The sequence below is a fragment of the Camellia sinensis genome, chromosome 10 (genome assembly GCF_055761805.1).
Source record: "Camellia sinensis isolate YWXY chromosome 10, ASM5576180v1, whole genome shotgun sequence".
Classification (NCBI taxonomy): domain Eukaryota; kingdom Viridiplantae; phylum Streptophyta; class Magnoliopsida; order Ericales; family Theaceae; genus Camellia; species Camellia sinensis.
The window spans coordinates 42596837-42668925 of record NC_138970.1 but is presented as its reverse complement, the minus strand read 5'-3'; the positions used below and the strand labels follow the sequence as shown (position 1 = coordinate 42668925).

Genomic DNA, 72089 nt, shown 5'->3' with positions numbered 1-72089 from the left:
TAAACAGATATATATAAACCAATAAACAGATATATATATATATTTACAATTTTATCATAAAAATATATAATTATCTTATTATGTATTAATTTTAAAAGTGCACATTATAAATTTTCTTATGTATTAATGATAATATTCAAAATATTGTACTCCGATGTAGTCATTATCTTATGTATAAATTGCATTCTATTCTGGATTGTATATGATATATTTTTCATAATAATATTACAAAATTTATGACAATAATAGTTAAATAGCATAATTTTTCTCTTGAAAAATGTATTACTTTCAAAAAAAAAAAAATTTACTTTAAGATAATATATTCAGCATTTATAATTTTTCCTACAAATTAAACATAACACATCACATATATTTACAATTTTTATCATAAAAAAATATAATTATCTTATTATGTATTAATTTTAAAAGTGCACATCATAAATTTTTTTTATCTATTAATGATAATATTCAAAATATTGTACTCCAATGTAGTCATCATGTTGGAGTTTTTCTTAATTTTATTATTATTATTATTATTATTATTATTATTTTTATTTAAATATTCTAAAAAAAATTTAGAGAATTGACCCACTTTTAAACTATTTAGAAAATTAATCTGTTTTTTAAAATCGCATTTTAAAAATACAATTTTAAATTGAAATTACATTTTCAACATGTAATTTTATTTGATATCGTATGTTGAAAATGTAATTTATAATGATATGGACTTTATTTTTTAAAATTATATTTTAAAAAATATATATATACCATAATAGACAGATTTATATATATACCATAATATATACCAGAAAATATATATATACCATAATATATATACCAGAAAATATATATATACCATATTATATATACCATAATAGACAGATTTATATATATATATATAGACAGATTTCAGATAAACAGATTTATATATATATAGACAGATTTCAAATTTATATATATATATATATAGATTTATATACATTGCATATATATACAGATTTATATATATAGACATTCATCTATATATATATACAGAGACAGAGAGAGAGAGAGAGAGAGAGAGAGAGAGAGAGAGAGAGCATACGCAGAGCGAGAGAGAGTCGTCGCCGGAGCACCACTACTTGTCGCCGTCGCCGCCGCACCACCGCCGGCTTGCTCGCCGCACCACCGCTGTCTTGCTCGTAGCCCGTTTGAGAAATTTGGGGGTGAAGTTAGGGATTTGGGGAGGAAGGATCGAGCGGCAACAGGAAAAAGAAGAGGGGTGATTTTTTTATTTTGACTTTTTGCGACGGTATGCTGTAGATCGTCGCAAATAGAAGGCAGTAGATCGTAAAACGGCGCCGTTTGAATTAATCCTTTTTTGCGACGGAAAATTTCCGTCGCAAATGAGATGTGCCGTCTCAAAAAAAAGGTGTTTTGCGACGGTTTTATTTACCGTCGCTAATACTTCCGCATTTCTGACCCCGCCGCTTAGTTTCATTACCGACGGGTAAGTGCCGTCGCTAAAGGCTATTATTTGCGACGGGTGAAGTTACCGTCGCAAAAAATGATTTTTTGCGACAGGGGGCGCGGCGTCGCTAAAAGCTCTGTGTTTTTTGCTATGTTTTCCTGTAGTGAGGAGCTTGGAGCTAACAGAAGCTCCAAGCGCCAGTTGGTGAGAAACCAACAAACAAAACAAAATAACAGGAAGAAGAAAGACAACCACAGCTATCAAAATAGCAGACCAACCAAGATACGCCCAAAACTGCAGATAAGAGACACAGAGCAAATTCAGAGCAGACACCAAAGGAAGCAGATTACACATAACAGATATGCTTCAGATTTGCCCAGATGCAAAGCTGGATAAAAACACCAAAACCCAGAGTACAGAGCTGAACAACATCAGAACTACACCTCTGACCTTAGTTCAGAAACTACCACCCTTCAGAACAACAGCAGAACTACACCACACAGATGGAGAGCTTCACACTACATCAACCACCCTTCAGAGTTTCAACACTACATCATACATCAGATCATCACACAGATGCAGAGCTTCACAGAACATCACATATCAGAACACTTGCCTCAAATATTCAACAGCACACAGATCCAGAAGCAGACCACAAAGCCACAACAAAAACACAGATTCAGCACCCAATCTAACACAACAGAAACACAACAACCCCAACCCAACAGCAAAAGTAGACCACAGCAGTTCAAACACATGCCAACTACCCCTCCCAAACACCTCCTAGTTTGCCTCAGATTAGTACTAAAATCCCTAGCAGATGTTTCCCAAAGTCATAGGAGCATAGCAAAACCAGAGCTGGGCAGCCTCAGAATAGAACCAGCTTCTCACAATGAAGCAAACAGGACAAACAGAGGCATGAGCAGAACAGAAAATTGACCAGAGCACAAATATGACCAGCTTCAAAAGGTTGAACAGCCAAAATGACCATGACTGAACATCCACCAGCAGCAAAGCAAACAGACCAGATTCAAACTGAAGAGGAGAAATACAACCCATAGAGCTATCCTAATCAGCAGAAGAGAAATTCAACCCATATACCAGAAACATAACAGTCTAAGAGATCAGAGTAGCAGATCAGACTATAGAATGGCTCCAGCAGATCAGTATGGCAGATAGAAAGCAACTGGAAAGAGCATAACATCACTAAAAATAGCACCCAAATAGAACAAGCAGAACTAACAGAGACATCACCCAAGCATAAGCAGCAGAGATATAAACTCAATAGCAACAAATAATTTGCCTCCAATTAAGAACAACATCAACCATTGAGAAAGGAAAGTCCTTGAGAGAGTTTTTAAGCCAGAAAGCTAATCTGAACTTAATGAGATCCCACAGTTTATCTGGGTTCGGACTAGCATTGGTGAAGACACACCCATTTCTATGCTTCCACAGAAATTCATCGCTTTATAGTTTAAAAAAACAAAACAACTGAGTTTGAGAATCACTTAAAAAAGCAAAAAAAAATTAAAAAATTACTATCAAAAGTTAATTTTTTTTGTTTATATTTTATATATATTTTTTTATAAATGTCAAAAATTTAAATATGTAGTTCCAAAAACAAGAGGCACAAATAAGAGCAAACGTCCATCAGCGTTTGAAATTGATGTCCAATTGATGACGTGATTAGTTAGACACGTGGCCAGCTTTATGGTGCCATTTCATCGACTGGAAGCAACAAAAATCGCTCTAGGGCAGCAGCAAAACTGCGATCCTATATAGAAGAATGAGAATCCTCTAGAACTATGGTCCACTTGTTTGTAAACAAAAATCTCTTATTGTTTGGAAAAACATTGTAGCAAGATAAGTTTTCAAAGTTCACAATATAGAAACACTCTACTGTAGATTAGTGTTACTTTAGTTTAAAATTAAGATTTTGTAGTTCTTAACTTTTTTTTTTCTGTATTTTTAAAAAATTCGTCAGGCTGGGGGGTTGGTTGTGGAGATGCAAGCTATAGTAATAAGGGAGTTAACACTCTCTAAATCTCTCGAGACATTTTTGTTCCTTGTACCTATAATTTCATATTTTTAATGAAAATTTTACTCTGCCGATTAAAAAGAAAAAAGAAAAGATTTAATGATATGACAGCCTATTACAAAATTTAAGACAACTCATTCTCTAATGTTTTCTGTAATCATCAATCACTCATCTCTTTTATACATTACAGAGTTTTAAAAATAAGTTTAGAAAGAAAGTTTTTATATCATTTTTCAATGGTGTATATACACTCTGATTATGAAGTTTCGTGATTTTGATAGTGAATAATATTGTACTTAGCTATGTGACTTTATGGTGATAAAATTTTAATGAATTTAATTATGAGACTTTGTGATGTATTTCACGTGTATAGAATTTATGTTTAAATGATGTGATTTAAATTGGTAGAGGTTATCAACCATTGCAGTTGGTGTTAGATCAATAAAATTTTATTTTTTCCATAAGGAAAATAATAACACCTTTCATTTCTCTCTTTTCTTGTATTTGGTTTGAATGATAAGGAAGCCAACAAGATGAAAGAGGCCGAACATAAGCCTCTTGAATGGATACTTAGGATTAACAATTCGCTAGTTGGAATGGAAAAGCCGTCAAAGATGAGTATATATAAAGTTCCAAATAAACTTGCAAAAATCAAGGAAGATGCCTATACACCCAGTATTGTCTCTGTCGGACCATATCATCGTCATAACAAAGAGTTGCAAGCTTTTATGGAGCACAAACGGTGATACATGCTACTTCTTTTTATGAGAATATCTAAACCTGCACTTCCTATCCTCGAACAGTGTGCCATCGCCATACTAGCTTCGGAAGGAGATGCCCGAAGATGTTATCCAGAAATTATAGACTTGGACAACCACCAGCTAGCTGATGGTTGTTTCATACTCGAACTGTTTTTGAGGAACACCAATATTGACAACTATAAAGACAAAGTTGCTAACCCGATTATTAATAATGCTTGGACTGTTGCAACTCTTCAACATGATTTGGCACTACTTGAGAACCAAATTCCCTTTTTTGCTCTGCAGAAGCTGTTTGACATTATAAAAGAGCATATACCGCAACAGTTATTACGATACTCATTTACTGAGCATAATTTGGCCACCTTAGCATTACTCTTTTTCAAATCGGCTTTGGGTTTGAGCGACCGAGCAATTCAAAAATTTAAATCCTTGGAACTCTCTGGTGAGCATTTACTTCATATCTTGCACAATTTTTATCTCCCCCATTGCTGGAAATTTTACATTTAGTGGCATTTAAAAAACACCGCTATAAGTGTGAAAAACACTGCTAATTCTTTTTGCAACGTTTAGTACCAAACGCGAAGACGCGACAGTCGCTATAGCATTATGACGCTTTAAAAACGTCGCTAGATTAGTATAGGCGGCGTTTTTAAAAACGCCACTAAATGTGGTACATAATGGTAAAATGACGTCATCTAGTATTTAGCAACGTTTCAAAAACGCCGTGATAGATTTTTTCCTATTTTAAAAATATGACCATTAGCATTGTAGTGTCATCTTGGAAAAACGCCGTTATAGCCTTTTTTTTTCTTTTTTTCTTTTTTTTAAGATTGTGCTAATTCTGTTGGATTTAACTAAAAAACATAATTGTAATAAAGCTAAAAATTAGTAATAATATGGATAAAACTTTACTACTATTTCAATATATTGACTAAAACCAATGCATGATTATTTCTAAACCAAAATCAAACAACAAACACAACCAAAAATAAAAGTAAACAATATATCGAACTCCAGATGTATGCAAGAGCGATCAGACTCGGGTTTGTGAAGTTCTCTCTAAATATCAACACTAACTCTTCAAGCAATTCAAAACACTTGAAGGTCAGTAAAAAAATAAACAGTAATAATAATGGGGAAAAAAAACCTCTACCCTTAGTATCTATGTACATCCACTCAAGCTATAGAAATCAGAATTTAATATATGAATCTTGCTATTCTCCAAAACAAATTTGGATTTTGTTTATGTCACCAAATCAAGCTTAGCTTTAGTAGAGTGTAACTTTGCCTTGCATTATCCTGAAATTCCAAAGAGAAATGAAACACTGAAACTCCATAATAGCCGGAAGGATCATGAAATGATAGTCATTGAGTATATTTGGCTCAGTAACAATATTATGGTGTGCTAAGGATCTTCCAAAATATGATCAGTGATAGAGAATAACTTTGTTCCTTGTTCGCTAAGTTGTTCATCTACTACCTTTCCAATCTATTTGAAAAAGTTACAGTCAGATAAAAGAAATTGGACAAAAAGGACAAGAAAGAAAGAATCACAGAAAGAGAAGTAATGAATTGATATGAATATACAATGAATTTACCTTGTTGAAATGTTCATATTGACGGTTACCCAGACTAAAGACACCGTATGTAAGCTGTTGAAGCTAGGCTCCCCTTTTATTTTCCTGAAAACATTGGATGGTTCATCACATTGGATAGTTCATTCTTGTTGCCAAAGTGTCTGAAAAGTGTTTGTAAAGTGCCCAATATTATAAATTAAAATTTTGATTACGACACATTGAAAAAGTGTCAGAACGTTTTTAAGAGCGTCTACTAAGTGTCATATCTGACATGACATGCTTCCTCCCTAGAAGTGTTCGTGCTTCTCAACATAGCACTGTAGAACTACGATTATTACATTATCACAACTTAACCAAGCACACAAAAACAATTATCAATTACAATGGTGCAATAAACAAACAGATTCTGCATGGAGTAAAAGAACTCAAGGGTACCAAATTACGTTAGGGCACAACGATGGAAAAATAGGTATGCCATTGATTTCTCATGGATGCTGCAATAAGATGAGGATTATGTAAAACTTTGGCAATCTAATACTCTACTCATCCCCACTGTAGACTTTGACATCAATGAATATTTACTATTCCTTGATAAGCTTTAAAGTGTAGACAGAGTAGTTATACAATGATATTGCCATCACAACAAGAAACTTACAGTGCGCTGCCCTGAAATGATTATAGACATGTGACTTAGTTTGAGGTGTTTCTCCTCTTTCCCTGAGAACCATATTAGTACAGATTCATCCTGAAAGCAATAACACCACAGGTTCTAAATAAATTTAGTAGTGAAACTCTACTTTTAGTGAAATACAAATGAAGGAAGCTATTGTTTGACAATAACACAACTAATGGCAGGTGATTGAGTATTAAAATAATTTGAAAATGAATATAAAAGTAAGCATATACATAAGACAATTATATATAGAAGGAAATATGTGTATCCTATATTACATAAAGTCAAAATGAAAATACAACAACACAATTCATCAAGCATTCGCATTCAATTTTCTAACAAGCCAGTTTAGGGGGGGAGTGATTCAACAACCTATTTTGCAATTAGGCAAGGAAATAAGGTGTTTAATGGTGGGAGTGAAAGCATAACAAGTTCACATGACTTGTGAGCATAAATATTATATTCGTCATGATAGAATGTGATTGCCAACCAGAGAAATGTGGTGTACAAAACAACTATAGAAGGTAATTCACTTTTTTTTTTTTTGATAAGCACTACGGAGGTTAGAGTTACAACCACTAATCAACAAGAAGATTTATTCCTATCCCAGTAACAACGAATAAGAAAAATTGTCAACTACAGATTCTAGAACTATAATAGCAGTATGGACATAAATAAAGATATATCAACTACAAATTCTAGAACTTAAAAATAACATAATAATAAATTAAAAGCTCCAGGTTATCATTACATGAAAAACAGGTAAAAAGCAATGCAAAAGTAGTAGCAGCAATGTAACGCCCTCAAAATAATAACAATAAACCCATCAGATAAGACATGCATTTACATTTAAACTAACCGCATTCCTTTCATTCATTAGAATTCCAAGACATAAGTATTACATGTTAACCTCATAACAAAATGCCCTACGGGCTTACAGCTTTCCAAGTTAACACTTGGTTACAACAAAGAGTTCTAACTCGTTTACACATTAAGCCCTTGGCTTGAAATTACATGTAATACATCAAAAGTAAAACGACAAAACTATGCCCGCCACTAGCCTCCCAGCTATGTCCTTGGAGGTGGCATGCTTCCTGTACCTGAAAATGATATTCCCATATAGGGTGAGCCACAGCCCAGTAGAAATACACTAAACCAACCATGGACAATGACTAAAACATTAGCAATTGATAGTTGGTCAACACTGATACAATCACATAAATTACATATTTATGTCAACGACTTACAAGTCCCAATTACTTTTCATTTTCCCTTTTTCAACAGATAAGCATGCTAGCTCTATCATCATTTCCAGAGATATGTATAAAAACTATATCTCACATTCAGATAAGCATAAAAGCTATATCCACATTCTCTCAGATATGTATATCAACAATATCCACAGATAAGCATACAAGCTGTATCCACACTGTACAACAGATATGTATAACCACAATATCCACAGATAAGCATATAAGCTATATCCACACTTCACAAAGATAAGCATATGAGCTCTATCTTCACTTCTCTAGACAAGCATATGAGTTCTGTCTACGGAGTTCATCCCCTATCTCCTCCCAATACCTATCCGGTTTAGAGGTACATCCCCTATCTTCCCCTAAACCGCGGAGTACATCCCCTATCTCCTCCTCTACACATAACGTATATAAACACATTGGTTCTATATACAATCACACAATACACACAATTAATGTATTCTATCAACCGTCAAGTTCCATGACACATTCCATTGATTAGTTTCCGTTTACCTAATCATCATGCATTGTCTACAACAATCTCGACTATCCTCCACCGATAGCCCAAAGCAGTTATTTCTAAAACAGAAAATAAATGCACAAATGGATATTCAATCAACATTTCATTTCCTCATTTCTCACCAATTAATTATCCCAATTAATTAAACAATGTAATTAGGCCATTTTCCATAATTACCATTTCAACCCTTAGGTCCCATTTTCATCAATGATTCAACAATCATTCTATTTTTCTATGCCAAACATGCATCTAGGTTTATTATGAATAAAACCCCAACTTTTGTAAAATTACACAAAAGCCCCAAACTTTCACAAATTTACCAAACCAAGCCCAACATCTCAAAATACCAAAATTTAAAGACAAAACCCATAGAGAGGAGTAGGATATCCCTACCTCAAATTCGGAGTCCCAAAGGAGAAGACGACAAAACCCAACGTGCTCCAAAACCCGAGATTTTCAGATTAAAATGAAGCCCTCGACGATCAACAACTTTTTTGTAAAGGCCAAAGGTGAGCAAATCACTCCTACTAGATCAAAACCTAGAGAGAAGGTAGTATCTAGAGAGAAAGACTCAACAATGGTGTTTTGGGAAAAGTAAGAGAGAGAAGAGAAAGTGAAAAAGTGATTTGAAAAGTCACAATTTCGGGATTTAAACCCAGTCTTCCGCTCGAGCGTAAAACACCCCGCTCGAGCGGCCACTCACAGACTTCCGCTCGAGCGGCCAACCTCCCGCTTGAGCGCAGAATGCACTCGCCCAGCACTTTTGCAGAACCAGGCCTCCGCTCGAGCTCCCAACCCTACGCTCGAGCTCACAACACTGCACAACAAGATACTGGATGGATGTATTCCCCGCTCGATCGCCAACACCTCCGCTCGAGCGGACAGGCCAAAAATCTGGGCAACTAGTTTTGGTTTCTAAACACAACCAACCTGAAACCAACCCGCTCAACACATCCTATAACTCAAATACAAAGTAAGAAAGGATGTAAACAAGATAATAAACAACTACCAACATCCACAGACACATGTCCGGATCACTATACAACAAGGGTAAACCCGGGATCGCTATAACCTCCCCCCCTTAAAGAATTTCGTCCCCGAAATTAAGCACAAGTTTTCAAAACAAGTTTTCCTTCATTTTAGACAATGTTACAATTTAACATTCAACAATTCGACCCATTACCGGTCATCCCATCCCTTTAACAAGAGACATATCACAATATGTAAACAACATATGTATTTTCAACATGCATTAACATTATGCACTATCTTTCCAATTTCAACAATATATTCAACACATATAGTGTCACATTCAACTTCCATATGAGGCAAGTTCCAAACATACTTCCAATAATCAAAACATTTTCAATGTTTCACAACTTAAGACATATATAAAAGCTCTTAAGTTCAAAAAAAAAATGTAAAATTTAAATACAAGATTACATATCAACAAACAAGTCCGGATATTTCTCACGGACTCCCAACTCACGTTCCCAAGTGGCTTCCTCCACTCCGTGATGTTTCCACAAGACTTTCACCAAAGGAATGGTCTTGCCACGCAGGACCTGATCCCGCCTATCCAAGACCCGTACCGGTCTCTCCTCATACGAGGCATCCTCATCTACCTCTAAATCAGTCCAATCCAACACATGTGATGGATCTGGCTCATACTTCCGAAGCATACTCACATGAAACACGTCATGCACTCCGGACAACTGCGGTGGTAAGGCCAATCGATAAGCAACCTCACCAATCCTCTCAAGGATCTCAAAAGGACCAATAAACCGAGGGGATAACTTCCCACTCTTCCCAAACCTCATCAGGCCTCGTCTAGGTGATATCTTCAAAAAGACATGATCACCTACCTCAAACGCCAAAGGCCTCCTCCTACGGTCGGCATAACTCTTTTGTCGACTCTGGGCTGTAACAAGCCTCTTACGGATAAGCTCAACTTTCTCCGTCGTCTCCCTAACCAACTCCGGACCCAACAAAGGTGCATCACCCACCTCAGCCCAACACACTGGAGACCTACACGGTCGGCCATACAAGGCCTCAAACGGTGCCATACCGATGCTAGACTGAAAACTGTTGTTGTAGGCAAACTCTACCAATGGCAAGTGCCTCTCCCACGTCCCACTGAAATCCAGGACACAACCCCGAAGCATATCCTAGAGGATCTGACTAGTACGCTCGGACTGCCCGTGAGTCTGAGGATGATAAGCCGTACTAAAGGTCAACTTAGTGCCCAAGGCACTCTGCAAACTCTGCCACAACCTAGCAGTAAAACGAGGATCTCTATCTGAGACAATCGTCACTGGGACCCCGTGCAATCTCACTACGTCCCGAATATACAGGTCGGCAAGATGATCTACCGAATCTCTCACGCGCATAGGAATAAAGTGCGCCGACTTAGTCAACCGGTCTACAACCACCCAAATAGCATCACTACCCCGCTGAGTCCTCGGAAGACCTACAACGAAGTCCATAGTGACATGCTCCCACTTCCACTCGGCAATAGGCAAGGGTTGCAACAAACCCGCTGGCCTCTGTTGCTCGGCCTTCACTTGCTGGCAAGTAAGGCACTTCGATACGAAAACAGCCACATCTCTCTTCATACCCCGCCACCAAAACTGGCGACCCAAATCCTGATACATCTTAGTACCTCCCGGATGCACCGCAAGGCGCGAATGATGAAACTCTCGGAGTACTTCCTCTCGGCAAGACTCCGGTACAAACAAACGGTTTCGGTATCTCACACTCAGGTCGGGATACACCGTCAAACCCTTCTCAACTTTCCCACTGGAGATCTTCTCTCGGAGGGATTCTACCTCAAGGTCACCTCTCTGTGCCTCTAACACTCTAATCACAAGTGTAGGCTGCGCAACAACAGAAAACAAGGCCGCAGCCTCGACAGATTCGCCCAGTAGCAAATCAAACTCGCCAAGTGCCCCCAACATCTTCCATTCCCGGATGGCTATACAAGCTACATCACTAATGGTTTTCCTACTAAGGGCATCGGCCACAACATTGGCCTTTCCCGGATGATAATGCAACTCAAAATCATAATCCTCGATGAACTCCATCCATCTCCTCTGCCTCAAATTCAAGTCTCTCTGTGTAAACAGATACTTCAAACTCTTATGATCCGAGAATACCTCGAACCTCTCACCATAAAGGTAGTGCCTCCAGATTTTCAAGGCAAAGATCACAGCTGCTAACTCTAGGTCGTGTGTGGGGTAATTCTTCTCGTGTATTTTCAACTGACGTGAGCCATAAGCTACCACTTTCCCCTCTTGCATCAACACACAACCCAAACCCTCTCGTGAGGCATCACAATAAACCGCATAACCCAACCCTCTCTCTGAAATAATCAACACCGGAGCGGTGGTCAATCTAACTTTCAACTCTTGGAACGACTTTTCACAAGTCTCACTCCACACAAACTTGACTCCCTTCCGAGTCAGTCTAGTCAACGGTGACGCTAACCTGGAGAAATCTTTCACAAACCGACGGTAATACCCAGCTAATCCCAGAAAACTGCGGATCTCAAACACACTCTTAGGCTGTGCCCAATCTTGCACTGCCTCAACCTTGGATGTATCAACAGACACCCCTTCCCCGGATACCACGTGGCCTAAGAATTTGACTTCCCTCAGCCAGAACTCACACTTCCCAAACTTGGCATACAGCCTATGGGCTCTAAGTAACTCAAGCACCACTCTCAAGTGTGCCTCGTGCTCCTCCTCAGAAGACGAATAGATAAGGATATCGTCCACGAAAACAACCACAAATCGGTCTAAGAACTTCCGGAAAATCCGGTTCATCAAGTCCATAAAGACTGCCGGTGCATTGGTAAGCCCGAATGACATCACCAAAAACTCATAATGGCCATACCGCGTACGGAATGCCGTCTTAGGAATATCTTCCTCCCTGACCCTCAACTGATGGTAACCCAATCTCAAGTCTATCTTAGAGAAACAACGGGAACCCTTCAACTGGTCAAACAAATCATCTATACGGGGCATAGGATACTTATTCTTAACCGTAGCCCGATTCAACTTCCGGTAGTCTATACACAATCTCAAGGCACCATCTTTCTTTTTAACAAAGAGTGCCGGTGCTCCCCACGGTGAAACACTAGGGCGAACAAAGCCCTTATCTAGCAATTCCTGGAGCTGAACTTTCAACTCAACCAACTCTGCTGGAGCAAAACGGTAAGGTGCCATAGAAATCGGCGCCGTACCAGGCACTAAATCAATAGAGAACTCTATCTCTCGGTGAGGTGGCAAACTAACAAGATCTTCCGGAAAGACATCCGAATACTCACAAACCACCCTCGGTAATACATGCTGGGTCTCACCACGCTCACCACTCTCAAAGCTAGCAAGTAGACTACTAAGCTCACTTCGCCCTCGCGAATCATACCCCGGTGGCAAAACACTACCAACCCGGTCTCCCAAGAAATGGAACCACTCCCCGCTCAAGGTACACAATGTAACCCTCTGGCGGTAGCAATCAATAACAGCCCGGTATGACGATAACCAGTCCATACCCAAAATAACATCAAAACCCTTCATGGGCATGACAACAAACGGAAAAGGAAGCCTATAATCGGCGACCTCTATATCACATCCTCTAACACCCTGTTTCAGGATCAACTCACCACCCAAAGGCGATACCACACAAATAGGAGATGCTAACTGTGCTAACTCCAATTCCAAAACAGATGCAAATGCAGCAGATACAAAAGAATGAGATGCACCCGTGTCTATCAACACATTAGCAACTGAGTTGCAAAACAGAAAAGTACCTCTCACTACTGATGGAGCCGGTACTAAGTCCTGGGCGGTAACAAGCATACACGCGCCCCGTAGGCCCCTGGTCTACCTGCTCACCTCTCGGAGCAAAAGACTGCTGCACAGACTGGGATGACGAAGCTCCCGGATTGGCCCTCGAGGCCTGCACAGACTGAGCTGGCTGAAAACCCTGCGTCTGCCTAGAACCAGACGCTCCCGAAGTGGCACTCAACTGTGGGCAAAACCTCTTCAGGTGCCCAGGCTGTCCACACTGATAACAAGTCAAGAGCTGCCCCCTGCCCAAACTCTGACTCTGCGGTCTAGCTGAAGAAGAAGCAGCTTTCTGACCCCCACCCTTCTGCGGGCAAACAGAAACCTTGTGACCCAGCTGGCCACACTTGTAACAAGTGAATTCCCCCTGACTGCCTCTCCCCGAGCCTACACTCGGCACTGGAAAGGTCGATCTAGAGACTGCACCCTGAGACTGCTGAGGGTTATAACCCTTCTGTCTCCTGCCATCACCCTGACTATCCTGGCTCCTCTTGGAGCCTCTCTGACCCTCATCCTCCTCTTGCATCATAAGCTCCATATGAGCTGCAGCGTCCAGTAGGTGTCTATACTCTCGAATATAAGACCCACCAATTCTCAACTTGAGGCCCCGCCTCAACTTCCGCTCAAACTCATAGCAACGGCGTTCCTCAGACGCCACCAGTTCAGGTGCAAACCTAGACAGACTGGTAAAAGTAGCCTCAAACTCGGCCACTGACAAGCCCTGCTGATTAAGCCGGCTAAACTGATCCCTCAGCTTCTCCCTAGCTGCTGCTGATAAAAACCTCTCCTGAAAAGCATTCACAAACGCCTCCCAAGTACCACCAACACGAGCTTTCTCGTACTTCCACCATTGACCCGCATCTCCCTTCAGTTGAAAGGATGCCAAGGTCACTTTCAGTGCTCCGTCCTCGATGCCAAGCATCTCAAACGTCTTCGTTGTCTGTTCGAGCCATTCATCTGCCTTAAGCGGCTCTTTAGGATCCCCGATAAACTCGTCCGGATTACACCGGAAGAACTCCCTCTTCAAGAAGGAAGGCCCTGTCTCAGCTGCCTGATTCCCAGCTCTAAGAATACCCAAAGCTCCTGCTATCTCTCTGGCCAAGGCACCCATAGCCTGCTGACCTACTGGCTCGGCCACATTGGCCTGCCCAACTCCCTCCTGCACTGCCGGAATCTCACCCTGTAACGGTACTTCCTGCCTCGCAGGTCTACCACGCCTAGCACCTCTTCCTCGTCCTGACATCCTAATAAAGGCAACACAGAACGTTAGCACATTCATAAATGTGCCGAAACTAAACACTCACGTCCTAATGCCTGGACAACTGTAATTCACTCCACATAAGCACATAAACACATAAGCACTTACGAATTTCATTTCCGGATAATGATAGTCCCGAGGCGTTACTAGAGTTCCGGTTAGAAACAGCATTGATCAAGTGCTTTTCCAACAAGACTCCCAGAAACTCAAGGATCCAATCAACATCCCAGAAATTAAATCCCATACCCACATAATCACATAAGCATGTTATCAATTAAGCACATAGCATATGATACTACATCTAAGTCTCTATCAAGCGAGACAAACCCATTGTGATACTAATCACTTCCCACGTACCCAAAGTATTCGAACCCGGTACGCTCTGATACCAAGTTGTAACGCCCTCAAAATAATAACAATAAACCCATCAGATAAGACATGCATTTACATTTAAACTAACCGCATTCCTTTCATTCATTAGAATTCCAAGACATAAGTATTACATGTTAACCTCATAACAAAATGCCCTACGGGCTTACAGCTTTCCAAGTTAACACTTGGTTACAACAAAGAGTTCTAACTCGTTTACACATTAAGCCCTTGGCTTGAAATTACATGTAATACATCAAAAGTAAAACGACAAAACTATGCCCGCCACTAGCCTCCCAGCTATGTCCTTGGAGGTGGCATGCTTCCTGTACCTGAAAATGATATTCCCATATAGGGTGAGCCACAGCCCAGTAGAAATACACTAAACCAACCATGGACAATGACTAAAACATTAGCAATTGATAGTTGGTCAACACTGATACAATCACATAAATTACATATTTATGTCAACGACTTACAAGTCCCAATTACTTTTCATTTTCCCTTTTTCAACAGATAAGCATGCTAGCTCTATCATCATTTCCAGAGATATGTATAAAAACTATATCTCACATTCAGATAAGCATAAAAGCTATATCCACATTCTCTCAGATATGTATATCAACAATATCCACAGATAAGCATACAAGCTGTATCCACACTCTACAACAGATATGTATAACCACAATATCCACAGATAAGCATATAAGCTATATCCACACTTCACAAAGATAAGCATATGAGCTCTATCTTCACTTCTCTAGACAAGCATATGAGCTCTGTCTACGGAGTTCATCCCCTATCTCCTCCCAATACCTATCCGGTTTAGAGGTACATCCCCTATCTTCCCCTAAACCGCGGAGTACATCCCCTATCTCCTCCTCTACACATAACGTATATAAACACATTGGTTCAATATACAATCACACAATACACACAATTAATGTATTCTATCAACCGTCAAGTTCCATGACACATTCCATTGATTAGTTTCCGTTTACCTAATCATCATGCATTGTCTACAACAATCTCGACTATCCTCCACCGATAGCCCAAAGCAGTTATTTCTAAAACAGAAAATAAATGCACAAATGGATATTCAATCAACATTTCATTTCCTTATTTCTCACCAATTAATTATCCCAATTAATTAAACAATGTAATTAGGCCATTTTCCATAATTACCATTTCAACCCTTAGGTCCCATTTTCATCAATGATTCAACAATCATTCTATTTTTCTATGCCAAACATGCATCTAGGTTTATTATGAATAAAACCCCAACTTTTGTAAAATTACACAAAAGCCCCAAACTTTCACAAATTTACCAAACCAAGCCCAACATCTCAAAATACCAAAATTTAAAGACAAAACCCATAGAGAGGAGTAGGATATCCCTACCTCAAATTCGGAGTCCCAAAGGAGAAGACGACAAAACCCAACGTGCTCCAAAACCCGAGATTTTCAGATTAAAATGAAGCCCTCGACGATCAACAACTTTTTTGTAAAGGCCAAAGGTGAGCAAATCACTCCTACTAGATCAAAACCTAGAGAGAAGGTAGTATCTAGAGAGAAAGACTCAACAATGGTGTTTTGGGAAAAGTAAGAGAGAGAAGAGAAAGTGAAAAAGTGATTTGAAAAGTCACAATTTCGGGATTTAAACCCAGTCTTCCGCTCGAGCGTAAAACACCCCGCTCGAGCGGCCACTCACAGACTTCCGCTCGAGCGGCCAACCTCCCGCTTGAGCGCAGAATGCACTCGCCCAGCACTTTTGCAGAACCAGGCCTCCGCTCGAGCTCCCAACCCTACGCTCGAGCTCACAACACTGCACAACAAGATACTGGATGGATGTATTCCCCGCTCGATCGCCAACACCTCCGCTCGAGCGGACAGGCCAAAAATCTGGGCAACTAGTTTTGGTTTCTAAACACAACCAACCTGAAACCAACCCGCTCAACACATCCTATAACTCAAATACAAAGTAAGAAAGGATGTAAACAAGATAATAAACAACTACCAACATCCACAGACACATGTCCGGATCACTATACAACAAGGGTAAACCCGGGATCGCTATAACCTCCCCCCCTTAAAGAATTTCGTCCCCGAAATTAAGCACAAGTTTTCAAAACAAGTTTTCCTTCATTTTAGACAATGTTACAATTTAACATTCAACAATTCGACCCATTACCGGTCATCCCATCCCTTTAACAAGAGACATATCACAATATGTAAACAACATATGTATTTTCAACATGCATTAACATTATGCACTATCTTTCCAATTTCAACAATATATTCAACACATATAGTGTCACATTCAACTTCCATATGAGGCAAGTTCCAAACATACTTCCAATAATCAAAACATTTTCAATGTTTCACAACTTAAGACATATATAAAAGCTCTTAAGTTCAAAAAAAAAATGTAAAATTTAAATACAAGATTACATATCAACAAACAAGTCCGGATATTTCTCACGGACTCCCAACTCACGTTCCCAAGTGGCTTCCTCCACTCCGTGATGTTTCCACAAGACTTTCACCAAAGGAATGGTCTTGCCACGCAGGACCTGATCCCGCCTATCCAAGACCCGTACCGGTCTCTCCTCATACGAGGCATCCTCATCTACCTCTAAATCAGTCCAATCCAACACATGTGATGGATCTGGCTCATACTTCCGAAGCATACTCACATGAAACACGTCATGCACTCCGGACAACTGCGGTGGTAAGGCCAATCGATAAGCAACCTCACCAATCCTCTCAAGGATCTCAAAAGGACCAATAAACCGAGGGGATAACTTCCCACTCTTCCCAAACCTCATCAGGCCTCGTCTAGGTGATATCTTCAAAAAGACATGATCACCTACCTCAAACGCCAAAGGCCTCCTCCTACGGTCGGCATAACTCTTTTGTCGACTCTGGGCTGTAACAAGCCTCTTACGGATAAGCTCAACTTTCTCCGTCGTCTCCCTAACCAACTCCGGACCCAACAAAGGTGCATCACCCACCTCGGCCCAACACACTGGAGACCTACACGGTCGGCCATACAAGGCCTCAAACGGTGCCATACCGATGCTAGACTGAAAACTGTTGTTGTAGGCAAACTCTACCAATGGCAAGTGCCTCTCCCACGTCCCACTGAAATCCAGGACACAACCCCGAAGCATATCCTAGAGGATCTGACTAGTACGCTCGGACTGCCCGTGAGTCTGAGGATGATAAGCCGTACTAAAGGTCAACTTAGTGCCCAAGGCACTCTGCAAACTCTGCCACAACCTAGCAGTAAAACGAGGATCTCTATCTGAGACAATCGTCACTGGGACCCCGTGCAATCTCACTACGTCCCGAATATACAGGTCGGCAAGATGATCTACCGAATCTCTCACGCGCATAGGAATAAAGTGCGCCGACTTAGTCAACCGGTCTACAACCACCCAAATAGCATCACTACCCCGCTGAGTCCTCGGAAGACCTACAACGAAGTCCATAGTGACATGCTCCCACTTCCACTCGGCAATAGGCAAGGGTTGCAACAAACCCGCTGGCCTCTGATGCTCGGCCTTCACTTGCTGGCAAGTAAGGCACTTCGATACGAAAACAGCCACATCTCTCTTCATACCCCGCCACCAAAACTGGCGACCCAAATCCTGATACATCTTAGTACCTCCCGGATGCACCGCAAGGCGCGAATGATGAAACTCTCGGAGTACTTCCTCTCGGCAAGACTCCGGTACAAACAAACGGTTTCGGTATCTCACACTCAGGTCGGGATACACCGTCAAACCCTTCTCAACTTTCCCACTGGAGATCTTCTCTCGGAGGGATTCTACCTCAAGGTCACCTCTCTGTGCCTCTAACACTCTAATCACAAGTGTAGGCTGCGCAACAACAGAAAACAAGGCCGCAGCCTCGACAGATTCGCCCAGTAGCAAATCAAACTCGCCAAGTGCCCCCAACATCTTCCATTCCCGGATGGCTATACAAGCTACATCACTAATGGTTTTCCTACTAAGGGCATCGGCCACAACATTGGCCTTTCCCGGATGATAATGCAACTCAAAATCATAATCCTCGATGAACTCCATCCATCTCCTCTGCCTCAAATTCAAGTCTCTCTGTGTAAACAGATACTTCAAACTCTTATGATCCGAGAATACCTCGAACCTCTCACCATAAAGGTAGTGCCTCCAGATTTTCAAGGCAAAGATCACAGCTGCTAACTCTAGGTCGTGTGTGGGGTAATTCTTCTCGTGTATTTTCAACTGACGTGAGCCATAAGCTACCACTTTCCCCTCTTGCATCAACACACAACCCAAACCCTCTCGTGAGGCATCACAATAAACCGCATAACCCAACCCTCTCTCTGAAATAATCAACACCGGAGCGGTGGTCAATCTAACTTTCAACTCTTGGAACGACTTTTCACAAGTCTCACTCCACACAAACTTGACTCCCTTCCGAGTCAGTCTAGTCAACGGTGACGCTAACCTAGAGAAATCTTTCACAAACCGACGGTAATACCCAGCTAATCCCAGAAAACTGCGGATCTCAAACACACTCTTAGGCTGTGCCCAATCTTGCACTGCCTCAACCTTGGATGTATCAACAGACACCCCTTCCCCGGATACCACGTGGCCTAAGAATTTGACTTCCCTCAGCCAGAACTCACACTTCCCAAACTTGGCATACAGCCTATGGGCTCTAAGTAACTCAAGCACCACTCTCAAGTGTGCCTCGTGCTCCTCCTCAGAAGACGAATAGATAAGGATATCGTCCACGAAAACAACCACAAATCGGTCTAAGAACTTCCGGAAAATCCGGTTCATCAAGTCCATAAAGACTGCCGGTGCATTGGTAAGCCCGAATGGCATCACCAAAAACTCATAATGGCCATACCGCGTACGGAATGCCGTCTTAGGAATATCTTCCTCCCTGACCCTCAACTGATGGTAACCCGATCTCAAGTCTATCTTAGAGAAACAACGGGAACCCTTCAACTGGTCAAACAAATCATCTATACGGGGCATAGGATACTTATTCTTAACCGTAGCCCGATTCAACTTCCGGTAGTCTATACACAATCTCAAGGCACCATCTTTCTTTTTAACAAAGAGTGCCGGTGCTCCCCACGGTGAAACACTAGGGCGAACAAAGCCCTTATCTAGCAATTCCTGGAGCTGAACTTTCAACTCAACCAACTCTGCTGGAGCAAAACGGTAAGGTGCCATAGAAATCGGCGCCGTACCAGGCACTAAATCAATAGAGAACTCTATCTCTCGGTGAGGTGGCAAACTAACAAGATCTTCCGGAAAGACATCCGAATACTCACAAACCACCCTCGGTAATACATGCTGGGTCTCACCACGCTCACCACTCTCAAAGCTAGCAAGTAGACTACTAAGCTCACTTCGCCCTCGCGAATCATACCCCGGTGGCAAAACACTACCAACCCGGTCTCCCAAGAAATGGAACCACTCCCCGCTCAAGGTACACAATGTAACCCTCTGGCGGTAGCAATCAATAACAGCCCGGTATGACGATAACCAGTCCATACCCAAAATAACATCAAAACCCTTCATGGGCATGACAACAAACGGAAAAGGAAGCCTATAATCGGCGACCTCTATATCACATCCTCTAACACCCTGTTTCAGGATCAACTCACCACCCAAAGGCGATACCACACAAATAGGAGATGCTAACTGTGCTAACTCCAATTCCAAAACAGATGCAAATGCAGCAGATACAAAAGAATGAGATGCACCCGTGTCTATCAACACATTAGCAACTGAGTTGCAAAACAGAAAAGTACCTCTCACTACTGATGGAGCCGGTACTAAGTCCTGGGCGGTAACAAGCATACACGCGCCCCGTAGGCCCCTGGTCTACCTGCTCACCTCTCCGAGCAAAAGACTGCTGCACAGACTGGGATGACGAAGCTCCCGGATTGGCCCTCGAGGCCTGCACAGACTGAGCTGGCTGAAAACCCTGCGTCTGCCTAGAACCAGACGCTCCCGAAGTGGCACTCAACTGTGGGCAAAACCTCTTCAGGTGCCCAGGCTGTCCACACTGATAACAAGTCAAGAGCTGCCCCCTGCCCAAACTCTGACTCTGCGGTCTAGCTGAAGAAGAAGCAGCTTTCTGACCCCCACCCTTCTGCGGGCAAACAGAAACCTTGTGACCCAGCTGGCCACACTTGTAACAAGTGAATTCCCCCTGACTGCCTCTCCCCGAGCCTACACTCGGCACTGGAAAGGTCGATCTAGAGACTGCACCCTGAGACTGCTGAGGGTTATAACCCTTCTGTCTCCTGCCATCACCCTGACTATCCTGGCTCCTCTTGGAGCCTCTCTGACCCTCATCCTCCTCTTGCATCATAAGCTCCATATGAGCTGCAGCGTCCAGTAGGTGTCTATACTCTCGAATATAAGACCCACCAATTCTCAACTTGAGGCCCCGCCTCAACTTCCGCTCAAACTCATAGCAACGGCGTTCCTCAGACGCCACCAGTTCAGGTGCAAACCTAGACAGACTGGTAAAAGTAGCCTCAAACTCGGCCACTGACAAGCCCTGCTGATTAAGCCGGCTAAACTGATCCCTCAGCTTCTCCCTAGCTGCTGCTGATAAAAACCTCTCCTGAAAAGCATTCACAAACGCCTCCCAAGTACCACCAACACGAGCTTTCTCGTACTTCCACCATTGACCCGCATCTCCCTTCAGTTGAAAGGATGCCAAGGTCACTTTCAGTGCTCCGTCCTCGATGCCAAGCATCTCAAACGTCTTCGTTGTCTGTTCGAGCCATTCATCTGCCTTAAGCGGCTCTTTAGGATCCCCGATAAACTCGTCCGGATTACACCGGAAGAACTCCCTCTTCAAGAAGGAAGGCCCTGTCTCAGCTGCCTGATTCCCAGCTCTAAGAATACCCAAAGCTCCTGCTATCTCTCTGGCCAAGGCACCCATAGCCTGCTGACCTACTGGCTCGGCCACATTGGCCTGCCCAACTCCCTCCTGCACTGCCGGAATCTCACCCTGTAACGGTACTTCCTGCCTCGCAGGTCTACCACGCCTAGCACCTCTTCCTCGTCCTGACATCCTAATAAAGGCAACACAGAACGTTAGCACATTCATAAATGTGCCGAAACTAAACACTCACGTCCTAATGCCTGGACAACTGTAATTCACTCCACATAAGCACATAAACACATAAGCACTTACGAATTTCATTTCCGGATAATGATAGTCCCGAGGCGTTACTAGAGTTCCGGTTAGAAACAGCATTGATCAAGTGCTTTTCCAACAAGACTCCCAGAAACTCAAGGATCCAATCAACATCCCAGAAATTAAATCCCATACCCACATAATCACATAAGCATGTTATCAATTAAGCACATAGCATATGATACTACATCTAAGTCTCTATCAAGCGAGACAAACCCATTGTGATACTAATCACTTCCCACGTACCCAAAGTATTCGAACCCGGTACGCTCTGATACCAAGTTGTAACGCCCTCAAAATAATAACAATAAACCCATCAGATAAGACATGCATTTACATTTAAACTAACCGCATTCCTTTCATTCATTAGAATTCCAAGACATAAGTATTACATGTTAACCTCATAACAAAATGCCCTACGGGCTTACAGCTTTCCAAGTTAACACTTGGTTACAACAAAGAGTTCTAACTCGTTTACACATTAAGCCCTTGGCTTGAAATTACATGTAATACATCAAAAGTAAAACGACAAAACTATGCCCGCCACTAGCCTCCCAGCTATGTCCTTGGAGGTGGCATGCTTCCTGTACCTGAAAATGATATTCCCATATAGGGTGAGCCACAGCCCAGTAGAAATACACTAAACCAACCATGGACAATGACTAAAACATTAGCAATTGATAGTTGGTCAACACTGATACAATCACATAAATTACATATTTATGTCCACGACTTACAAGTCCCAATTACTTTTCATTTTCCCTTTTTCAACAGATAAGCATGCTAGCTCTATCATCATTTCCAGAGATATGTATAAAAACTATATCTCACATTCAGATAAGCATAAAAGCTATATCCACATTCTCTCAGATATGTATATCAACAATATCCACAGATAAGCATACAAGCTGTATCCACACTCTACAACAGATATGTATAACCACAATATCCACAGATAAGCATATAAGCTATATCCACACTTCACAAAGATAAGCATATGAGCTCTATCTTCACTTCTCTAGACAAGCATATGAGCTCTGTCTACGGAGTTCATCCCCTATCTCCTCCCAATACCTATCCGGTTTAGAGGTACATCCCCTATCTTCCCCTAAACCGCGGAGTACATCCCCTATCTCCTCCTCTACACATAACGTATATAAACACATTGGTTCTATATACAATCACACAATACACACAATTAATGTATTCTATCAACCGTCAAGTTCCATGACACATTCCATTGATTAGTTTCCGTTTACCTAATCATCATGCATTGTCTACAACAATCTCGACTATCCTCCACCGATAGCCCAAAGCAGTTATTTCTAAAACAGAAAATAAATGCACAAATGGATATTCAATCAACATTTCATTTCCTTATTTCTCACCAATTAATTATCCCAATTAATTAAACAATGTAATTAGGCCATTTTCCATAATTACCATTTCAACCCTTAGGTCCCATTTTCATCAATGATTCAACAATCATTCTATTTTTCTATGCCAAACATGCATCTAGGTTTATTATGAATAAAACCCCAACTTTTGTAAAATTACACAAAAGCCCCAAACTTTCACAAATTTACCAAACCAAGCCCAACATCTCAAAATACCAAAATTTAAAGACAAAACCCATAGAGAGGAGTAGGATATCCCTACCTCAAATTCGGAGTCCCAAAGGAGAAGACGACAAAACCCAACGTGCTCCAAAACCCGAGATTTTCAGATTAAAATGAAGCCCTCGACGATCAACAACTTTTTTGTAAAGGCCAAAGGTGAGCAAATCACTCCTACTAGATCAAAACCTAGAGAGAAGGTAGTATCTAGAGAGAAAGACTCAACAATGGTGTTTTGGGAAAAGTAAGAGAGAGAAGAGAAAGTGAAAAAGTGATTTGAAAAGTCACAATTTCGGGATTTAAACCCAGTCTTCCGCTCGAGCGTAAAACACCCCGCTCGAGCGGCCACTCACAGACTTCCGCTCGAGCGGCCAACCTCCCGCTCGAGCGCAGAATGCACTCGCCCAGCACTTTTGCAGAACCAGGCCTCCGCTCGAGCTCCCAACCCTACGGTCGAGCTCACAACACTGCACAACAAGATACTGGATGGATGTATTCCCCGCTCGAGCGCCAACACCTCCGCTCGAGCGGACAGGCCAAAAATCTGGGCAACTAGTTTTGGTTTCTAAACACAACCAACCTGAAACCAACCCGCCCAACACATCCTATAACTCAAATAAAAACTAAGAAAGGATGTAAACAAGATAATAAACAACTACCAACATCCACGGACACATGTCCGGATCACTATACAACAAGGGTAAACCCGGGATCGCTATAAGCAACATAAAATAATATACATTTAATAGTAGGATTGTTCTTGCTACAGTTCATTGTGGTGGCGGTCAAATAAAGAAACAGAATTACAAAAGGCACATAGATATCTAGAAACATCAAGCAAACTTACATTTGCCAATCGGAAGGGACAAAACTTAGGCTTCCCCCTTCTTCCATACTTGAGCAAATATGCCCTTTCTTGAGAGCAGTAATGGCTTGTTGTAAAGATCAGCCAAAAACCTAAATTAAACAAGTTCAGCACTTTTGCAGACAGAACTACTGGCAATCTACGTTCAAGGTTACAAAGACCGCAGATGCAGAAGGAACTTGAAGCTATATTGTATATCCTGTAAAATCTTCATGGTTATGCAGGTGATAGAGAAAATATCCATAGGATTTTAACACCAACCTCTGAGTAACATTATTCTATACGAGGCTTAAGTTGTATAGTAGCTCACCTATCTGATCATAACCCAAGATAAGATCGGACCATGCAGTGAATAAATAGCTTCTCAACCATGCTGAGCAAGGTGTAAGTTGAATTGTTGTGAAATTCGAGATTAAAAAAAAAATTCCTTCTACCTTCACTCACTTTTCCCTCATATCAATTCACAAATGATAGTAGAATCACAAACAAAAACACAATCGAACACAAGCTATTTCATTAATTCATTAACCATTCTACAAAACCTGTGCATTCCAAAACCAAATGTATAAGCATACAACAATCACTTAAGCATTAAAGTAATGCTAAAATTAGTACACACTATGCTTGTCATCACTTAAGCATTAAAGTAATGCGAAAAATACACCACCAAAACACATATTTCCTGTAGTGAAAAGGGTGATTTAGATATTGTTTTTTGCAAAACATGGTACAAGAGAAGCAGAAATGAACGACAATGAATTTGTAACCTTTGTTTATTTTATGTTATCTAGTTTTAAATCTCAAAACCACCTTTCATAAGATAACATATCTTTTGTCCAAAAAATTGTAAAAACCATTAACAAAACTAGAATCCTAATCATTGCAAGTAATATTCTTGCTTCAACAAATCCTAAAATTAAATTTTTAGACAGACAACAAAGATCTCATTATATATATATATATATAAGACAACATTATAATGAACTTGACCCATCCCAAACTCCTAAACTAATTATTAAATATCTTATCTCAAGTCATCTAAGACCATCTCCAACCACTGCTGGAAATCAAGGTTTTAAATCATTTGAAAAACATTAAGGAGTCACCAATATAGGATGACCCAAAATAGGAATCTGAGTGCACCAAAATAGGAATCTGGACATTTGAGCCAACTTGATATTCATATTCCCATTCACAATAACCACATTCACACACAAATCCATTTCCTACCATATCAACCTAGTTCACCAAAATAGGATGCCCCTTCATTTTTGTCTCCAATGGACTTTTTCCATTTATGTCTGTTCCCTGAACGTAAAAACATGTATACAATTGGGGAGAGAGAGAGAGAGAGAAGTTGATATCAATAATCATAAACAATAGAAAACAATTATCTATAAACAGTTAATTCTCAACAGGTAACTACAATAGTGAAATGGAAATATAAGCTACAAAGACTAATTCTCAACAAAAGAAAATTTCATAAAGAAAACAATCATCAATCCATATTGATATCAGTAATCATAAAGTTCAATATAAAACATATATCCATATATCCATCACCCAGTAGGACTTTACATAGAGTTACCAACAAAGAATAATAGAAAAGCGGGCTGAAAATTTGAAGTATCAAAATCACCAAGAGTTTTGAAACATCTTTAACTAATATCTCTCTTTCCCTAATGTCCATTCACCATCATCATCTCATCATCTTTCCATTCACCATCAGATCTCTATAAAATGCATCTAACCGTTGATAGCAATTCCAAAATCTAACAATGAAAATGGGAAGGAAGACTTGAATTCTAACAAGAACTTGCAATTAGGAAAGGTTTTAGAAAATTAAGTCAAAAATATTCTTAAGTCTCCAGAAAATACTGCATATACATAAAAATTAAGGCAGTCATCAGGTATCATTTAACCAGATGCCCTTATGCAAGCTTCTGTTATATTCTACAATTTCAAATTGACAAAAAATGAAGGTCTGAATATCTAATAACAAGGAGCCACACACCAATATAAGGAGAAAAGCTACATGGGTATGTATCCCACAATCCATCTAAGCTAAAAACGTTAAAACTTTGGAATCAAGTTGTTACAGTGAGAAAGAAAGAAGCATAAACATTTCTTGCTCAACTACAGATTTTCCCTCATCTTAGTATATTCCTGTAACCAACGGAAAGCTTTTAAAGAATCTATTATTGTTTAATTAGTCAAGCTGTGTAATCCATCCAGTTTGCCATAGAAAAACAAAATGGATGCATATGTGAATTGTGATTATTATCCCATATCCATATCCAAGTCAATTCGTATTTAATATGAGAATTTTGCTTCTTTAGAATTTATGTCCCCTATTACTAATGAAAAACTCTAATTAAACTACAATGCAGATGCCAAGACTTGGGCCCACTTTTCCAGCACTTGAAAGACAATACATGCATCAAACAAAGTTCAAAATCCATGTAAGTAATTCCCACAGATTTCTCCAGCACACAGAAAATACACATCTTACAAAGTCAAGGTCAAATTGTACCTCAAGATCATGTCGCCAAGCTTGGTATGTCAAGTTTGAGGTGGAGTGTCCCATCATACTCTGCCACTCCATTTTCCCACCCTTGTTTTCAATAAGTTGCAGTAGGTGTTCTATATCTTTCTCTACCACAACATTCGCTACCTGTGAGGTTCCTGTGCCAGGCCTGCTAAAAAAAGTAAGTGAAAATATGGTGACATGTCCAATAAGTTAAGGTTCAAAAGTTTATAAACATAACTCGTGGTAATCCAAAAAATAATATATATACATATATATGTATATAATTTGCTTAGGACACAGCAATCCCTTGTTTCCTAATCTAAGTTAAGAAAGGTCCCAAAATGATAGGCTTAGGTAAATGTCTTCTACCGTGCATGCAGTAGCTTCTTACAAATATAGACAATCTCAATCTCCCTAAACCACAAAGTCAATGTTTTACATATCCAAACTTCGTAAAGATTAAGTTAGGTGCCCCAACCATCTGTTTCTGTCAATACTAATTAGTGAGAAAACATGACTTGGAGACACTTTCAAAACTTTGCAACCACAACATAACGAAGTGACCCTCCACTTTGTGGTTCATTATAGTTTAAATTTTCAAACACAACCAAGATGTGATAATTGGCAATTTCCTTCTAGTAGATTAGTCCTCAATTTTTTATTTTTTATTTTTAAATAATACCAAGTGTCATTCCACATGTTTGGATTTTCAAAGATACCATATCATTATAAATGAAGTAACCTCATTGTCAGTGGCATACCGCCACTGGATTGCTAAAATAACCATACACATAAACCTAACACGTGAAGGGCTGCCAAGAACTCAAAAAGACACACAAAACTTCGACTACAAAAAACAAAATTTTCCCAAAATATATTAACCAATAGAAAGTAAAATTAGCAAACTCTATGACTCATCTAGCGCCGGCATTGCAACACGTTAAGTGGACCACTATATCAGCTACCAACTTAACCAATGACGAATGTCGGCAACACAACGATAAATCAGTACGTCAACTACATTGTTCTATACATAAAACATAAAATCCAAGGGCATACTACGAAGCCAGTAGCGCCACGACAAAATCGTTACCTTAACTACGGATGCCACAAACTGACACACATTATCCAAAAATTGTAACTATTTTAATGACATAATTGCGTCTAACGGCCACACACCATAGACCGCACTGTTCCCTGCATACTTTACAAATAAATTCATGCCAAGTTTAGAAACATCAAAGCCCTAATCACATAATTATCATAGATTTAGTTGCATTATTAACAAATAAGGTTTCAGAGCACAGTCCCTAATCAATTTAAGACATCAACTTGCATACAATCACCAAGAAGCCTTAAATCAAAAACCCTAAATTAATTCTCATAACAGGTACACAAACACATATGCATACATAAATAAAGTCATTAATAAACAATTCAATAAATGAAAAACCAAATTTCAAAATCGTTCTCACCTGACGTCACTGCCACTTTCGACTAGTTGTGCGGCCGGCGGTGGAGAACTGTCCTTTCCCTTCCAAATGAACCTGGACCAAAGTCTCCGACCAACTGAAAATGCCGTGAAGGCGAGCCAGAACCTCCAAGCCCTAAACCCCGACAACATTGTCCAGGCGAACCGGAGCTTGGAGCGAAGAGCAAGACAGAGCAAACCAGTCCATCTAGGGCGCCAGGACCAGCCGCTAACAAGGCCGATCATGATAGCGAGCCAAATCAGGACTGAGGAGAGAAAAACGTCGAGGAATGTCTCGGCGAGTCCTAGGCAATGTAGAAAATATATCAAATCGAAGAAGCTCTGCTCTATTATGGATCTGTGTCTATATGGATACGTGTATGTACATGAGAGAATTGATAAATATACATATATGTATATGTATATACAAAGTGGAAGAGATAAGGAAATAAGGTGCTAAGCCATGAAAGATTGCATAGATGGTGGTAGCGGTGGAGCTTCGAAATAGAGAGAGAGAGAGAGAGAGAGAGAGAGAGAGAGAGAGAGAGAAATCGAAATCGCTTTGAGATGAAATCAAAGATGAATCTCTGAGAGAGAGATCTAGAGAGAGAATCAAAGTCGGGGTGGCAGTGCAGACCGATCTGAATTGAAATCGCGATGGCGGTGTAGATCGATCTGAAATCGGTGAATCTGTGAAATCGGTGAATCGGTGAATCTCGCTACCTCGCCGGTGCAGATGGTGGTGGAGGTGGAGCTTCGAAATCGATGAATCCTGTGAGATTTGAATGTGAGATTCAAAATAAGGGTTGAGAGAGGATTGAGATAACGACGTAAGGATAAGGGTTTAGAGAGGATTGAGAGAGAGAGAGGTGATGTGAGGATTCAATGTTTATGTCTGAAGACCTGAGGGTTTACAAAGGCTTTTTTCTCAGATTCAAAATAGGCGCGTGTGACGTACCGCATTTGAAGGCATTTTTAAATGCCTTTGATCATAAAACGGTGTCGTTTTAATTAAATAAATATGCGACGTTTTTAAAACGTCGTTAAATATTAATAAAAATTATGTTTAAAAAAATGCTGTTAAAAAAACTCCTCAAAAACCCTTATTTCTTGTAGTGCCCACATCTGATGAAGGCCTAAAAACATGGACAAATCTCACCTCCCTATATCTGACAATACCAATGACGATGGTGATCGTCAAGTCTTGCAAACAACTGGATTCAAAAATTGTGTCACACGACTTTTGGAGACAGGAATTCAATTTCAACCCAACATCAATGTTGTTGCTAAAGAAATTTTCCTATACATAAAGTACCTTAAGGGAGTTGTTAAAATGCCACCATTACGGATACACGAAGCTACATAATCAATCTTTCGAAATCTAATTGCGTTTGAGCAATGTAGCTTTGCCATCTCACATTGCATTGCATCATATGTCTTCCTTATGATTAGTCTCCTCAGTTCCTCACATGATGCTGAAATTCTTCATCACAAAAATATCATAAAATATGATGATTTGATTGGCAGTGGCAGTGGCATTCACGAAGATGTTGCAGTTCTCTTCAAATCTATGTGCGATGGAGTTGTTTTGAGAGATTGTTGTTTTTCCAAGTTGTGTAAGGAAGTTAACAACTACACCAGATCTTGGTTTGACTGGCGTACACTTATAGCAATTGTGAAGGTCAAGTGTCATGGATATGCTATAGTGTTTCCAAGTAAATATTTTGCTACTCCATGGACTACAATGTCACGCATTGCTGCAGTCATGATCCTCGTCTTCACTGCCATGCAAACCTATTATCTACCAGCACTTATTATCCTCAATACTAAGTTCTAGTTTATTCATGGAAAGGCGTTGCCAATGATTTGAGAAGAGAAGACTTCGATTGCCAATCTTGCAAAGAATAACATCTCTTCTTTTCACATTTTGTTTACTATCGAGTCATACTATTACTTGAATATTAACGACACTTATGGAGCACAATGATACCTTTGCAGCACTCATTATAATCAGTAAGTATAGTGTTCTAATTATTAAGGTGGTAACAAAATGCCATAGAAACATATAGTCGTCCTAGCATTACTGTTTTGGCAACAGACTGTAATTTAATTTCTTTATAATATGTTTTCAATTGTGATAATCAATTATGAGGTTTGCATTTTTTTATGTTTTTATGAAGTGCACTTTTTTCTACTTGGACTTTGTAAGGTGTGTTGAAAGTATTCAATAATTTAATTAGATTCTTAAACAAAATATTTTTCTTAATAATGCATGAGTGTGTCTGAAGCATGGTTCTAAATTGTGGTATTCAAACATGTAACAATATTGATCGTGGAGCATCAGAATCAGGAGTATCGGCCGCTACGTATCAAGAATCAATTGTTATGGTTGTGAAATTTTAAAAATTATTAACAGAAATGTACTAGCCTGTAATAGGGTGTATCCAACTCGGGACTTGAAAAAGAGTTACATAATGGCCGGTGTTTAGAACTATGGTATGAAGGAATAAACTTGAGAAGAGGGTTTCGGTTGAGAAAACCTTGAAGATGAAACAAGTATCTTAGGTCATGGGAAAGTTATTGTCATGTATGTGCTTTTTTTTTCTTTTTTTTTTTTGACAAAAAAGTGTCACGCAAGTTCCACAAGTTTCCAGCCTCGGGCTAAGACATTGCTTGAGACAATGTATAAAGATGCCAAGCCGAGGGGCGATGGATGATCAACCCCGAGTGAAAGCGTTTTGAGCCGATCCTAATCACTGAATCTACTCCTTAGGGGCTATAGTCATGTATGTTATTTGTGTCTGTTTGGACAATCTTGTTGTTCTGGCATTTTTAAGTTTTCATGCTTTGCTTTAGGTCTTTTACTGATGTAAATTGTCGAACTATTTATAGTACTGTTTTATCAATAAGGTAATTTTAATTTTTGTTGATTAAAATAAAATTAAAAGAAATCAATGTGGGCTTTTGTCTGTAACCATTAGCATTTTGGAAAAAATGATAGGTGCAAAACTTAAGAGATCAAAATGAAATTCGAAAGGAACTAGAGGTACAATTATTTAGTGTAATTTCTTTAGTTTTCTTTTTTGAGCAAAAATTGATAAAATCCACAAATGAAACATGAGCGATTTTTTTTTTTCCATCCAAAATGTAATTTATTTATTTTTTTTTTGTTGATTGATGAAAGTTAGTGGTTATTTGTTAGAATACCACCTATGGGAGTTAGCTTCCCTACACTTTGCAAAGTATCAAGCGTTTTACTACAAGAAATTTGAGTTTTGGGGTGTTCTAAAAACGTTGCTAAAAGCTTGAAAAATGCCGTAAAAAGTTAAACCGACATTTAAAATTTTCATCGCTGGTACAACCGCCACAATAGCTTTACAACATTTGAAAAATGTCGGTAAAAATATTAGACGGCGTTTTTGAAAATGTCGCTAAATCTTTAACATCCACTTCAATTTCCGTCACAAATTAACGTGTGACATCATGATGACATCATTTAGCGGCGTCTTTTTAAAAAAAAAATGCCATTTTTTTTTTGTTGGTCCTCTCCCATTTCCGAAATATAGCATAAGCTAAAGAATTAACTAGTGAAAGCAGCTTGAAAATTGAACTACGAACACAAATGGTTCAAATTCACATATCAATACACCAACCATGCATCAAGCTAATCAAAATTTTTATACATCTAATATATTGTAATCAACACATCATAAAACATTATACAAAGTTGGGGAAAAGTACATAAAAGTACTCAACTCATCTATGAACCAAATTAATTGCACATTTCATGAGATTTTTACTACACAAAATATATGTACTCTTCAATCCACACAAAATATACTCTTCAATACACGTGCTTGTTGGCATCAAACTTCTTGCGGAGCTCAGATGCCTGAAACAATCAACCATCATCGACGAAATTAGACATGGAATATATCCAAAAAAACACTGTTAGGGATAATGAAATCAGAAAGAAACAATGAACTATAAGAAAAATATATGAAAGAACAAAGATACCAAAACTGAATATATTAATGAGCTTCTCTCTTTGTGTGTGTTCGTGTTTGCACCGGTACATGTGTACATGAAACTTGGAAGAAACAAAAGCAGAAATAACATTAGTTAGACATACGCACAAACTCCATTCGTAGTCAAATCAAATCCACCATCTTCAAGCTCCCCACTTTCAGAATATGTAGGTTTTTTGTCGTCTGTATATGGTAGATCATGTAGAAGCATTGTGGCATCAATATTTGTAAGAGTTTCCAGCTCTTTCATAAGGTTAATCTCCACGTATAGACACAACCAAGTATGTGCCTGAGAAGTAGATTGTTAACATACTATGGGCAATGGTAATTAATTGCGTAATGGAATGTGCCAAGTTCAGAATGCTCAGAAAACTTCTACCTTCTGGCTAAAGCTTGTAAGCACAAGTTGATAATTCCTTAAGATCTACCAGGACCACTACAAAAAAATTAAGGTTTTAGGGACCAAAATTTAGGGACAAAATTATTTTTTAGGGATTAAATATTTTTGTTGCAAAAAAGTGTCGTTATTATATTTTTAGCAACAAAAATTAGACATAGGTGATGAATTATTATCCTTTTGGGACCTTTGTGTCTCAAAAAATAAACCATTTTGAGATCAAATTATTTTGTCCCTAAAAGTCTATTTATTAGTGATATTTTCAAAATTTGTCGCTAAGAGCCTTGTTTTGGACTTTTTCGAATGACCTTTTAGCAACTATCCTCATGACGATAGAAATTGGTCTCTAAATGTCTTTTACAACAAAATTTTCACTTTTAGAGACCAAGACATTTGGTCTCTAAAACTCTTATTTGTTGTAGTGGACCATGGCATTGGGTAATGGCTTCGTTAGCTGCTTTGACAATGGAGTTATAACCCCCATACTAATATCTATCAACCTCTTGAGAGCTAGCCTCTGATCATGGTGCAAAGAATAATATCAACTCATTTCCATTCCTTTATTGAATTAGACAATAGTACAGTGAAAATGGTTTAAAATATAGCAATGCGAAGCTAAAACATGATGAATAGAATTACATGAGGAACTTGTTCATCAAAAACTAATGGCACAAAGGAGAGGTGTCCTTACTGCATCATTGTCATCTGCTGATGGAAGCTCTCTCAATAAGATTGAGTGCTAGTTTCCAGATCCTAAATCAACATCAAACTTCGTTCTTAACATCACAATGCGTATTCCAAATAATTAAACTGCGTCTGATATGTTTGTTGTAATAAATCAAATATGGGGAAAACCTTAAATGGCATGCCAATGACAAGCTTAGCTGCAAATGATTTGTAGAGGAGTTCAGGTGTCTGGCAAAGAAAAAAAGAAAATGTTTCAAGATACAATTCAGAATGACAAAACTGATTAATAATAGCTATTGAAAAATATGCCGAGTATGCACTACAAGAAAAAATAGGATATTACCACATTTTTTTTTTTTTGACATTTTTTGAAAAACATCTTGAAATCTCTTATAATTTTCTCTTTTTGAGCAAATTTAATTACCCATTTCGTTTTGTACGCATTAAAAAATTGTGAAATAACATTTATTTGTGATTGAAGAGGCAGGACTTCTTTGATAAAAAAGAGAGGCGTGACTTTAGAGATTAGAGTGTGACTTTTGTGAGAGAGAGAGAGAGAGAAAGAGAGAGAGAGAGACAGGTAGAGAGAGAAATCAAGGCCATGGATCTTCAATCTCCATCGATTCTTTGGTTGTATGATTAGAAAATTCTTGTTCTACACTTGATTTGAGCGTTTGTCTGTAATATCGTTTGAATCCTTCTTATCCAAGTCGATCTAGGGCTCAAGGTTAGAGTTTTTTGATATGGATTTGCTACATTCACACAAGATCTGTAGACTTTCATGGCTTAAACAATTTATAGTTGATTTCTAGTTTCTTTTCTTCTATTTTGTATTTTCTCTTTTCAAATCGATTTATCTAGGGTTTTGAGTGCCGTGTTAATGTCTCTGATCAGGTACAGGATAAGCAAGTAGCGTTGGATCTGCATCGTTAGCAACAGTGAGTAGAAGCATGCTCAACGACGTAGAGATGTAGATCTTATTCTCAGATCTTCTCTCTATCCAATCAGATTTGCTCTCTCTGTCTCTTCGATCTACTATTATGGTAATATCAAATCTGCTTTCTCAATCTCACCGATCGAATTTCACGTATTCTCGTCATTGCTCTATGAGATTTGGACCTCTCTCTCTCTCTCTGTGTGTGTTTTTGATTGAATCTCATATTATCTTTGTCACTCTATCACATTTTCCTTACAAAAAAATGTTGATACAGTTTCTGAAATTGGTGGTGGTGACTAGTTCATTGGTGCTCTCCTATGCATATTGATGGTGACTGATTTGTAGTTGAGGTTAGTATTCCTGATGCTGTGATTCTTATCCTACTAACATAGATTTTTTTAATGGATTTTTTTTTTTTTTTTTTTTTTGTGTTGGAATAGCTTGTTGATATTGTGATTCTTATTGTACCATTGTCCTTGCATGTCAAATGTTTGATAAAATGTGTCAATGGAAAAATTTTGTTATTTTTATTTTATCTTTTAATTTTTAGCCAAACACTGGAAAATAAAAATGATGATGAAAGTTTTAATATAAAATAAACTTTTATCAGTGTAGTATTTTTTGCCAATCTAAAAGGGGTGTTATCTGTGTCTACCATGGGATCTTGTGCACCCTTAATGATTATAATGTGAAAAATAGTTATAGTGAATTATGTAATCATCTATCTCACAATCTTTTGTTGTCTATAATATTAGCTCCCCTTATCTTTCCTGATATTCTCTTGATATTGTTTCCTATGAGAAATATCAAATGCTCCATTTTTTGAGATAAATGTTCTGGCCATTTGAAGATTCACCTACATTTTCAGTTTGATGTCAAACAAACTTGTCTAAATGATTATTTTGATACTAAGAATAGACATTATCAGGTTGGACTGTTATCGAGCATGAATATGAAGCAACTAAGCAGCTACAGACTAAAGATTTTGATCCATAGTTTCTTATTTGTTAAGTGACTTGTTTGTCATACTATCCAAAAATGGTCCTTTACTTTTGTTTGTAAATCTTAAATTTTAATATTGAAATGGCAGAAGATGCACACTTTGCTTGTGATTTTCATTAGAAAGGTCATGATAAAATAATAAAGTTCTCTATTATATATTTTCTTGAATGCTGGTTTGCAGAAAGTGGAACCATAAACCATGAAAATGATGGAAAACTCAAGTTTTATGTTGAGAAAGTTAAACCAAATATGAGTTATGGAAGCCCAATATGGCATCCTCTGATGCTCTGAATAAAAAGTACAAAAAATTGGTTGGGAAATCATGGGTGGGATTCCGTTCTAGTCTTGATGATAATGTTGTTTGTGGTTGATTTAGCTGCTTTTTCTTTTTAGTTATTGCGAAAAATAGGATCGGTCTTAGCCAGTTGAAGTTCCTTCAGCTTCCCTAGGCTTTGGTAGGCCACAACTCCTGTACCTTTGAGGATCATACTCAGGAATCTAGAAGTTTTTTTATTTGGAAATGATCTAAGATTACTAATTTTCAAAATTGGACTTGTTGAATCATAATCTTTCAGTCTATGCTCTTTTATGCTTGCTGAGTGTTAGTTTATATTTTCTCTCTTTTGTTTCTATAACTGTAGGCACTGTTCTTTTTTTTTATTCATTGCTTAATGGTATTTGCAAGGGACATTAAGCGTGCATTTTGTATTGCTTTTGTTTTTGTTTTTGTTTTTGTTATTATTTTTTTGTTATTGAAAACTACCATTAAAACTTGTTTGGAAAACTATTTCTGGAAAGTTTTCTGAAAACTCTTTTTATTACAACATTTTAAAACTGTTTTCTGAATCTTCTAAAAACTATTTTTGCAAAAATGAAAATGATACGACACTAAGGGGTGTTGAACTGAAAACGATACCAAACAAAGCCTTTATGCCTGTTACCATGCTGAGCTTGACCTATTAGTGTTGATCACTGCATCACATTAATGTTATTTAGCCATTTCATAACAGGTAAGCATGTGATCGATCAACTTATTCATTCAATGCACACCCTATAAACCCTCTAATGGTAGCTAGGAAAACCCTGCATATAGAGTGAGTAGGATTTAAATAGTGCCTCCTTTTCTACTTCTAACTCTGGTAGTATGTGAAGCATTAATATTGATTTCTCAGTTTGTTTCCTTCGTTATCTCTATAGACAACACACTTTTTCTGTTTGATTACAATTCATTAGACAGCTAACATATGAACATTTTTGTATGAGTCCTCTGCACAAATATGTTTTACCTTGATCGATAAGTATGCCCCAGGCTTCAACTCATCAATTATTGGCTATGACATGTTGACTCCACCAGACCTTAAAAGAGAAATTGGTCTGACATGTATGTTTTGCATAGCTGCATGTGTTTGCTGTCCTCAAGAAAAAAACTCTTGGTTATTGAGCCTAAATGTTTAACATAAAACTTGTATAAATTTTATTTTTTATTTTTTATTTTTTTTTTGAAGTTGTTTAACTCAAGTCTTTCTTTAATATGTTCCTTCCAAGAAAATGTTATAACAAAAACTTGAATATGCTAGTGTTATAGCTAAAGAGTCAGATATATTCACTGTTGTTATTGTGTCTGCAACTAGTGATGGTTATTGAGCCTATTTGTTGTTCATACTTTTTTTTTGGGGGGGGTAAATCTCAACCACTTGCTATCAAACCACCACCATCACCATCACTTAAAAATATGGTACAGACAAGGCCCCCCAACCCACAAGGGAGCATTTACTAGATTTCAAGAACAATTCACTTTATATACAATTCACTGTTTGTTGATTTATAAAGTCTCTCTTCTTCCAGATTATTGATGAAAAGTCTTTGATTAAAAAGGCTCTCAAATACAGCATTTATACCAGCTTGCCCCATAAAAACTGTCTTATATGAATACCTTTGGCTGTGGCATACATATTTGACAGTTAGAGATTTTGAAACACTTGCAAAACAAATAAATGGTTCAACAACAATTTAAAATAATAATAATAAATGAAGAAGAATGAATAAAATTATAAAAAGAAACTGCTTACATGTTGCATTTTTCTCTAACTGTAAAAAACTCAAGGTTATATTGGTTGCAGCTCACTCTTGTACATACATACCAACACCCCACACATGTACCCAGTCAATGTAACAGTCAATTTTCCTGCTATCCATTACTTTCAAGAATTTGGAAACATAATATTTCTACCTTTTAAGTTACATTGACTTTGGAAAATTAGTTGTTATTGGTGTTTTGTGCAGGTTATTTCCATGACATACCAAATGAGGTGATTGATAGCCTGGTTAAAACAGACAAACAATATGGATTTTATTTTTAATTTTTTATATAATATGCCTACTCTATGCGGCGAGTTATGTACAGGTTGAGGAAGGAATTATGCTCAATGTTGTTGGAGGTTTGATGCTTGAACATCCTTTGACATTGCGATTTGTTGACACCATGGTAAGCTTGTCACCCAATTTGTTATTCCTCTCATCCGATTTGTATCTGAGTAATTATGTACATGATTCAAAATTCCTCTCATTGAATTTGTTTGTGAGTTGGTTATTTGCATCATTTGATGGATTGATTTCTCACAACATAGGCATCTATTGCTTTTCTCCTGCAGGTAGGGACAACTGATTTTGTTATGGGACTTCCAAAATCTCTGATGGAGAAGCTTATTCAAGCAGCTCTTTAAATTCTGTTAGTGGTGCTGATGTTCTGATCTTGATTCATTATCTTCAATATTTGTTTTTTTGCCATATTTCAAGTTATGGGCTAAGTTGATTCATTTGATTGGTTTTTATTTGAAAGTCCTGTATTTCAATGTCAGGTTGGTATGTATGTTTTGACATTTTTTTTGGGTATATATTAACATTTTTTTTGGGGTATGGTTTGTGGTTAAATATAAACCGGTAGGAAATGTTACAAATTTTCTTCTATTGTGTCAAATGTAAAATTGTAGCCATCTGGAAGAAGAATTAAACTTGTTTGGCTTATTTTTAATTTATGTGCTGATTATTTTTGACAATTGAGTCCTTATTTTGCTAATATATAATTTTGTTTTTTAAGGAAGGAATTGATATTTGGAAGAAATTCTGATTAGGTTCAGAAATTTTTTTTATTTTGAAAAAAAGCTTTTAGCAACGTTTTAATAAAAACACCACTATAAGTTAGTATGACGTCATTGTGGGGTAACTTCTATGCTGGCGTTTAAAAAAACGCCGCAAAAGATCTTGTATGACGTTTGTAAAACGTCGCTAAGTTATAGCGACGGCCGCATCTTCGACATAATTTTAAAACACCAGTAAATGTTTTGCCGACGTTTTTGATAGCTTTAGCGAAGTTTTTGAAATGCCGATAAAAGTTAATTTTCTTGTAGTGATGGCTCCCCATACATCACTTGCCTCTCAATGCTATAAATCACTTAAACCATAGACTCTTCGTGATCCCTTAATTCAGGCATACATTTTTTTTGACAAACTTGACAATGCACAAGAACTAGAATTAATATCATGTGGCAGTGCTTGCTAAATTAGATAAGAAATATCACGAAGAAAGTCCAAGACAAGAGCGACCTTCAACTGATCCAGGGAAACAAACATGAGAATAGAGCCATCACAATGCAGTACACCTTTGTAATCCACCTTCGTAAGTATACAATAATTGTAAATTGTTTTTCTTCAAATGTGTTTCAAATTAGTTCTTAACGCATGATCCCAATTTGCTTTGAAAAATATAGTTTAGAGCTATATCCATGGTGTGCCATCATTTGCAAAAGTATATGGTTCTCATTTTTGTACTGGAGGCTTAGAGAAAGGGCTTCAAAAGTGAAACTAGAAATATAAGTATTCAGAAATAAAATAAAACTAGAGGATTAGAGAAAGGGCTTCAAAAGTGAAACAAGAAATTAATGAACAAAATCATCAAAATACATATCTAAGTGAATTCAAACAGATTTGAAACAAAATCAACCCTCCCATCTGTAATAGCCCAAACTTGCGCACATCTCATTTACCTCCTGCACACATTAAGCTAACATTTAATCCCAAATATCTCAAGATTGTTGACACGAAATTTAATCAATCGAGCAACCAAACAAACAGAGGAAGGAACACAAAACCCACATAATTAACCAATTAATGAACCAAGCAAACAAAAACCTCAAGAAAAAAAATCCATGTTGCCTACTTTTTTTTTTTTCTAACAAAAAAAAAACTATTTAGAATAAGTAAAACATCTTGTCATGCATGCCCTTGAAAATATATATGAAATAAACTTCATCCAGAGCTCTTCAACAATTACATAAAAGAAAAGAAAGAAAATTGATATGAACTCAACAATTACATAAAAACTAAAGAGTTGGAAATTTGGTACCTGCCTTTGGTTATACCAATTCCCATTAACAGTTGAATACAAAAGCTCTCACAACCTAAGAAGCATTAGCATTTTCAAAATATAAGAATTCTAACCACCTCCATATCCTAAGAAGAAGTTTAGGGAAAATTTAAAGTCAATTGTGAATCAAAGTTACCTACTTGCCAAGCCTTCCAATTTGCCAGCAAAATAACAATGAATGTTTATGGAATCAAATGACTGAACTTACATGTCATTCATTTTAGCATATCATATTGACAAGTATCAAATTGATAACTCTTCGGGGCTAAACCAGTCATGTTTGTAACCATTAAGAATACAAATACTACTCATAAGCATAGTTCCATTTCAGCTCACAGATAAATGTAGCTAATTTTTCGTGCTCCTCGGAGGGGTTTAGTCTCCTCAGATCCGATAGCCCTACAGTTCGGGCTCCCGTGGTTTTGAATCTGGTTTCACAAGTGCAATTGAAATAGATTAAACAAATGAGAGTCCAAATTTGACAAGTCTTAGAAAATCCATTTATCATCAGAGGTCCCAAAAATGGACTGCATTGCCAGATTTTAAAGTCACCACCTAAATATTTTTGAGAAATTTAGGAAACCCGTGACTCATTCCAAAGGCCACTTGTCCATCATAACCAAAGTGTCTCGGCTTGGGAACTTAGGTATGAGAGGGGAAGGTCATGAATTGAGCACCTCAATCACCCGATCAAAGATTAGCCTTTACTAATCATGATGTGATTTTTATGTACATTATATGCTCCTGTTTTGATTTATTATGCTTAATATTACTATGTGAGGCACACAAGTATAGACTACGTCACCCACTTTGGAATTCTTTGATTTCATGTTTGTTTGAAACGAGTTTTGAATATGTGCTACTTGAAAAAGCAAGCTAATATGTATATTAATCAAAATCATCCCAACTTAAGCGAAATAGACTTCATCCACAGGCATTCAAAAAACTATATTAAGTAAGCACTTAGCCTCATGGTAATATGCTTGATATGGCAACAAAAAAACACGTGTAATATGCTAAAGCAAGAAATGCTCACCTAGTGCTCCAAGGCAAGCCAAAGAGAATAAAATAATTAGAAAAAAATGCATGCTCTAATATGCAAGTGACTAATGCAACACATACAAAGTGCAACTACTTGGTTCAGTTTATTTAACATGTCGTACGGATCAACTCAAAGCATGAGGTAATGTACGTATTCAAGTAAGTAGGAAATTACAACAATGTTAGAATGATGAACCGAACCCAGTGCATGCAAAAGCGGATACAACACATGGTAATGATATGAAACGAAAAAATATGATGCTACCACGGTAAGCATGTAAATAAAATGGAGAAAAAATGAGGATTGGAAGATATACACAATATTACAAGCGTTTACATTCGCACAAGGGAGTTAGAATGAATGTCTGAATGTTTATCTAATTATTACAACACCAAATGAATTAACTAAATATTACAAATTCAAATGAAGCCAACTAATTAATTACACACATACTAATATTAAAATATTAATTGAAGGACTTGAACGGAAGGCGAGGGGCCGTATGCGCACAACCGAGAATATCCTCCCGTAAACCTCTCTGTTTGCAGTCAAAAAATTATTCTGTTTTGGCCTTAGATTTTGCTCTGTTCTACCGCAAAAGTGCCACTGCTTGTACAAAAATGGGTGGCCGGCGGGCCTTGCAAAGTGGTCGGTCGTTCAGAATGGTGGCTGGCTGGCCACTGCTTTTGAGAAATGCCCTGCTGCCATAGAGTTGAAACAGAACAAAAACAGAGTGTTTCAAGGACATGTTTATCCTCTCTGCCCTTCCCTATCATGAAGATGATCAAGGTAGGAGTAGATTCGATTCACAAATCATCAATTGCTGCAAAATTGTTGCGTGATGATCTTAGAACCAATAGGACAAAAGCTTAATAAAATGAAACGAAAAACAAACAACACCTCCTCCTATCATGTAGTTATCTCAAGGGAAGTGGCAGATATTGCTTCATGAACCATCAAACAATACTAAAGAGTATGCAATAATTCATGACGCAATAGGTTCAATATAACGTCAGATTGAACCTAGCCCAATTCTATTACTTTTTTTTTTAAATCTCTTTTTACTCCAATTTTATTAGTCTCTTTTACATTACCTTTCCATTTCTTATCTTTTCTTCATTTTTGTCCAAAAGTGTAGATTATGTCCACTAAGTCCAAAAGCAATAAAGATAGCAAGCACGACTTGACTCGAGAAATGAGCTTGTCGAGCCTTTTTCTATAGGGGAAATTACAAAGGAAGAATCAGACTCATTTCTAACCGATAATGAATTCTAAGTCAAACCCGAAGTGCGTGATAATGACTAGTCAAACTCAAAAAAAGCGAAAATGTCTAATCAAACCTAAAATGAGCGATAATGACTCTAAATCCAAACTTGAGAATAAGCTATAATGGCAATTTCCTTTGTGATTTCCAAGGGTCTAACTAGAAAGTTAGTCCCTTAGAAGTAATGCACCAGCGATAAAGAGAGGTATCAAACAAGAGATTGTGCTTAGCACAAGAGAGATGTAATACCTTGGTAATGAACCTCCAAAAAAATTAAACCATTAAACATGAGATGACTCTTTCTTATGCTTTCACTACAAGAAATTTCGGGTTTGGCGACTAAGTTTTTAGTCGCCAAAAGTACAATTTTAGTCGCCGAAAATTTTTCCCGACTAAATATTTTGGTCGCCAGATTAGTCGCGGAAAGTTTGTCAGGGACGGTATTGGCGACTAAGAAATATTTAGTCACCAAAAGTCCTAGAAATGTAGACTAATAGTTTTAGTTTCCAAAAACAATATTTTAGTCACCAAAAATCTTATTTTCCGCTACTATAACTTTGGTCGCCAAAACTTGAAGTATCTATGGCAACCAAAGTTTTAGTCGCAAAGGGTTTTTTTTTTCATTTTATTTTTTTTTTGCTACTAAATTCCTAGTCGCCTAAAGTTGGCTTTTATTTTAGCAACTAAATATTTAGTAGCCAAAAGTTTTTTTCCTTTTTTATTTTTATTTTTAGGTACTAAGTATTTAGTTGCTAAAAATATTTACTTCATTTTTGGCTACTAATTGTTTAGTCGCCAAAAACATGATTTTATTTTACTTTGTAATTAATTTTTCCACAACATGTATGTATTCGATGCAGCCTGTATCATATATATAAATAAAACAATACATATATTATCAATCCTTCCGCAATTTGCATCCATTTCACTTCTAACCATCCAAAAAGGAATAATTTTTAATGTCAAATTTCACATAAATTAAGTATATTCCAACCTAAAATAATAATATTACTCCATACAAAATAGAGAATCATACCAAAACATGTCCTCCGTACACAAATATGTTCACTACCATGCCAAACATATTCCCTAAAGAAGAAATCTTTATTGCTATAAAGTGAGTTGATAATGATGTCCATAAGCCGAGACACCTCATTCTGAAATTCAAACTTCCCTACATTACTATGGAGTGATCTCTTCGACAAGTTTCCCTAAACCACATAATTACAAAACACGTTAGAAGAAAAAAAACAAAAAAAAAAAAATGAGAAGAAAAATAGAGAGATTGAGACAGAGAGAGGGGAAGGTAAATAATTAGAAAACTCCAATTCTCAAAGGAAAAATATCCATACCTTCCAACAACATATTTGGCATTTGAAATATAAACAAGGGTCACTTTCAATGATTAGAGACACTAAGAAATAAAGGTAGTTCGCATACCATACCAAAATACACAAGCAATAACCCAGCTCTATGTTATGTTAAATGATCTTAATTATGCATGTAATTATGAGCTTGATATGATTTTGAGTGCTAATTATATGATTATTTGTGTTTTTGAATTTCTATTTGTTCAGCGTAGGAAAAATCTATTTGATTTTTTGTTATATAATTTAAATTGAAGGCTGTAGAGGCAGCAGAAACCAAAATTGACTGTACCATTGTGATTAGCATAATTTTTAGAGCTTACAGAGAAATTTGATTAAAATTTGATTCAGATCAAAATAATTAGATTAAACTAATTAAATTAAGCCTAATCAATTAACACTAAACCTTAATTAGTAATTTTGATTAGGCCAACATATAAATATGTGCTAATGTACTTAAGCTCATGAGGTGAGCTCAAAAATTCTGATATACACACTCTAAGGAGACTGAACTCTACACTCAGAGAGAGAGAGAGAAAAAGAGAGAGAGAAGAGAATTTTGAAGGGATTGAAGGAGATTAGAGGGATTGAGCTAGAAAACACTTGAATTCAAGCCTTAGATATGATTTCTTACCTTAATCCTTGTAAATAAAACATGTAAAAGTTAAATTCATCTAGTTCTTGAGCTCATTTGCATAAGATTGTACAATAGAAGCATGAATTACTTTGGAATGGAAGAATTGAATTGAATTATGTACATGCATGCATGAATCACCAATTTAAGTTTGAATTTCAAGGACTTTTCCACATGCATGAAGTTACATTTGACATTTTTGGAGATGTTTCATGGCTTTACCACTTTTTATCTCATGCATGAGGGTTTTGAAGGGATTTTGAAAAATCTAGAAATCCCCTAGATGTTGATTTGTGATTATGTATCAATTTTAAGTAGTAAACAACAATCCCAGTCAAACAATCAAGACAAAACAACACAACGATTTTAACGTGGAAAAACCACAATTGGACACCTCCAACTGTGATTAAAAAACCACGGGCAATGGCCACAAAACAATCCACAAAGAAGATTTAAAAGAATTACATAGGTATACTCTCAATTACCTAGCGAATCCACGCCTAATTGAACCAACCTCTATGTGCCTCTTCCAACCCCGCCTTCACCTCGGAATTGTCTTTACGATGAGCCACTCCAGAATCCACCGAAGCTTCAGGCTCGAATTCTTCAGAATCCACCGAAGAACAACTCTCTCTCTCTTGTGTATAACAAACAAAACCTTTGATGTACTCTCTTTAAACCATGAGTTGAATACTCAATAAAACATCAAAGAAAACTAACAAAATATCCCCAGATATAAACCTTAAGAACCAAAAAGAAGATCTGGAGGAATTAAATAGTTTTGGGAGAAAACCAACTATTTATAGAAAATCCAGAAGTAATCCTTGTTTTGGAAGAAATCCAATTACTTTTGGATATCCTAGTTTTGGAAGAAAATCAACTTCTTAAAGAAATCCTTGTCAAACGGGATTGCCAATAATAAAACCTAACAATCTCCCCCTTTGGCAATGTCATGACAAAACACACCTAACAAATAAAATCCTAATCACCCCAACCCATTACAGCCAACAAACACAAACTTCTTACTCAAGATTAAGATCTGCAAAACAGCTATTAGTGCCACAATCTCCAAAACAACTATTAGTCTCACAAGAGTATATGAAAAAGTAATAAACATATGGCTAAATTATCTTGAACCATGAGATGGAAAACATGAATAGATGAAAACTAAGACTCATGAAAAACAACTCTCAAACAGCAAAATCAAGATCATAAACCACACAAACAATGATATGACGATGTAAATAACAGGAGTATGCAAGAAGGAAATAATTTGCAAACAGTGCAAAGAAACATGCAAAACAACTATCGCCAATTTCCCTTACCAAACAAAATCAAGATGAACCAAACTCCCCCTCACTAAAAGCACTATATAACAATGAACAAGAAGAAAATGACAAAAAATAATATGGTGGAGCAAGTAAGGAATTTCTGATTTGTACCTTGGAACACACAAGACTATCCAAGAAGCACCATTACAAGAAAACACAATGTGCACAGTCTGTAGAAAATTCCTCATGAAAGAAAGTGATGCATTATGTGAAAAGCATAGATCCCATGAGAAAAGTGTGTGTGTGAAACTTGGAGTTCGACAAACACTAGATTCAATCCTAGTAGTGATATGAAAGCTGGACCTCCGACAAGAGAATCTTAAGCACGACAAAGGAAAGTCAAACCACTAAGAATCAAGGGGTATTTGGTGAGTAAAGGCGGAGGCTCCCCCTCAATCAATGAATCTTTTCCTCTCTTTTTTTTTTCTTTCTTTTGCACATTTTTTTCTTTCTTTTGCATATTTTGTCTTCTTCTCTTTCTTTTTCTTTTTCCTTTTTTTTTTCTTTTTCTTTTGCACAATCATTGGTGGCTGACACGCTCAACAGTATGGAAACCGAACCAGAGAAGCATGGATATAATAAGGATGGCCTGGTTGGTGACTCTGAGGTAGCCTTTTCCTCATGGCTAGACTGCAAAGAATTAAGGGGAAAGCCATGGAGATGCAAAAGGATGGTAGGTGGCTAAGAGACTCAACATCACCCAAGATATGCTAGTATAGGTCAATTCCTCTAGAAAAGCAAAAGATACAATGCCAGTAGTCCATAAAAAAATAATCACTAAGGCGCAAGACTCCAAAATTTGCTAATCCAAGGGTGTGTACAGAATGAGACATACTAATCAAAAAACACACACTCCAAAACAAGTAATGACCACAGAAAGCACACATATATTAACATGTAATGGATGTTCTCATCAATTCCAATATGCACCAAAGACCACTCAAAAATTTCAAGCTTGAAAACCATACTAAGAAAATCTTTTTGGTTTTTTTTTTTCCTCAAAAAATAAAGCAAGACAAAAACCGAACATGCACACATTTTTTTTATTTATTAAAAACAACACACAAAAACCCAAAAGCTAAAACAAATAAACAAATTAACACAAGTTAAGTTTTCTCACCCAAACTGCTTTAGTACGAACAAAGTTGTGAGAATTGCAGTTCTTGGGTGGTGTCATGACGTTGTGGTTCCTTTCCCCTGCAATAGGAACCCGTCTCGACATGGTTTCCAACTTCCTATTCCTAGGTCTAGGCAAATACACTCTCCAATGCAACTTATAACAATAAGGGCGAATATGACCATGCATACCACAATGATGACAAATAAAAACAGGGTGTACAGGGTGTACCTTTTTTTCTTTTACCTTACCAACTCTAGGAAGTTGAAGAAGTCCATCCTTATGTTGAATTTTTTGTTCTCCCTTTCCTTGAGTTCTTGTATCATGAGATGTTGAAACACTCTATTTTTGCTCTTTCTTACCACCAAAGCCAATGCCACTCTTGTCACAACTCATTTGTTGAGACCCAATGATATCCTCCAAAGTCTTTGATCCTTTGTTCCAAAGACCAATGGTAGCCATAGCACACTTGAGCTCTTCCTCTTTCTTGATCATTAGTTCTTCCAAAGCAACTTGTGACATCTCGAGAGATTCAATCTTTTCTTCATACATGGCATGGGTTTGCAGCAGCTCATTTCTCTCTGTCTCACAAGTCAACAGTTTTGCAGAAAGAACTTGTCGATCATCAGCTACCTTGATGGCATTAATCCTGGCCTCAGAAATCTCCTCCTTAAGTTTGACATTCTCACTTTCACATGCTTTGAGTTTCTTTGTGAGTTTGTCATTCAATTGGAATAAGTTAAGAGACTCCTTATACAACTTTTCATAAGCTTGCTCAAGCTCTTCATGATCACTCTCCGAGGATTCATCATCAGTGATATTCTCAACTGACCTCTTCGGAGAATCTGTTTGTCCTTCAGCTTCGTAAGCCGCTATGAAAGCAAGAAATTGTTTATGTCCCTCTTCACCTTGATCTTCATTGTCACTTTCATCTTTATCAGATTCTGATTCATCATCCCAAGTGATAGGGAGGGCTTTCTTCTTCCTCAACCGAGTAGGGCATTCTTGAGCAAAGTGGCCAAATCCTTGGCATTCATAGCATTGGAGTCTTTCAGAGTTTCCTTGTATCTTTCCTTTCTCCTTCTTGGCTATAGAATTAATTTTGAGTTTATCTTTGCCTTTAGATTTATGAGAATGAGTAGATTCCAAAAGATTAGGATTCTTTTTCAAAAAAGATTTTTGAAATTGTTTAACAAAAGCAGTCGTAATCTTGGAATCTATATCACAATCCTCATCAGAATCCTCTCTAACTTTATGAGCACTACTAAAAGCAATATCTTTTTGTTTCATTTTGAAATTCCTGTGTGCCTCATAAGTTTGGAGATTTCCAACCAACTGATCCAGCTTGAGGTTGTCAACATCTTGAGCCTCCTCAATAGCCGTAACTTTTGGTTGGAATCGATCGGGCAAGGATCTCAAAATTTTTCCCACAACTTTGGATTCTGGAATTTACAATGTCACTCAACTTCGCATAAAATTCATCAAAGGTCTCACTATCTTTCATTGAAAGGTTTTCGAAACTAGATGTGAGCCTTTGAAGTTTTGAGCGTTTAACAGAATAAGTGCCCTCACGAATAGTTTGTAAGATATCCCAAGCCTCTTTTGCGACTTCACAATTACAAATACGACTAAATTCTTCAGGTGTGACAGCGCAAAAGAGAGAATTGATGGCTTTACTATTCCAACTACTATTTTGGTAATCAATTATGTCCCACTTATCAATTGGTTTGGGGATTGTTACTCCATCAACGGTAATTGTTGGTTCGGTCCACCCATTCATGACAGATTGCCAAACTTTTTCATCAATAGATTTTAAAAACGATCTCATCCGAGCTTTCCAAAATGAACAATTGGATCCGTCAAGTAGGGGTGGTCGAACCATAGAATTTCCCTCACGAATTGAATCCATTATCACAAATCAAACAAGATCTCGTTCTAAAAGATATAAGTTTTTTTAAAAAATAGAACGACCTGCTCTGATACCAATTGAAAAATCTAGAAATCCCCTAGATGTTGATTTGTGATTATGTATCAATTTTAAGTAGTAAACAACAATCTCAGTCAAACAATCAAGACAAAACAACACAACGATTTTAACGTGGAAAAACCACAATTGGACTCCTCCAACTGTGATTAAAAAACCACGGGCAACAGCCACAAAATAATCCACTAAGAAGATTTAAAAGAATTACACAGGTATACTCTCAATTACCTAGCGAATCCATGCCTAATTGAACCAACCTCTATGTGCCTCTTCCAACCCCGCCTTCACCTCGGAATTGTCTTTACGATGAGCCACTCCAGAATCCACCGAAGCTTCCGGCTCGAATTGTTCAGAATCCACCGAAGAACAACTCTCTCTCTCTTGTGTATAACAAACAAAACCTTTGATGTACTCTCTTTAAACCATGAGTTGAATACTCAATAAAACATCAAAGAAAACTAACAAAATATCCCCAGATATAAACCTTAAGAACCAAAAAGAAGATCTGGAGGAATTAAATAGTTTTGGGAGAAAACCAACTATTTATAGAAAATCCAAAAGTAATCCTTGTTTTGGAAGAAATCCAATTACTTTTGGATATCTTAGTTCTGGAAGAAAATCAACTTCTTAAAGAAATCTTTGTCAAACGGGATTGCCAATAATAAAACCTAACAGATTTGAAAAGAAAAAGAGTGCAATTCATATCATGCATGGTTTCAACCTCTTGATTTGAGCTTGATTTTGGAATATGGTCCATGATTTCGAGTAATTAGTTCGAAATTAGAAGTGTTCCCATGTAATATAATCTTTTTCCATGTTCTTGTACCAAAAATATGAGTTTTTGACCTTTGCAATCGAGTATTGAACTTCAAACACAGTTTTGGGAATTCCAGAATTCGTCATTTCCGCTCGAGCGGGAAAAGTACTTCTCGAGCGTAAAAATCAAGCTCCTAGAAGTTTTGTAGACGGTTTCTGCTCGAGCGAGAAAAATTACGCTTGAGCGCCCACTTACATGCTTTGACTCTCGGCTCGAGCGACCAAAGTCACGCTCGAGCACAAAAATAAGGCGACTAGTACCTTTGCAGACCAAAGGGGTCCACTTGAGTGGAAAAAGCTGCGCTCGAGCAAAGAACCCTGTTTCAGAAATTTTGAAAAGTTGTTTTATGATTCGTTTTCCGTTCTCTTTCATTTCTAAGCACTCTTAGGCATACATTGAACATTGTAAATGAATTAATGGTCACGAAAGAAGCCTAAGAACGTTAAGCAAACTAAAGAATGGATTGAATGCTATTATGACCCAATATATTGTGAATTATGTAGGGTCAAGTACAAGGACGAATCAAGCACCAGAACACAGTGAGTAATATCTTAACAAAGATATTTTTGTATATGCATTATTTTCTAAACGATGCCTATGCGGTAAGGTTCTAAACCTTTAAAGTGATATTATGAGCGAGCATTCTAATCACTCAATTCGGAATGAAATATACGAAGCGATCAATATGTATGAGTATGAAATGAGCCTAAGGCTATTTAGTATATTCAATAAGGAAGTGGATTGGGCCTAAGGCCGTTCTGTATAATTATTAAATGGGCCGAAGGCCGTTCGGGATAAGGAAAAGATATGGACCTAAGGTCGTTCCGGATACAAGAATGGATATGATCATAAATTTAGATGTGTATATGAATTGGACCTAAGGTCATTCTATAAATATTAGACCTAAGGTTGTTCTGTGAGTATTGGACCTAAGGTCGTTTAGTGTGTAATGGACCCAAGGTGTAACAAGTCCGCGAAGGGGCCTCGCTGCAGTTCGGACTCTCGATTTTGTTACGGTTCTAAATCTGAACCAAAGAGTCCAAATCCGGCAAATCGTTTTGAGAAAACAGATTTTGAAAGAAGTGCCAAACATGGACTGCTTTGCCAGATACAGAGTCGCCACCTAAATATTTTATTAAGGGGGAATTTAGGAAACCCTGACTCGGTGCCAAAGGCCACGTGTCCGTCATCACCGGAGTTGTCTCGGCTCGGGAGCTAGGGTACGATTGGGGAAGGTCAGCTATGAGCACCCCCTCTCGCCCGGTTCAAAGACCGGCCTCTACTAACTCTGATATTCTATTTTGAAAACGTTTATGTGTTCTTATTCTGGTTATTAGCCTAGAATTACTATGTTATGCGTACAGCAAACAAGTATTGACCAAATCGCCTAAATTGGAACAAAACATTTCACGTTTGTTTTGAAAATGGTTTGCTACTCGCAAGTAGGCTAAAATGCAGGTTTTGCCACCTTCAAGTGGGCTTTTAGAAAAGATGGTTTTGCCACTATCTAGTGGGCTTTAAAATTCACAGTTTTAATGTGTTATCCCAATTTAAGCAATTCGACCTCCATCCACAGGCATTCAAGCAGTAATATCACGTAAGCAACTAGCCGCATGGCAAGCATACTGTCACGTTAACATTCACACACATGGGAGATGCTAAAGCATAAATACTTACATCGTACTCCGTGCCAAAACAGTAAACTAGTTAGCAAAACGTGCGTGTCCTAGTTCATGTTAAATTGCCTAATGCAACACATACATGATGCAATTTAGATAGGCTCAGTTAACCTAAGCATGGCATATGTAATGCGATCAATTATCACATATTCGATTTGTAAATTGAAGTACAAATGCGGTTAGCGTGATGTACCGAGCCTAATGCATGCAGTACAAATGCATGAATGCACGCATGCATAGCATAAGGTATGCTAAATTAAACGTGCCCTAATCTACCATCATAAGCAGGTAAATAAAAGGGAAGAAAGACGTGAGGTTGGAAGACATACACACACTCACGCACACTTATTACATAATTGCCCTCACTCGGAGGGTACAAATAAATATTACAGTCCCAAATAATAAGCAAATAAAATTATTACAGAATTTCTAATTAATTAAAAGAAAGGACGCAAAAGAAGGAAGAGGGTGGCCGCAGCCTCTGCCGCGGGATGCGCAAATGATGCATGCTCGAAAATCGGCTCACCCGAAAGACCTGTACCGTACCCCTGCCACCTCTGTTTGTACTGCCCTGCCTCTCTGAAAATCGCCAAAACTCCAGAACAGGTTCCTTGCATGTTGCAGATCACCACCGGCCAGGCAGAATTCCCACCGGCAGTCCAGGATTTCCATCGGCATTATCTTGATTTACCGGCCATTCAAATATTGCCAGCCGGCACTTAATTCTGCCGGTCGGCAGAAACTTCCTGCAGAAGACAGTTTTGACAGCAAACAGAGAACAGACAGTGCATGGCATGGGGTTTTCAGGCACATGTGAGCATGGTCATGCTTCCTATCATGCTTTGAACTCAAGGAAGCATGACCTTCGATCCTCGAGCCGTCAATGGTGCATGATAGCCCAAGGGATCAAATTTGCCACTTGATGTAAAGATGCATGCAACAAACAAAATGAGAACCAAAGCCTTATCAAGTCGGAGTCAAAGGCCTCGGTGACCGAGAATCAAGGCACATTACATCACTTGTAGTATGAATGTTCCTTGATTCTCACACTGGGTTTGACACCCCAAACCAAGTAATGCAATGCATGTTATGTAAACATGGCTCAAATGCAACATGATACCAATTATGCAAGACATAGCAAATGTTATGCAACTATCATGACAAATATGCAATGCTAAGCATACAAGGTGCAAATGTGGTGCAAACATGGACCAATTTGACAATGGGATTAATATACTACAAGGCTTAATGAAGCAACCATGCAACAAACATGAAACAAGCATGCAATGGGACCTTGAACCATAAAGGGACAGACCTTGATCTACCCCAAAACAGTGGCCGAAAGGTGCCTAAAAGGTGGACAAATAGTCATGTTAACAAACAAGGTAATGGTCCTAAGGTTAAGGCACAAAGGGGAGGCATTTCACTCCTACCAACATGACCACTCATGGCATGACTAAGACAAGTAAAGACAGAATTTTTACATGCAAAATGGGACTCCAAAGCCTCCTAATATGGCAGCTAAAATGCCTCCCATGAAATGCTACCACCAAGACTCATTTCTATGCATAAGAGGGCACACCCTCAAGGCATAAGAGAGATCATACATGCACATATACAAACATGATCCTTGGACTGAAATGTGGCCCTAAATGATGCCAAATCAATAGGATGATCACAATCATGCATGCTAGAGGTCAACATGCTCAAAGCTTTCAAGCCAAAATGCAAAGCAACCATAACAAACATGTCAATCATGACCAAATTGATAACCAACAGACTTTAAGCATGGGAAAACAATGCTAAAAAAGTTCAAGGAACTAAGCCAACACATGCAAGAATCATGGCCTAATCGTGAGATGCATTTCTAAGCTAAATAGAGCAATGCAAAGCAAGTACTACAAGCATACAAGGAGGCACAAATCCGGCCAAAAACAGAGGTTACATATGACCTAAAACGTCCAAAAAACTTCTGAAATAAGGCTCAAGATGATCAAGCACACATGCTACCCTTTTAGGCCAAAATGTAAGGAAACAAGACAATGAAGGGAGAAGGGTGTCCCTCCCCTATGCAAGACTTCAAACCACCTTCTTTACTACTAAAAATACACTGGTTTTCAGTGGTAAAGAGATCAAAACACTGAAGTAGACAAAATCCTACCAAAAAGGCAACAAAAGGGGGCCAAACACGGCCTAATAGAGTGAGTTTGCACTCAAAACACAAAACAACCTTAACGAAAGTTCTAAAGCATGAAAATATAAGCCTTTTTTATGTTATACACAAAAGCTAAATCAACAAGCAAGATAGGTAAAAGACTATTGCAAGTTTGGGGAATATAAAGCAAGATGCTCACCCTTGAAGAACCTTTGAAGAACAAATGGTCCAGCCCTCTTCTTTCGATCAAAATCAGTCCAAAAACTCAAGAATCAACCCCCCAAGTCCCTCAATCTCGGAGCAAGGTGTAATAGTGTGTGTAATGGTGCAAAAGTAAGGTAAAATCCACCTTTAGGCCAAGGAAACACACACAAAGGAGGAGAGAGAGGGAGATATAGAGATAGAATGTATCTATATCTCTAAGCTCTGGTTTTTGCTTCTAAGTCTCTAACCCAGATCAAAGAGGAAAGCCCTTCCTCTTATAAGACTCCCTCTTGCAAAGCTTATACAACAAGCTTGCTTAGAGGGAGATCCCTCCATACACGCATGTGGAGGGAGGCAGAGTTGGTGCCAGCTATCACAGCTGGCATAAAATATCTTCATAAAGTAGATGAACAGTGGTCGGCTGCCCAAAAATGTCATTTCGACAAAAAAATGTGCCGACCAGCAACAAACTATGCCGACCGGCAATAAAATGTGCCGACCGGCAACAAATAGTGCCGATGGCAGAAAAATACCAGCCGGTGGCCTCTAGCCACTGCCGGTGGTGTGTGGGTATGCCTCACAAGGCATTCCCTGCCCCTCCAAGGCAAAACATAAGTGTTCGGTGTGAAACCAGACACTAAACGGTCAAGTTCGGAGATCCTGAGGCAGGGTGCGCGAGCCGAGACTTCCGAGAACTCCAAACGAACACAAACATGGATAATCACCGAGTGTTCCAAGCGGTGACGTCCAAGTCTTGAGGACGGTCAAAAATGGGGTGTCTACAGTTGCCCCTCTTTGACAGAGCTCGAAAGTCAAAACAATGACGGGAGTGAGTGTCAAAGCCCAGAGACGACCCATTTTTGACAAGGCCGAAGACTTAGACAAAGCATGCAAGACAAATAAAGGCATACGCCCGAGGGTAGGGGCAAAATGCAAGACAATGCACAAAGCCGAGCATAACTTATGATCATGCAAAGAAAGCTGTAATGAAGGATATACAATGCAACAGTTTTAAGCAAGTAGAAACGAAGCTGCATTACAATGCAGAAAGGATGTAAGAGAATTATGCAATTTTAACGAACATGTGCAATAGATACACAAAAAGTGAACAAAGTGTGATAGATACACTAAGTGGACAAGCATGTGTGATAGATACACATAGTGAAGAGAGTGTGATGGATATGCTTACACGAATAAAGTGTGATTGATACACTAAGCGAAGCAAAGTGTGATAGATACACAAAGCGAAACAAGTGTGATGGATACACTAAGCAACCGTGTGTGGTGGATGCACAAAGGGAGCGTGTGATGGATACACAAAGTGAACGTGTGATAGATACACAAAGTGAGCATAGTGTGATAGATACAAAAAAGGTGAAGCGAGTGTGATGGATACACTATATGAAGCAAAGTGTGAACGTGTGATAGATACACAAAAGGTGTGCACAAAGTGTGATAGATGCACTAAGTGAACAAGTGTGATGGATACACAAAAGGTGAACACAAAGTGTGATAGATGCACTTAGTGAACAAGTATGATAGATATACTAAATGAGAGTGTGTGATCGATACACAAAGCGAACGTGTGTGATTGATACACAAAGCGAGCATGTGATAGATACACTATATGAAGCAAAATGTGATACATACAGTAGTTGAGCGCGTGATAGATACACTAAGCGAGTGTGGTGAGCATAGTGTGATAGATACACAAAGGGTGAACACAAAGTGTGATAGATGCACTAAGTGAACAAAGTGTGATGGATACACAAAAGGTGAACACAGAGTGTGATAGATGCACTTAGTGAACAAGTATGATAGATATACTAAATGAGAGTGTGTGATCGATACACAAAGCGAACGTGTGTGATTGATACAAAAAGCGAGCATGTGATAGATACACTATATGAAGCAAAATGTGATACATACAGTAGTTGAGCGCGTGATAGATACACTAAGCGAGTGTGGTGAGCATAGTGTGATAGATACACAAAGGGTGAACACAAAGTGTGATAGATGCACTAAGTGAACAAAGTGTGATGGATACACAAAAGGTGAACACAGAGTGTGATAGATGCACTTAGTGAACAAAGTATGATAGATACACTAATGGTGAACACAAAGTGTGATAGATCGACTATGTGAACAGAGTATGATTGATATAGTAAAGATGACCACAAAGTGTGATAGATGCACTTAGTGAACAGAGTATGATTGATATACTAAAGGTGAACACGAAGTGCGATAGATGCACTAGGTGAACAAGGTATGATAGATATACTAAAGGTGAACACAAAGTGTGATAGATGCACTTAGTGAACAAGTATGATAGATATACTAAATGTGAACACAAAGTGTGATAGATGCACTTAGTGAACAAATATGATAGATATACTAAATGAGAACACAAAGTGTGATAGATGCACTTAGTGAACAGGTATGATAGATATACTAAAGGTGAATGAGGTGTGATTGATACACTAAATAAATGAAGTGTGATCGATACAGTAACTGAATGGAGTGTGATTGATACACTAAATAAATGGTCTCAAATGGAACTTCTTTGAATGAACCGTACATACAATATCGTGCATGATTGAGAAAGAAACTTGATAGGTACAATGCATTACAATGCATGATGCTTAAGGAAAGCAATAATTAGACAAAACAGCGCTTTAGAAAACACCTCAAGAGGTGAATAGCGGTGAACCGCTCTTCTCCGATGGGGATCTCCCCTTGTGCTCTTCGAACACTTACCTTCAACTTGCAGTAAAAAGGCTCGAAAATGCTGACAAGGGTTCTTCACGTAGAACACTTTGGATGCTGCCTTTCTTCCTGATCGTATTCACAACATTCCCTACTCGCCAACGGGGTAACAGACTAGGTTGGTTCAGTATCCAGAATTGCGGCGCATAAACGCTATCTCAACCTATGGGGCTTCCATGCAGATTTCAAGCCGGGAATACACCCCTGGGTATTTAAACCAGACTTTGGTCTTGGAAATCCTGAACCTTTACGTTCTAGGCATCAGCCATTCGAACTCTAGTTTCCACCGTCGCAGTTGGTCTCCTAGGAACTCATTGCGAACATAGCCGAGATGCCTCTAGCACGAAACGACACTCGAGGAGAACACTTCTGATCGCCATTCTGGCTTGAAGTAGACTTGATCTTGAGCTTGAGGTAGAGGCGCACTTATACTTCGGAGCATTGACAAGACTTGAAGAGGTACACACGGAATGTAGTCTTGGAGCTTACTGAAGTTGGAACAAACTCAGATGCCCGACATTTTCCTCTTTTGCTTTTGCTTTGTAGTCTGGAACCTATATAGCTTTAGACAGGTCGTTGTTCTACTGTTCTCACATGACCTGGGTTGAATCCTGTGATTTTATGAAAGAACAAATTCTATTTTGTACAAATGTGGAGAACGGCACGGCACTCGGAGCACAAAACGATTTTATTTTTGAAATTGAGAGATGAGTTTTCAACCAAGTATTGAGCCCACGACTGAACACAGCAAAACGACTCAACAAGGAAGTAAAAGGCACACAACCTAGACACATCGACTAACACTCGAAACGACTCAAAACAAGAATCGAGATAAAACAAAAAGACACGACACTCAGACGTGCACAAGGAGCCTGTTTCACCGGGTAGTGTTTCCCACCCTTTCTCATTTGTGATCCTCACCTCACTCGGCCCTCAAGCTCTATTTTTATGAAAAAGCCCTTTTCTCACTTTTTCTCTCATCGCGCATCTCTCTATTCTTCAATCTCTCATTTTTCAATCCCTCCCCTGGGTGGTTGATGGATAAACTGGAAATTGTGGGCTCTCGCCGCTAGTATTCTACCAGATTCTCAATCTTGTTCACAACAGTGAGCTTCTCCCATAGAGGGGTTGCGCTATAACTGGGCGTGTAGCAAATTTGCAGCTGACATCGGTTGACGATGCTCTGCCGGGGAGTTTGGACGTGATCAGATTTGTCCAGATGCGGAAGTGGAATATCTTGATCCATTCCAACTCGTGCTTCGCACTTGGCTCGATACCTCGTTGCTTGGAGGATGAGAGAGCTTTTCGGCCTTTTTGCTGTTGACTTCAGTTGTGCCCTTCTTGGCAAGTAGGGTGCCCTTCTTAGCGAGTAGTTGATGACGGGGGAAAGATAGAACACCTGACTCAACTGTGCCCCTAGTTCATCATTTTGACCATTTTTTTTTTGGTTTTCTACGAAAGCAATTTTGACCAATATGAGAGTTTAGATTAACACACTTGTTTGATTTTTGATTTGAAATCATGCAAGTCAGGCTATGAGCACTGAAAATCTTCCTATTTTGGGTCCAAGAAATGGTCCAGTTTTTGGAAAAGATGGAACAATTTTCGAGAAAAGTAGTCAGCTTCAGTAAAAATTCTCAAAAACTATTTTTGCAAACGGCGAATGCTTAACAAGCACGGAACCCACTCTTGAGACGCACAACCTCAGATTTGGAGGAAAATTGCCCCCTTTGCTCGAAGAGAGCTGCATGGCAACGGAAAGTTGCCCCTTGTTTGAATGGCACCGCAGCGCATTGAATGGCAACGGAAAGTTGCCCCTTGTTTGAATGACACCGCGGTGCATTGAATGGCAACGGAAAGTTGCCCTCGTCTGGATGGCACCGTAGTGTATTGTAATCAGTCCTCAGAGTAACGATGACAACAGAACTCTCAGATACAGAGAAGGCAAAGATGATCAAAACCATTACATGGACACAGTTGATTTTGAAGTGTTTTACGGCTGGACTTCGGAATGAAGTTGCCTACGTATCCCAAAGATGGGAATCAAGCCTCACGTAGTTCGGAGTAAGGTACACTCGGGTATTATCCTCTCCTTTTTAGGCTCTAACTTTTGCCAAGGCGCCCGTTGCGGGTTTTCGACCTTGCGAGCTTTGTTCTTCCCCCTTTTTTTTATTTCTTTTTCTCTTCTTTTTCTTTTATTTATTTTTTTCTTTTCTCTTTTTCTTTTATTCTTGTTGTTATTTTCTTTTTCTCTTTTTTTTTTGTTGTTTTCTCTTGCTCTAACTTTTGCCTGGGTCGCCCTTCCGGGTTTTTGGCCCAACGAGCCTCTCAAAGGGTAAAAGTGTAACAAGACCATGCCAAATGGTTTTAGGGTTTTGCAGCCATCCATATCCAGGAGAGCGGCCGTTGCATTGATTTACTGAAGGATCCATCTTCGGCTCTTCGAGCATATCTGACATTTTTGCCCCTAGTTTGAGGGGGGGCTTCTGATCTAGCTTTACAAGCTTCCTTTGATCTGATCTTCTTGATCTGACTTTGGTGCCTCTTGTTCGAGGGCTACTTCAAAATGGCCACACAGGCCTCATGTTGTGGTTGACCGTTGAACTTTCTGAACGGGTTCAAGGTTCGAAAACGAACGGGTTGAATCTTGAGGCTGAGAGTGATCCTAGACTGCACAATCTCAAGAGCGATTCCACACAAGTCTTCACAGGACCGCGCAAAACAGTTTTTGAAATCTTTTAAAAAAGCGACAAATCGCTCGCGCTGAAGACAGTGTAGGACCAATCTGGATCAAGTCAGGATCCTTCTCAGTACTCATATTAACAAGTATGATCTCAATCATTAAGGGCTTATCATGCCTCTCTTTCTCTCAATTGATCAGGTTTTGCAAAACCTGAGGAATTCCTTCCTCTTCGTTTTTATTACAATGTTTCGAAAAAAGTTTTGAAAAGCTTAGGTCATTACAATGACTTCGAAGGCACAGAAAAGGCAGGCGAAGAGTACTGTCATTTCATTCAAACTTCTGGCACAACTGGCACACGGCAGAAGCAAACACAAGAGTGTGAAAATCACTGCTGTTCCATTCAAATTTGTTGGCATAACTGGCTTCAAGGCAGAAATAGACTCAAGAGAAAGCAAAAAGACAAACACGAAACAAGATAGTGATGTCCAAGGTAACACCCTCGGGATCACCCGACTCTAACAAAACAGGACTGACTCGATACAACAAGACAAACCTAACTGACTCAATATGAAAGGACTGACTTAAAACAAAGAGGCAGACTCAAAACAACACAACAAGACTGACCCAATATCCAAGTCAGAAACTACAAAAACCAGCATTCGCAAATGCTCAAAAAAGTGCGTGCCACACGCCACATCCAGAGTAAACTAAGCGCCATCCGCAGGTGGTTCATCCCCTGATCACATAATCACATTATCTCTCACAAATTCACTGATCCAATGACGGTAGACTTTGCTAGACTGGTGCGGCAATGACCTTATTGTCAAACAAATCTTGTACATCATGGCGCAGACGAAAGCAGCTATCGGTCTCATGACCAGTTTGTTGGTGGTAGGCACAGTATTTAGTCTGGTCATGTTTTGCAGGGATAGGATCGGGTAGGGGCCGTTGTTCCAACGGTTTCAGATGTCCTTTCCGAAGTAAGACCTCTAGAGCCTTTGACAAAGGCATATGAAGTGGGGTGAAAACCCTCTTGACTCGAGGTGGGTACTTGGTTCCTTGTGGGCTACTTCCGGACGCATCGGTGAATGGGGTAGCTGTTTTTGATACGATGGTAGTAACCATGCCCACATCAGAAGATCTTGCAGCTGCATCACCACCGGTGGTCGCATTCGAACTGCGGGTAAACACCCTCCTGGGCTGCTCCTTCTCCTGGTCAAAGAGGCCCTGTTTCATAGCATCCTCGATCTGCACTCCCATCTCATGCAAGTCTAGAAAGGTAGGGAAGGGGAGCACGATCATTTTCTGCATTAGCTTGGGCTGGAGATTGCGCACAATCATCCGAATTTGATCTTTGTCAGTGGGCCTAAGGGTCATCATTGAAGCCTTGGCTCTCCAGCGGGCTACGAATTCTGAGAAGCTCTCCTTTGGCTCCTGCCTCATCGTCTCAAGATCACGGGTCGTAATCTCGATTTGGGTATTGTATGAATATTGTGCGACGAAGGCCTCGGCCATCTCCTCCCAGCTTCGTTTCACTGAATCCTCCAATTTGGCATACCAGGTGACCGCAATACCTGACAGGGTCCTGCCAAAAAGGAAGAGCTTCTGTAATCTCGTCAAGCCCATCGGGCGCGAAACATCTGAAAACAAACTCAGGTGGACCATGGGATCTCCTGACCCATCAAAACGGTCGATGTGAGGCATCTTGAACCTATCCGGCAGAATTACAGCTCCGTCAGTTTACCCGTCCTCAATGCCCGGGATGGACTTTACCCCCTGGGATTTCTTGAACAACTTTTCAAGCTTGCTCAACTTCAAAGCTGTGGGGTCGACCTCGAACTCGAAGGGAGAGTCTGGTAGATTGGTAGGTGTTTTGGATAGTTGGGGTAAAATTGGGAGCGGAGCCGGCCCTACCGGAATGTCCGTACCTCCCTGGACATTTGGCGTCTCCCCAGGTGCCGGAGCTCCTGTTGGGGGAGGAACTTGTTGTGAAGCGGACGCGCCGCTTTGCTGTTGCATCTTGGTGATGAGCTCGGCTTGCTGGGCTATGATCGCAGCCTGCTGTTTGGCAAATTCTGCCTGACGGGCAGCATCTTGCTGCATGAGTTTCATACTTTCTTGCATCTGGCGCATCATTGCCTCCATCCCTGACGTGTTCTGCTGATCCATCTGACTGACTGGTATCTATCCCTGCAGTAGAAACTGAGACCTCAGCCTGACTGTTCACTGGTGGGGTGGATAAGGGCCACTGATCTGGTAACTGCTGAACTAGTGATTTGTGGCCGACTAGCCCTTTTACCCTGCCTCTGGCAAAGGAACACTGATTGCCCTTGAACTGAATCTCTGACCTGACAAAGTCTATCAGCACAAGTTCGATGAACCTCAGGGGATATCGGAGCCTTCTGAAGCTATGATTCCAAGACTACCTAGCAAAAGAGAAAAAGACAGCACCTCAGCCTGATTTCACGATAACCCACATGAGCAAAGCTGAGTGAGTGTACTCTCTACTGAATTCTGCTCCAAAATTCTGCCCCAAATCTGAGTCTGATACCCACAGGTAAAGCTGACTCCCAAATACTGAACTGCTGCCCGCAGGCCTGATGCCCAAACTTGCAAACTAATACATGCATTCTTGTAGAGACGCACTCTAAAGCACATAACAGATAAGTGAGAGCCAAAACACCCCTATGTTGGGGTAGGGTTTCCCTGTCCTATTTTGTCAGGAACTAGGGTTTCACTACACACACAGTGGTTTCAAACAACCTATCGGGTAAGCAACCTGTCCTAGTTTGGAATGGTCACTATGGATTCCGAATATGCACTAGGTCGAATGGTCAAAAAGGTGCCCCGGTAAAAATCGGGGTTTGTGTTCCCATACAGTCAGAGCCCATAAGCGGTCAGCCTTATGGACATGCCTGGGCAAGACAAGCCTTCGGTAAACCGTTCAGGAATGGCAGATGGCAAACACTGTGTTCCTAGGCGCACCAATGCACATGCAATGCAAAGAAACACATAAATGAGGTCAAAACAGGATATCACGAGTTCGAGTCAAACTCTCTAAACTCCCCAGCGGAGTCGCCAGAAACTGTAACAAGTCCGCGAAGGGGCCTCGCTGGAGTTCGGACTCTCGATTTTGTTACGGTTCTAAATCTGAACCAAAGAGTCCAAATCCGGCAAATCGTTTTGAGAAAACAGATTTTGAAAGAAGTGCCAAACATGGACTGCTTTGCCAGATACAGAGTCGCCACCTAAATATTTTATTAAGGGGGAATTTAGGAAACCCTGAATCGGTGCCAAAGGCCACGTGTCCATCATCACCGGAGTTGTCTCGGCTCGGGAGCTAGGGTACGATTGGGGAAGGTCAGCTATGAGCACCCCCTCTCGCCCGGTTCAAAGACCGGCCTCTACTAACCGTGATATTTTGTTTTGAAAATGTTTATGTGTTCTTATTCTGGTTATTAGCCTAGAATTACTATGTTATGCGTACAGCAAACAAGTATTGACCAAATCGCCTAAATTGGAACAAAACATTTCACGTTTGTTTTGAAAATGGTTTGCTACTCGCAAGTAGGCTAAAATGCAGGTTTTGCCACCTTCAAGTGGGCTTTTAGAAAAGATGGTTTTGCCACTATCTAGTGGGCTTTAAAATTCACAGTTTTAATGTGTTATCCCAATTTAAGCAATTCGACCTCCATCCACAAGCATTCAAGCAGTAATATCACGTAAGCAACTAGCCGCATGGCAAGCATACTGTCACGTTAACATTCACACACATGCGAGATGCTAAAGTATAAATACTTACATCGTACTCCGTGCCAAAACGGTAAACTAGTTAGCAAAACGTGCGTGTCCTAGTTCATGTTAAATTGCCTAATGCAACACATACAGGATGCAATTTAGATAGGCTCGGTTAACCTAAGCATGGCATATGTAATGCGATCAATTATCACATATTCGATTTGTAAATTGAAGTACAAATGCGGTTAACGTGATGTACCGAGCCTAGTGCATGCAGTACAAATGCATGAATGCACGCATGCATAGCATAAGGTATGCTAAATTAAACGTGCCCTAATCTACCATCATAAGCAGGTAAATAAAAGGGAAGAAAGACGTGAGGTTGGAAGACATACACACACTCACGCACACTTATTACATAATTGCCCTCACTCGGAGGGTACAAATAAATATTACTGTCCCAAATAATAAGCAAATAAAATTATTACAGAATTTCTAATTAATTAAAAGAAAGGACGCAAAAGAAGGAAGAGGGTGGCCGCAGCCTCTGCCTCGGGATGCGCAAATGATGCATGCTCGGAAATCGGCTCGCCCGAAAAACCTGTACCGTACCCCTGCCACCTCTGTTTGTACTGCCCTGTCTCTCTGAAAATCGCCAAAACTCCAGAACAGGTTCCTTGCATGTTGCAGATCACCACCGGCCAGGCAGAATTCCCACCGGCAGTCCAGCATTTCCATCGGCATTATCTTGATTTACCGGCCATTCAAATATTGCCGGCCGGCACTTAATTCTGCCGGTCGGCAGAAACTTCCTGCAGAAGACAGTTTTGACAGCAAACAGAGAACAGACAGTGCATGGCATGGGGTTTTCAGGCACATGTGAGCATGGTCATGCTTCCTATCATGCTTTGAACTCAAGGAAGCATGACCTTCGATCCTCGAGCCGTCAATGGTGCATGATAGCCCAAGGGATCAAATTTGCCACTTGATGTAAAGATGCATGCAACAAACAAAATGAGAACCAAAGCCTTATCAAGTCGGAGTCAAAGGCCTCGGTGACCGAGAATCAAGGCACATTACATCACTTGTAGTATGAATGTTCCTTGATTCTCACACTGGGTTTGACACCCCAAACCAAGTAATGCAATGCATGTTATGTAAACGTGGCTCAAATGCAACATGATACCAATTATGCAAGACATAGCAAATGTTATGCAACTATCATGACAAATATGCAATGCTAAGCATACAAGGTGCAAATGTGGTGCAAACATGGACCAATTTGACAATGGGATTAATATACTACAAGGCTTAATGAAGCAACCATGCAACAAACATGAAACAAGCATGCAATGGGACCTTGAACCATGAAGGGACAGACCTTGATCTACCCCAAAACAGTGGCCGAAAGGTGTCTAAAAGGTGGACAAATAGTCATGTTAACAAACAAGGTAATGGTCCTAAGGTTAAGGCACAAAGGGGAGGCATTTCACTCCTACCAACATCACGACTGATGGCATGACTAAGACAAGTAAAGACAGAATTTTTACATGCAAAATGGGACTCCAAAGCCTCCTAATATGGCAGCTAAAATGCCTCCCATGAAATGCTACCACCAAGACTCATTTCTATGCATAAGAGGGCACACCCTCAAGGCATAAGAGAGATCATACGTGCACATATACAAACATGATCCTTGGACTGAAATGTGGCCCTAAATGATGCCAAATCAATAGGATGATCACAATCATGCATGCTAGAGGTCAACATGCTCAAAGCTTTCAAGCCAAAATGCAAAGCAACCATAACAAACATGTCAATCATGACCAAATTGATAACCAACAGACTTTAAGCATGGGAAAACAATGCTAAAAAACTTCATGGAACTAAGCCAACACATGCAAGAATCATGGCCTAATCATGAGATGCATTTCTAAGCTAAATGGAGCAATGCAAAGCAAGTACTACAAGCATACAAGGAGGCACAAATCCGGCCAAAAACAGGGGTTACATATGACCTAAAACGTCCAAAAAACTTCTGAAATAAGGCTCAAGATGATCAAGCACACATGCTACCCTTTTAGGCCAAAATGTAAGGAAACAAGACAATGAAGGGAGAGGGGTGTCCCTCCCCTATGCAAGACTTCAAACCACCTTCTTTACTACTAAAAATACACTGGTTTTCAGTGGTAAAGAGATCAAAACACTGAAGTAGACAAAATCCTACCAAAAAGGCAACAAAAGGGGGCCAAACAAGGCCTAATAGAGTGAGTTTGCACTCAAAACACAAAACAACCTTAACGAAAGTTCTAAAGCATGAAAATATAAGCCTTTTTTATGTTATACACAAAATCTAAATCAACAAGCAAGATAGGTAAAAGACTATTGCAAGTTTGGGTAATACAAAGCAAGATGCTCACCCTTGAAGAACCTTTGAAGAACAAATGGTCCAGCCCTCTTCTTTTGATCAAAATCAGTCCAAAAACTCAAGAATCAACCCCCCAAGTCCCTCAATCTCAGAGCAAGGTGTAATAGTGTGTGTAATGGTGCAAAAGTAAGGTAAAATCCACCTTTAGGCCAAGGAAACACACACAAAGGAGGAAAGAGAGGGAGATATAGAGATAGAATGTATCTATATCTCTAAGCTCTAGTTTTTGCTTCTAAGTCTCTAACCTAGATCAAAGAGGAAAGCCCTTCCTCTTATAAGACTCCCTCTTGCAAAGCTTATACAACAAGCTTGCTTAGAGGGAGATCCCTCCATACACGTGTATGAAGGGAGGCAGAGTTGGTGCCAGCTATCACAGCTGGCACAAAATATCTCCATAAAGTAGATGAACAGTGGTCGGCTGCCCAAAAATGTCATTTGGACAAAAAAATGTGCCGACCGGCAACAAACTATGCCGACCGGCAATAAAATGTGCCGACCGGCAACAAATAGTGCCGATGGCAGAAAAATACCAGCCGGTGGCCTCTAGCCACTGCCGGTGGTGTGTGGGTATGCCTCACAAGGCATTCCCTGCCCCTCCAAGGCAAAACATAAGTGTTCGGTGTGAAACCAGACACTAAACGGTCAAGTTCGGAGATCCTGAGGCAGGGCGCGCGAGCTGAGACTTCCGGGAACTCCAAACGAACACAAACATGGATAATCACCGAGTGTTCCAAGCGGTGACGTCCAAGTCTTGAGGACGGTCAAAAATGGGGTGTCTACACAAGGTCATTCTATATGTAAGTTGGACCCAAGGTCATTTTGTATGTAAGTTGGACCCAAGGTTGTTTTGCCTATGATGGACCCAAGGTCGTTCTGTATGCTATATGGCCCCAAGGTCGTTTTGTGCTTGGGATATGATGGAAAGGACTTGAGGTCATTCTGCTTTAGCATCGAGTACTAAGCGTAATAGTGAACTGTGATTATAAGAATCTTGTTCATGAACTCAGTTGTTTTGGTATTATTCACTGGGCGTTAGCTCACTGTTTATATTTATGTATGTAGGTCAGCAGCGGGATGTCCAGCCCCAGCCCCAGTAAGCAATGAGAAACCAAGTTTTGAGAGGTCAACCAAGGTTGCCTCACGCAAGAGGCCTTACTTTTGTTTTACTTGTCCTTTGATCTTTTGCTTTGGATCCTTTAAGGTCATGCATGACCAATTCTGTACAACCTTGGTTTTGTTAATACTGACTACTGAATGATCCTGGACGTATGTAATACACACATAATATGAATGTTTGTACAGTGTGAGTTATTATATGAATATGAGAATGTTTTGGTTAAACCATATATGCATAGCTCATTGGTCCATCTTTGCAAATTTTGCTTCCGCAATTTGGCCCCCTAATATTGAATATGACTTGATTTTTGACTAAGGCCGCAAGTAATCTTGTGATTACTGGCTGGTCATGACTCTAATCCATAGGGGCTGGTATGGGTCATGACAAAAGAGAAATACCCAAAACCTCTTAAATTATGTCAGATCATCAATTGATACACTAGTTAGTACACTAATTGGTATGTAAAAAATTATTTCAGGGAGAAAATAAGAGAAGAACATATGGACCTACTGCCCAACTATTTTTGAAACAATTATGAAGTATATCTGTTATAGGATTTTTTATCTATGTGATAAAATAAAAAAGTAATTTATTTTATTTTTTGTGTATTAATCTGTGTTGGTCTATTATTAAATATGGCTAATGGCATTGGAATATAGGACATGCAAATTAGTTGGCACAGAGCTTATTCTTGGAAGATGGAAAGCCTACACTTTTCTTGGCTAGTGGCTTGAGAAATGAAAAGACCTGTTTTCTTTTCTTTTTTTTTTTTCTTTTTTTTTTTTTTTTTGCATTCACGACACAGTGGTTTATTGATATTGAAGAAATCAAAAGCTGATCTTCAATATCAAAATGTGGATTCCTAGAAGACTTCTATTTCATTTGTTTAGCTTCAAGGCCTCTATTATCTTTAAAACAACACCAAAACTCTGCATGACCAAAAAAAAAAAACCTCAGATATCAAGATGCCATTTCGCTCACCTAGTATTTCAACATCAAAACCAACATCTAACTGTGATAATATACATGAATGTGAGGCAAGTATATGGGATGAAATATAACAAATTAATACATACAAGCATGGTAAAGCAAGTAAAGCACATTTGGCATGCTTTTGAGCACTCTGGAACACTTGACACAGAAAGTAACACAATTTCAGTAGATCTTAGATTAGTAGCAGCCAAAGGATTGGGTCGGTAAAAATACTTTTGGACCTTTTTAGATTTTGAAAATTAACAGAAACATAGAATAATAAGTTTACCTTCATTTCTAATTTCAGAATTTGCATAACCTAACCAGAATTTTTATTTATAGGCCATACACCATATTTTGGCCAGATTTGACATACTTTTAGGAAAATGAGCATTTCTCTCAATCTACCTAATAACTTTTGTTCAAATAATTTTTGTTGGAAAGAGGACTAAAAATGATGAGTTTTGACATAATAACCAACCTAAGATGATTTTTCTAGAAATTTTATTTTTTTTTAAATACACAAAGTGGGTTGTTTTCTCAAAACATAAGGCTAGATTGTTTAAGAAAATTGTTTAGACTAACAACGTCTAATTAGGGGCTACCAAAAATGTCACATGCTTTAAACACCTCAAAGATCATCCCCTACATTTAGTTTTTAAAAAAGAAGTAAGCTTGATATTTTTCCAAGAGTGGTAAAGTTGTAGCAGTCATGAAATCAGTAGAAAATACATGGTAGCATCACTTATTCATACTAACACCTAAACTTACACCCCATTTCCAAGCATACCTGCATTTCATACATATGCAGGACATGCTAGCAGGTAGATTAAGAAAAGTAAGCAGGATTGGAGAAGAGAAGAGGGGTGTGTAATTTACCTTGGGACTGAGAGTGCTGAAAATATATATACATAACTGTTAGCAATTTGGTTGGCATATATATATATATATATATATCTAAGAAAAAAGTGAACTATAAATTAACACAGCACTTGGGAAAATTTTATGAAGTTGAAAGAAGAATATTAGTTCTCTTTTAGCCTATTGCTCCCTGAATCTTGGAACCCGACACCTCCAAAACACTGATTCTGTTTTATTTCACTTTCTACTTTTGTTTGATGAGAAACTCTTCAAAATAGACTTGTTTGTATGGTTATACACTTCTAGTCAATAGACTCACATCAAAAATTTGATCTTGCATGTGCTTATTAAACCTGGAGTGACACTTGTAAATATATATATATACAATATCAATATCCATTTGTGTGATTCTATAACAGTATAGATGACTCAGGACTTGACTTCAGTGTTCCAGTCCACAAACCAAAAATCAAATTGGTGAACTACAATGCAAATTAGCAAAATCCTAGGTAATATATCAATTTTAGATTGACACTCATTTAAAACCAGTGAATCCAACTACTACAGATTCAACATTGGTATGAACTTGCATGTTTATTGCATCTTGACACACTCCTCAATAATTGCCAAGAAAAGATCAAACAAAAAAAAAATTCACAATCTTTATGTAGTTTCTAAGAATTAAGATTTGGCAAAATGCAAGTAATTAGAACATAAATTATATACATTAAACAAAGAGAACTAAAAGTGGCCATGAGCTGCAAAAATGACATAGAAAATTAAACAAGCATACGGTATGAACATTTAACGTATAAAATTTACCAAGGCATTAAAGAATCAACAAAAATCCATATTAGCTCCCCTGCACAATCTCTTTCTCCCATGCAATGAATTCTTGGTCAACAACTTTACAGTTAGGACATGTGAGGTGAAATTTTTTGATCAGTGATGTAAATAAGTGAAGGCGGTAGTACTTGGTCTTCCTAGTGCCCATGTTGAATGTAAAACAATAGAAATTAATGAGGACTAATAATAACTAGATGTTGAGAGGCTTACCATTGAGAATGTGGTAGTAAATTTTTAGTGGATCTACACAAATAACTCTATCATTTAACGGGTCCTACAGTTGAATTAAACTGTTTAATCCACAAGGAATATACTCTGTAATGGATTTTGAAAGCAATTGCAGAGTACCTCAACTATCCAAAGATCTGGTTTGAATTAACCGGTTGCAATTAATGATCAAGTAAAAAAATTTATAAAATCTTAGGCACATAAAGTTGTTTTAAAGATCAAAGCAAAGTTGGGTAGATAGATTAGGAAATAAAGTCCCTGATATTCCCAATAATATAAAATCCCAAAATCAATTTAATACATCTCACATATATTGGCATCCATATTAAATATGCTATTCATATTTTTGTATAAACTTACTTTGTATGTAAGTTTAATAACCATAAACATCAAATGTATTGGATAATAGCATCAGGCAAAGAGTCCATTCTCTGAGGAAAATAATCGAACACATAATAGTCAATTACCAAAACCACAGAAGAAAACAAAAATATTAAGCATTCCAGTTCAAATTATAAATTTGGTCATAAATCTTGTTTAGTACCCCAGAAAACCCTTTGTATAGAGACACAAAATTGGATCAAAACATAAACTCAACCATAAGATTACATAGCCATAAACTCATAGGGACAACCCATCAAACAGATACTCTGTAGCAATATAAATAGCTTATATGTCTACAAACTTGTCAATTGAAAAAAGAAGATTGAGCTAAACAAACTAGCAATCGACCACAGAAGTAACGAATTGTATGCAAAGCCACTGAATACAAATAACTATAACCAATCTAGGGTTGAATGTAAACAATCCACAATGATAAATTCACTGGAAATCAAGCAAACCCCATTTTTTAATAGCAGTAAAAACAATAGATTTAAGCTCCAGAAGGCTTATTTTTCAAGCACACAATAGGTTCGAACAATAGACTAAAAAAGATATGGAATTGAAGCTTAAAAAAGGATCGCAATTTCTTGAGCAAAAAAAGAAAATAAAGAAAGAATGAATGAAAGAAGTGAGGGAGGCAGGGACAAAGACAGAGAGAGGGTGAAATAGAGACATACCTGGGGTAAAATCAATCGTGGATCGACGAAGGTGTGACAGTGGTGCTATGTGCGATGGACGTGATGCTCCTATACCCAACGCCGATGAACACAAAGCGAGAGAAGTAGAGGCGAATAGAGGCGTGAGAGAGAGGGAGAGGTAGAGAGTCAAAGTGAATCGGTGCTCTGGTTGCCGGTGAACACAAGGAGGAGCGACGGTGAGAGAGGAAGCGGAGATGAGCAGCGGAGAGGGAGAGAGACGCTGAAAAGAGAGAGAGAGAGAGAGAGAGAGAGAGAGAGAGAGAGAGAGAGAGAGGCACTGGTTTGTGGTTTGGAAACCAAATATATATATATATATATATATATTACACCATTAGCAATTAAATATTTTTAGTCACTAATTAATTTTATAAATCGCTCCAAAATTTGAAATGTCTCCCTCCAAATATTTTAGTTTTTTGGCGACTAAAATATCTTTTTTGTCACTGAAAATAAGTTTTTGTGACCAAACTTTTGGTCGCCAAAGATAAAAAATAATTTTTTATTTTCCATTCGGCGACTAAATGGTTTTAGTTGACAAAACTCAATATACGGTGATTAAAATATTTTTTTGTCACATAAAATATGTTTTGGGGACCAAAAGTTTGGTTGCCAAAGATGAAAAATAATTTTTGATTTTACATTTGGCGACAAAAATGGTTTTAGTAGCCAAAACTCAATATACCGCGACTAAAATATTTTTTTGTCGCTGAAAATATGTTTTTGGCGACCAAAAGCGTGGTCGCCAAAGATAAAAAATAATTTTTTATTTTACATTCGGCGACTTAATGGTTTTAGTAGCCAAAACTCAATATATGGCGACTAAAATATTGTTTTTGTCGTCAATTCTGGTATTTTTAGTGGCTAATTTTTTTTTAGTCGCCAATAATCAATATACCCTGACTAAAAAAAAAATAGTAGCTAAATATTATACTTTTGCTGACAAAAAAAAAATTTTGGTTGCCAATTCCACAACTTTTAGCGACTAAATTTTTTTTAGTTGCCAATTTTGATCGCCAAAGGTGCATTTTGTTGTAGTGCAGTTCTACAAATCCATTCACAATAAGATCAAACTACAATGATTTCAAAATTGGGTAAAACTCTAATTTGATGTTTGGTTGCCTAGAGCTTCTCTTTATGCCCTTCGAAGTTCTATCAGTTACATGAAAGGAAACTAAGTTAGTGTTTAAGAATTTTGTTTATTCATTACAACAATTTACACTTTTGGCAACCAAATTTGGGAACTAAAAGGAATTTAGTCACCAAAAGTTATACAATAGGCAACTAAAAATTACATTGGTCGGCATTTGTTGCAGGGTTTAGGTACTAATTTTTTTTAGTAGCTATATACTAATTATTGGCGACTAAACAAAAATTTAGTTTCCAAAAGCACCACAATAGGCGACTAAACAAATATTTGTCGGCGTTAATTCAGGTGTTAGGCTGCTAAAGTTTGTTTTAGTCGCGGTATACTAATTTTTGCCGACTAAAATAAATTTAATAACCAAATTACTAGCATAGTTTTACTTTAAGTCTTTGGCGACTACATAATTTGGTTAGCAAATATACATTTTCGGTGACCAAAAAAATTTAGTCGTTGTATACTAATTTTTGCAGACTAAAATAAGTTTAGTAGCCAAATAACTAGCATTTACAACAAATTACATTTTTGGCAACTAAAATTTTATTTGGTCGGCATTAGTTCATGTTTTAGCTATTAAATAATTTAGTCGTCATATATTTATATTTTCTGACTAAAAAATAAATTTAATCGTCAAATACTTAGCACTAATTATGCACTATATCATATTTTTTTTGAAAAACATATATATTTTTTTCAATGACCAA

General features: G+C 38.7%; 1 protein-coding gene and 1 long non-coding RNA gene across 2 annotated transcripts; one reads left to right on the top strand and one right to left on the bottom strand.

Annotated features, from left to right (window-relative positions):
• The first annotated feature begins 29599 nt into the window (after positions 1 to 29599).
• LOC145800321 (uncharacterized) lies at positions 29600 to 30292 on the top strand. Its single transcript, XM_082889977.1, has 2 exons — positions 29600 to 29766; positions 29860 to 30292. Exons 1-2 carry the CDS (start codon positions 29600 to 29602, stop codon positions 30290 to 30292), a joined length of 600 nt encoding a protein of 199 aa, XP_082746103.1.
• A 10956-nt stretch (positions 30293 to 41248) lies between these two features.
• LOC145801077 (uncharacterized) lies at positions 41249 to 70535 on the bottom strand. Its single transcript, XR_014341963.1, has 3 exons — positions 70224 to 70535; positions 43272 to 43446; positions 41249 to 41794 (listed from the first exon to the last, which is right to left on the bottom strand). It is a non-coding gene; the product is annotated as an uncharacterized LOC145801077 (long non-coding RNA).
• Positions 70536 to 72089: the final 1554 nt, after the last annotated feature.

Coding starts and splice junctions, on each gene's coding strand:
- LOC145800321 (XM_082889977.1), top strand. CDS start 29,600: ATGGACAAATCTCACCTCCCTATATCTGACAATACCAATGACGATGGT. Junction 29,767..29,859: donor GAAATTTTCCTATACATAAA/GTACCTTAAGGG, acceptor TGAGCAATGTAG/CTTTGCCATCTCACATTGCA.